Source organism: Periplaneta americana, chromosome 4, assembly GCF_040183065.1.
Source record: "Periplaneta americana isolate PAMFEO1 chromosome 4, P.americana_PAMFEO1_priV1, whole genome shotgun sequence".
NCBI classification, from domain to species: domain Eukaryota; kingdom Metazoa; phylum Arthropoda; class Insecta; order Blattodea; family Blattidae; genus Periplaneta; species Periplaneta americana.
In genome coordinates, this window is record NC_091120.1 from 25,504,981 (window position 1) to 25,577,069 (window position 72,089).

Here is a 72,089-nt window from a genome sequence, read left to right on the forward strand (position 1 = left end):
TATAAATAATCTTTAGCCACATTCAGTTAATGAAGTAGGTAGCAGATTCGTTCGTGCTTTAATACCTACTTCTGTTGGGCTCTAAATCTTCAGTTTTTTTTTTTAAAGAAAAATCTTCATTATATTGATTTTATTACGTTTTTAATAAGGAATTTCAAACGAAGAATCTGCTGCTTACTTTACATTTGCCTTTACACATTGTTACAACAGTAGCGTTATCTTGCTAGACCAGGAGTTTCCAACAGTTCGCGCAGAATCACTTTTATGCTTGACCATGCCGAAATGTAGTAATTATACACCTGGTAGTAGCCCTTTAATGGACCTCATTAAAGTACACCTATTCATTAAAGTTCAGGTTTTCCACCAATCAGAAAGCACCATTGTACCAATAAGAAAGCGCAAGTATCGATTATTCTCGGATATGCAATCGAAAGACAACTAGCGAAACGTCACGGAACCTGGAAATCCGATACTGTCGCAGAAGGTTATGTTCTGTTACTATAATAATTAGCGTTAATTGTAAATAATATTCAAATAAATCCAATTTGTCATCTCGTTTTTCAATGTCTAAATCAATTTCAAGGTTATATCAAGATTGATGTTCATTTTACTCTCTAGATTATATCAAGGTCAATGACATTTGTTCCTCGGGAAAAATCAATACTTTCGCGTCTGCGCACATCTCACAATTTACGAGATATTGCACAAGGTCACTTCCGCTCCCCAGTCAGATAAGAATAATATGAATACTTATGAATAGTTTCAAGTTAGAAATATGGTCGAGCATAAAAAGTCGTATGAAACTTGCCTATAATGGTAATTAAGACGCTCGTATGAAAATTATGAAACTCGCTTGCGCTCGTTTCATAAACATACTCGCGTCTTAATTACTACCATTATAGGCTCGTTGCATAATGTACTATTATTTCATTCACAAGATGAATATTTTCTATTTAAAACATCCCGAGGATTTCGCAAAACTGTTGAATACTTCTGGTCTAATCTGAAGTATTATCTAGGAGTTTTTGACAACTATATTAATACAAAACTAACATAAATTAAAATACTTGATGGCACGGGCGTAGAACTCACGGAAGCTGCCTATAGAAGGATCATCTCTTAACTACAATTATTATGATGTACATTGCCAGTTTAAGTAAGGCACTAAAGCGTGGCGAGAATCAAGATAAAGTTTGATAATACGAAAATATTAAGATACGTCAGCACAATTTATATAAAAATATTATTAATTCTCTCTTTTGCTTCACTCTCGTCACAAGTAACACGAACTGACAAAACATAAACTTTTCTGGTCCCAATACCAGGAAATATTCTTTTATTGTCATTACTTGCGTTTAAAACACAGTGACTGTTATATTCTGCATTGTCCACTCTGTTCGAGAATGTTTATTTTAAATTAAATACGTTAATAAAGAATAATTCACTATGACTTTCATACATGAAGATATTTACAGTATTTTGAAATATATTAAGCTACGTAGTATTAAAAATAATGTTGATTGCAAGTTTGTTATTTATAAACTATTGTAAAAATTAAGTTTAATGTTATGCATTTCTCATGAAATATGCTTAGTATATAAAGCAAGGAACTTTATTGGCTAAAGCCTATTAAGTACTTTTTAAAGTAGGCTAAAAATATAACATCGTAAGGCGTACATTACTGAAAATCTAAGGCACATTGTGGTTTTTACTTGTTAAGTTTATAATACATAGGCTTGTGTTCCGAGAGTACTGTTTCTGGGTTTTTATATTGTGTTGTGCAGAGAAATGTCTGTACTGTTTGTAAATATTTACCGATTTCATTATTACGGAAGCTTAGATCATTTAAAAATGTTACAATATCTTTCTGCAGATAGAACTCCCATAAAACCCTTCCAAAATCAGGTCGAAATCAACATTGAAAAGACGTACAAGGTTACAATAAATGCTGTAAAGAAAATGCTACATACAGAAAAGTACATTTTCTCAATATGGTCGTTACGTACAAAAACTATAAAAAAAAAGCTTAAAATATGAATTTGTGGAGCCTTTTTGTCAGACTATTGGCATAAACCGACTCTCCTGATTCCCAGACGGTGGCTATGTAAAGGGACATTGGGAATTCAATTCAAGTAGGCTTTTTGTGTACCCGTGTGTAAGCAAATTGATTGCTCTGCCATGCTAATTCGGCTTACCATCCTCACACTCCGGATTCCTCTCCTCTCCTCTCTCTGTCGTATCTCACAGATGTACAGAACATGCGTCCTTCACGCAAGCATGAGACTGAGGGGATCCAGTGTCTCTTTTGCAGATCTGTGAATCGCCTGAAATCCACACCACTGCCATCTAACAATCTTTGGACAAATCACGAGAAATATCCACCATGGAGAATGCTTCGATTCGGCTTCACGCCAACACAAGTGGTGTCCTATTTTTTAGACGGAGATGATAATGAAAGCGTGAAGAGTTTTGGTGCAATGACAAGAGAAAGAACTGGAGGACTCAGATATAGCTTCACAACACAAACCGTAACTCTGCCACCTTCGAGATTTGAACTCGGTACGCGGTCGTCGTAACCAGCGGTGTCAGAGGAATTCTGTCAGATGATAAGTTCACATGAATTTGACCCTGTATAATTTGTTTCTTATATTTTGTCCACTTTTCATGCCTATATTATTTTTGTCCACCTTTCATTTATTCAACCATTTGTCCACATACATATTTTGTTCTCTGAAAACCATATGCATATTATTTCATCTTAGAATTTTGTTCCTCATCCATTTTGTTTAACGCATTAATGTGACCTCAACTTAGGTCAACATATTCTGTGTGAATATGTTCCTCATTTATGGAAATTAAATACATCTATTACAAATTGGACATTCACTTAAGAAATAAGATTATACGATGAACAAATCTTCCACATCATCGAGCTCTTCTGTCTAATCTGTAACTTAGGTTTAAGAACGGATTCACGTTATTACTTTCTCTATATGTTTTTTTGTCTCTAAATAGGTATTTTTTTATGTAAATATACGTTTTTTTGGAAACTAATTTTTTGTGCCTTACATTTCATATTGACAGTTATATTTTTATTAGTCAATTTTTCTTTATAATATTTATCCGCGTGAAAACTTTCAATGGAGGTTTCGACCTGTTCTTTTGTAAGGTTCTTTTGCCTCTAAGGAGTTACAAAACATTAGAATCAGATTCCTTCACAACATGACTTGCACTACATACCCAATAGCTACACAGCTCCTCTAGTGCGAACACTACATTATTCATATTTTGTATTTGTGCACAACCACACCTACTGAAGGAATATAAACCACTTTTACCTTTCTACTTGTATTTGATTGTTGCTTTCTGGTACAGAACAACCAAACAGGTCAGGAGCGTATGGTTTGGCGCGCCACTATAGTTTTGTTTACCATCCCCATGGCAACAATATGCGTACACTCTGCATTATACAGAACCTGGGAGCACAACACTGGGACATGTTTCGTAAATAAAATAGGAAGCAGCAAGAAAGCTCTTTCAAACTAAATTGATTCGTGGAAAATATTTCCACCTCTAAAATAGGGCTGTACGTGGCAATAACAGACTGTACAGATAGCCTATACGTAGTAGACAATCCATATTTGTAATACTATTAGTGAGTAGAGTGCATTAAAAACAAGTAACTATGTAAAATGAACTTATAGGCCATCCTGAAAATATTGCACGTAAATAATGATGAAAGCAGTCTATAAGATTAGTTGTTTTAGATACGATAATAAGATTTTTTTAAAGTTAGTAAACCGGAGGAATGCTCATTATCTTTGTGCACGAAATGTGAGTCAATCTTAATTTTTATTCCAAACAATACTACCGATTCTGCTCACACTGACCTACAGAGTGATTCACGAGGAAATGCAAACAATTTAGGATATGATATCTTAGGCCATTTTGAGTGAAAAAGTTCATATGAACATAGATCCGTTTTCGAAAGATGGCGGAGCTAGATGCATTTTTTTTGGTAAAACGTCTCGCCCCAATGTGAATCAGACGTTACCAAATGCTGCTGACGTGAGACAAGATCACCGATGAATGACGTAACATTGGAATCTGCATTGTGAGCGATGTAGATAAGAGAAGAGAAACAAACCGGGTGGAGGGGCATTACAAATGTCACAACAAATACGCTATCACTTATCGGTTCACAGCAGTTCAGTCAGCTACCTACAGTACAGTAGTTATACAGGTACAGTTATCGGAAGTGTTAAGTTGTGTTTTTCAAGACGCCTTATAAATTTTCGACTACAGAATACGCCGATATTGTGTATGTTTATGGTTTGTGCGATGAAAGTACCTTGCATGACGTCGCTGAATATGAACGATGCTTTCCGAACAGAAGGGTACCATATCGAAGAGTATTTACTGTCTATGGGGTTGGGTAAAAGACTTGGTATAGCAAAGGAACGGGGAAACGAGAGGAGCGCTAATCGACCGTATATTTTGGATGCGGCATAAAGACAGCCACGTGCAACTCTCCCGAGCGACCAGCGCGATTCACGCCCGAGCGCGACAGTGCATTGAAGCAGAAGGAGGCACCTTTGAAGATGTGCGAAAACATCGACCCCGACTTCTAGAATATTAGGTATGTATGCATACGTGAATATAAACTTTAAATTTGTCCTTTATCTGTCTCTAAATGCGAGTTAGTACAATGGAATCTCAGAAGTTTTTGTGAAATCAAAGAGCCATATCTCCGTAACCGTTCGAAAACGGACCTCTATCCATATGAACTTTTTCACTCAGAATGACTTCAGAATTCACGTCTTAAATTTTTTACCTTTCCTTGTGAATCACACTGTATATGAAGGGGAGTTACTTATGATTTTTAAGCCTTCCGCTGGAGGATAAAAAGGAAAAATTAAATGTCGCGTGGTAAGAAGTAAAGGGTACGGCAAAACATTCTCCCTAATTTAAAGTTTAAATAAAAAACAGATTGATCAAAATAAGTAAACTTTATTAATATGAATGGTATCTTAACAGTGGGATTTTTTCATTTTTTAAATAACGTGTCTCTCAAGTGGTGTCCTTCACTATCAATGCATTGTTGAATGCGACTTTGGAAATTCTGAATCACTCTAACTAGCATTTCTTGAGGAATAAGACCAATTGCATTTCTTAGGTCTGGCAAAGTTCTCGGCCAATGTTTGAACACCTCAGCCTTAAGTTGCCCACATGGGAAAAAAAATCGCAGGGTGGAAGGTCTGGTGATCGTTCTGGACAGGGGACGTTGCCACGTGAAGAAATTAAGCGTCCGGAAAACATCTGAGCAGCGACAACGGAATTATCACTTGCCAGAAACGATACCACAGCGTAAGCACGTTCTTCACCCGTCCACGGCATGGCTGGAATTCGTTACAGATTACAATTTGCACTAATTGAATGTCAACTCCGTGTATTCATTGTCTTATTCAATTCTTGTTGTTTTGCGCATGTCATTTGATATCGCTATGGCAACGCATGTAAACCTAAATTTCCCACTGTTTAGATACAATTCATATTAATACAGTTTCCTTATTTTGATCCATCTGTTCTTTATTTAAACTTTAAATTAGGAAGGATGTTTTGCCGCATCCTTTATTTACTGCAGTGATTCCTGAATTATTTTCTTATTCGTCGTTTTAATGTACAGACATCAAAGCGGTATTTCTTTCTTCCCCCATCGGAAACAGTAAATCAAAAAAGTTTTACTTAAAAGGACGTCGTTGTACGGAACCCTCAATTTTGTTGTTATAGGTATATGTAAGCCATAGTAATATGTTTAAGATGAGTCGGTCAGATTTCTGTTAACACCTGCAGAATATTTATTGTCTTGAAAGACCACCTTGTATCGAGAGTTTCCGTATCGAAAACCTCAAGTTTAGAATCTTTGATAACGTACATCGCGCACTCACACGACGTCCTCACACGGTGATGGCGATGCCGAGGATTCTGCCCGGCAGCGGCACGGTCAGGGGCGGCGAGGACGGAGGCTTGCCGTGCAGCCTCATGCAGGAGGACTCCTCGTGCTTGTACAGGTAGGACTTGAGCGCGAAGGCCTTCCCGCAGCGCCCACAAACGTGCGGCTTGGTGTGAGAGTGCGTCTGCACGTGGGCACGTAGGTTGGATTTGTCTGCGAAGGCCTTCGTGCAGATGGAACACTTGAACGGCTTCTCTCCTGCGAAATAAAATCACGATGTAGTTATCGTCAAGCTTATCACATTCCATTGATATTAGAGGAGAAAAATTCGCTCCGGCGCCAGGGATCGAACCCGGATCCTTGGTTCTACGTTGCTCTAACCATTGAGCTACGCCGAAGTTCAATCCACAGCACCGGATCGAATCCCTCTCCAGCGTTTTTTTTTCCTTAGTGTCATGACTCGAAGTTCGACATGTATGTTGAAATTTTATATTAAGTCAACTGTCATTATACAAGGAGCGCACTCAATAGAGTGGCTTGGTGGCCGGGATTCCACAGTAATATGCACTGTAGGACCAAACAATTAATCTTTAAATTTAAATGTCATATTGAGAGTTCAGATAAGTTCGAGAATTATATTATCAAATAGCCTGTTTTATTTTCAGTCTATCACTTATCAAGTTATGGCAGCAGAAGTAGATTCTGTTACATCATTACAATATATATGAACAAGCCTCAGCCTTCAGTTTAATATATTTTAAACCATTTTAATTCTTCAACTTCGGCACATTGTTTGCCATTTAAAATATACTCTAATTACAACCATATTTTACTGGAATGTTTTTATCTGAATGCTTTACTTTAATTTAATACTATGTTTGACGCCATTTAACCTCTTTAAAATGAGCGAGCAAGGTTAAATTTTTACTTGTGAATTTTTACTTGTGTTTTTATATAGGCTATGTTTTTATCTTTATATCTTTTCACCTACGTTCAATTGTACTTGTCTGTCAGTAAATTACATTCACCTGAAGATGACTTACACAAAAAAGTCGAAAATATTCGTGATGCATATTAATATATTGTAGTGATGTAACAGAATCTACTTCTGCTGCCATAACTTGATAAGTGATAGACTGAAAATAAAACAGACTATTTGATATTATAATTAATCTTTACGTAGATTATCACATTCCCTCCTTAATGGATAAAGCGTCAGCACATAGAGCCGAAAACTCGGGTTCGAGTCCCGGTGCAGGAGAGAATTTTTCTCCGCCCCATCCATCCTTCATCATAATATGGTAATGCAGAATTCCTGCACGGAAATATCATACGTACTTCGGTACATCACAATAATATGATGAAATAGTATACATTTAAAATGACAAATTTACAACGTTTTAAACTCTCAGTTCACAACAAATGCTCAAGATGTCCTCCGCCCGCTTTCCAACGCATGATCACGTCGGATCATGGACTGTTCCATTCTTTCGAAAATGCCAGGACGGTGTCGAATAGTTTCGCAGGCTCCTGCAATACGTTGATGAAGTGTCTCTTAATTTGGAATGTTGTTGCATGAACTAGGACTGTTAGGTATCCCTACATATAAAAATATAAAGGATTAAAGTCGGGCGAACGTGCAGGCCATGGAACTAGTCCTCCCTTACCTATCCGTCATGGTAGATGTTTGTGTGTGCATCTCAAACAGTGCGGCTGAAATGTGCTGGTTTTATGATGTGGTTGCCTGTTACTATTACTACTACTACTACTACTACTACTACTACTACTACTACTACTACTACTACTACTACTACTACTACTATCTCTTACTGTAATAGAAGAGTATTGGTGCTGTCATTTTATAGCATTTGTGAACACATTTTTAGAGGAAACTTACAAATGAAGAGTCCACTGCAAGAATGATGGATGTCACTTTCTTGTCGAAAATGAACCAAGACTGCCAATGCATAGCTAAAGACATATAGAATGTACATAGAGAGTTATATGGCATTAACACTGATAGTCATTGTCCAGTAATGATTGGAAAATCACAGTTAAGCTTTGAGCGCTAAGCATTTCAAACTTTCAATTGCTTCTCCTGCAAAATGTATTCCAAATGACATCCATCATTCTTGCAGTGGTCGACCTGGTTGGCGAGTTGGTATAGCGCTGGCCTTCTATGCCCAAGGTTGCGGGTTCGATCCCGGGCCAGGTCGATGGCATTTAAGTGTGCTTAAATCCGACAAGCTCATGCCAGTAGATTTACTGGCATGTAAAAGAACTCCTGCGGGATAAAATTCCGGCACATCCGGCGACGCTGATATAACCTCTGCAGTTGCGAGCGTCGTTAAATAAAACATAAAATTTAACATTTCTTGCAGTGGACTCTTCAAATACTATAGTAGAGTTCGCCGTAGTTTCCGGCACCCAATCAGTAAGCGGTACGAGTTAGCTGGCTTGATGCTTGCGTGAGATTCGATACTGGTGACGTTATACTGTTGGAGGGAGTTGCAACATTGTCACATTTACTGTTATAATATCAAACAAAAGACGCGATGGCAACTATGCGAGCACGTGGCGCCAACCTGTAACGACAGTGCGGTAGGCGAAGCCACGCCGGAAACTAAAGAGGCTCTACTGTAGTGGAATTATTCACTTTCTGTCATCTGATACTGTACCCGTGTGAGTTCGGATGTGTCCCTGGAGGAGCCAGGGACGGGAGAAGCACTTGCCGCAGTAGGGACACTTGCAGCCCTGGTTGTGGGTCCTCACGTGCATGGAGAAGGCCGGCATGGACACGTACACCTTGTCGCAGTGAGGGCATCTCCTGGCCTTCTTGTCGCCCAGCGAGCGGTGCGTCTGACGGTGCCGGGCCAGGTTGCTGGAGGTGCTGTAGCGCTTGCCGCAGTCCGGACAGCCGTGCACTTCGCTCTGCACAAACATCTATACTTCATTAATACAGCTGCTGCTGTCAGTGGCGGCTCGTGAATTAAAAACTCTGTGCTACAGTTTTTCTCATTGAAATGAAACATAACATCATTAAAATCGCTTTGCATTTTTTCTTTAGAGTTACATTCAGCGTCTTTCTTAACCCTTAAATTGGTAAAACTTCATTTCTCACACTAGTTTATTAAAACTTGTCGGACTGTAAAGAAAACAACTATCGCAATGTACAATGGAAATGAAACTGCTGACTTTCTTGCCAAAAAAGGATCCAATTTCATTCAGAATACAAATACAAGCCTACCTTTTACATCCATCAAAAGACTAATTAAAAATAAATATAAAATCAAGCAAAACCAAGCACTATGTACCAAAGCCAAAGATCAAAAATGGAGCATTTTAATAAAAAAAACTAGAAATTATTCCAGAAATCCCACGTAAATCTGCAGTAGCAAAATTCAGACTGCTTACAGAACACGATTATTTGGCCAAACACTTGAATAAAATAGGAATTTACACAAATCCAAATTGCCCTCTATGCAACAAAGAAGAAGAAATGACTGAAGATCATCTACAAACCTGTGAAATTCTACCTGATGAATCCACCACAGAGAAATATTGGAGAGCAAGAACGCTAATGGCTTCGTTGCCAAAGCCCGGCATTGGATAACAACAACAACAACAACAACAACAACATGTACATATTTTATATGTTGTACAGTATTATGGTATTGTGAAATTTTAATTTTTCTACCAATTTTTTTTCTATTGTTCTATTAAAATTATAGCATATAGCCTATTAACCTGTTGTATCCTATAGGATACTTTGTCAATTTAAGGGTTAATGCCGCCGATACAACAATTACTGTATAGTCAACCGTTACTCCTTTCATGTCGCCACGATCGTAATAAGAAACTGAGGAACGCAGAATAATCATCAAAGCATTTATTTATAACACATTAATAGTTGCAAGCAGTCAGAAAGAAATTGGCATTGGAACTTCGGTTCCGAAGAGTTTGTCGTAGGTTCTAAATACATGATTCTAACACATAGTGACCTTTCGATATAGACGTTTTTACTTCATAAAATCCCCAAATACAGTTTCTAATGTTTAACTATGAAAATTTGAACCATAATAGTCCAAATATGGCCGTCCCGGTGGTCCAGTGGCTAGAATGCTAGACTTATAATCCTGTGGACCCGGATTCGATTACCGGCGTACCCTCGACTTATAACTTGAACAGGAACGGCGCAGATACAGCCTACCAAGTCAAAGCTACAAACAGCATACCAGAAGCAAGCATCCTGATCACCGCAAACGAAATCCAGGAAGCTATCATGACTGCAAAGAAGGGAAAGGCAGCAGGACCGGACAGCATATACGCAGAGCACCTAAAGGAAACACAAGAACTGCTACTGCCCATATGGAAAAAGCTATTTAATCAATGCTTGAAAACCGGGTCAATCCCCGACAGCTGGAGAACGGCCCAATTGACAATATTGTATAAAGGGAAAGGGCACACTGAAGACCCTAACTCTTACAGGGGCATAGCTCTACAGAACACTATATATAAGATCTTCTCTAAAATCTTAACTAAAAGACTGATCATGGAAGTGGACAAATTCATCCCAGACTGTCAATTCGGCTTTCGAGAAAAAAGGAGCACTTTACAAGCGGTGAAAGTTCTACAAGAAGAAGCAGAGCAGACCCTTAGATACAAGAAAGGCAAATATCACGCTGTCTTCATTGACTATAGGAAAGCGTTCGACTTAGTCAATCGGAACATCCTCATAAACAAGCTAAAACAGATGTTGGGAGACACACACCCCCTAGCCATTATGATTGAGGCTCTTCTGACATATAACCACATTATTATTAACGACGGCGCAGTCCTATCCGAAAAGGTCAGACAGACAAACGGCGTACCGCAGGGTGACCCTATGAGCCCCCTGCTGTTCAACATCTTAACAGCAGACATCATAGACATAGTTAAGGACCTACCCACAGTGAAGTTAATAATGTATGCAGACGACATGGCTCTAGGGTCGCACTGCAAGAGCGATCTGCAAACAGCACTCGAGAGGCTCGAACAGTGGGCCTGCAAAAACAGCTTCGAGATCAACAAAGAAAAAACAGTGCATATGGTTTTCAGAAAGGGAGGAAAACCAGCAAAAGACGAGAAATTTACCTTGCAAGGAGATATGCTGGAGACCGTGAACACCTTTCGTTACCTAGGTGTATACTTGCAACCGACAATGACTTCCTACAGGATACATATCCAGGAAAGAGCAACGGCAGCCACGAAAGCCATAAACAGAATTCAGAACATCGGCAAACTCTCCCTGACCACAGCTATGTCATTATTTCATGCAGTTATAACACCGATTGCCTCCTATGGAATAGAATTAATATGGGAGAAACTGACGAACAACGACCTTGCAAAGTTAGAAAATGTGAAGGCAAGGTTCCTGAAGAGAGTCCTAGGAGTAGGAAAGCAGTCCCCTACCAGGATCGTCTACGTGCTGGCCAAAGAAAGTTTCTTCATAGAGGACCTCAGGCTGGAACTAATGCTACCATCAACAGGCCCATATCAAGCACACCTGGAGACACGGCGTAGGAAGCAAGAAGACATCGACCCGGACTTCTATTGTACAACCGCAATGACGGACCGGAAGTGGACAGAGACGTGCCAGGACCAAAGACACGTGGTAACCAGACTCGCTATCCACGGCTTCCACCACAAGATATGTAGGACGCAAAGATTCCACCATCCAGACGACGACTGCATTTGCTCACTGTGCGACCGAAAGTGCGAACGCTATCACATTATAATGTGTGGAAAAAGAACAAAATCCATAACAGACTACAGTGACTAATGTGACAGTGACAAGATCAACTTATATAAAAGTCATACTTAATACTCTTTCGAGTGCTCCTTATATGTATTAATTAATAACTTGTGTTGGGCAAGCCCGTGATCTAAGGGGTTTTCTCCGAGTGTTCTGGTTCCCCTGTGTCATCCCAACAAATCTCCAACATCGTCATCATCATCATCATAATTATCATCATCATCATCATCATCATCATCATCATCATCACGGGTGTAGCGTACACCAGCCTCTTTGTCATTGCTCTTTCGAATTCTGCACACCTCAACACCAAATTACCTTTCGTCTCGTTTCTCTTATCTATACTCTAACCACGACGTAAATACCAGATCATTTATCTGTGGCACGCTAAATATACCTCTTCATAGAACATCTTGTTATTCCTCATCTTTTACAATATCCACCTCGCGTCAATGGAATTCCTTATCACAAAGTATCAGGGGCTGCAAGACAACAAACACCTTTAAGAACAGCTTAAAAGATAACCTTATTAGCATTTCACTCCAATCATACTGCTTTAAACTATCACTGACTACACTGTTGCTTTTTTTCTTTAGATATCATCCTGATTGTGCTGTATTTTCAAAATTGTCTCATAATAATCTCTTTCTATTATCTAATATTATTTGAAATATATTAACATTCTATGTATTTTAGTTTAATTCTGCTACACAGTTTATTTCAGTGTTTAATTAATAGTTCATAGTATTTTGTTGTTTAATTCGTAAATAATTCTTGTATACATGTAACTCTCATCTCAATCAAATTGTTGAATTCTTTGTAAGTTCATGCATATGTATATACACTTTTTGCTGGTTGAGTGGAAGAGAAGGCCTTACGGCCTTAACTCTGTCAGCTAAAATAAATCATTATTATTATTATTATTATTATTATTATTATTATTATTATTATTATTATTATAGCGCATTCTGGGCAACGACTCTGTCGGTAAATTGGTCTGCAGAACTGGCTTTATATGGATGAATAATGAAAGCCAGGTGCCCCCATTAGCAAACAAAAAGACCAAATACAATCTATCCAATAATTACCTAGAGCAGGGATCCTCAACGTTTTAAAAATTTGAGCACCGCCACATGCAATATTAAGTGAGCGAACATCATGAAATGGAATAAGTTTAATAGACCTATATGAATACATAAATAAAATAAAGACAGGAATTTTTTAGGTCCTACTCTAGTGTGAAGGCGTACCTATTTTAAAATATGTGGTGTTTCATAAGCTGAAGACTAATTAACAAAAAAAAAAAAGTATTTTTTTTTTAGTCTTTAGATTTTGACGCAATTATGTTCTAATAAAATAAACAACTGAAATAATTCATATGAAAGCTTATAAGGAATGATTTAGAAAAGTATATGATACCAACTGAGTGCATGATAGTCCGCAAAATTGTAAAAATAATAATTGCTTTTTACTTTAAACACGGGCACAGACTTGGAGTTCTGGTTTTAAATCAAGTTACATTCGCAGTGGAGACCAAACGTGACCACAGTAAGCTTCCGTGAAGTGAAATATTGAGAATGAGAAACTGGTATGTAAGAAATAACCAATTCTATTTTTCTTGAATAGTAGGCCTATTGTCGATTGATATAATCAACTGAAGAGATAGATTCTAAAGTGTCCTAAGTAGTTTTTTCTTAAGATTTTAACTTGCTTTATTCAAGTTTCAATTTATCCTTTTCAAGCCCATAGATAACTGTGTAAGTTTATTTAACAGACTCTCTTAAGTCTCGACTTAGATCCGTTTGAAAAATCATATGCACACACTACGAGCATCAAATTTGTTTGATTAGTTTTGTCATTTTTCTTATAACTAAAGACGAGAATTTCATGCACTATAAAATCCCAAAATATGCATGCGTACATGCACTACCAAACTATGAAACATGCACGATCAAGCGAAAAACACATTAAAATATGCACTTTCATTTTTGTTCTAAATTTCTTATTTCTTTTCACTTTTTTTGCACAATTAACAACTAACAACATTTCTAAATTGGTTCCTGTGAGGTTCCTGCACTTGTCAGTCAATATGGTTTTGTAGGCAGAGAATGACCTCCCTACATTGCAAGAAGTTATGGATGAAAACTTGAATGAACCTTTTTCTGTTGTTTAGTTTTCTTTTCTTTTCCTTCTTCAACCCTGATTCCTGAAACTAAAATGATGGTTATAAAAATCGAGAAACTGAGGTGTCCACTCAAAACTATTAAAACATGCATTTAAACTGAATATAATGTATATTATATGAATTATTATGCTAAAAATTGCTTAAATATGCGTTATGCGTGTTTTTTATCCCTAAAAAAGGCCAAAACATGCAAATATACACGGAAAAAGTACACATATTTGGAACCCAAAACTAATCAAATGGATAAGTACTAAGTTTGACCTATGTTCTATGTTCCTATAAAAACATGCATTTACATGGAATTCTCGTCTCTACTCATAACTTGTCATTTTGACTTAGACCAATTTGTAATCCCTTATTCATCTGTCGTAAAAAATCTTGGCTTCTTTTTTGATAATAATCTAAGTTGCAATTTTCAAGTTAAAGAAACGATAAAGAAAATCTGTTCCTCCTTTCACTCTTTGAGTCGCCTGAGAAACTTCTTGCCCCAGCAACTAAAACTTACCCTAGTACAAACCCTAGTAATGCCGCACTTCGATTATTGTGACGTTTTGTTAAGTGATCTAAGTTCTGAACTGTCAGTCAAGTTACAGCGAGCTCAGAATATGTGCATCAGATACGTGTGCAACATCCGACGATATGATCACATATCACCGTCCTTCGCAAGTCTCTCGTGGCTCCGACTTAAAGAACGCAGAACTTTACACTCTTTGTCTTTACTCTTTCGAATTCTGCACACCTCAACACCAAATTACCTTTCGTCTCGTTTCTCTTATCTATACTCTAACCACGACGTAAATACCAGATCACTTATCTGTGGCACGCTAAATATACCTCTTCATAGAACATCTTGTTATTCCTCATCTTTTACAATATCCACCTCGCGTCAATGGAATTCCTTGTCACAAAGTATTAGGGGCTGCAAGACAACAAACACCTTTAAGAACAGCTTAAAAGATAACCTTATTAGCATTTCACTCCAATCATACTGATTTAAAATATTACTGACTACACTGTTGCTTTTTTTCTTTAGACATCATCCTGATTGTGCTGCATTTTCAAAATTGTCTCATAATAATCTCTTTCTATTATCTAATATAATTTGAAATATATTAACATTTTATGTATTTTAGTTTAATTCTGCTACCCAGTTTATTTCAGTGTTTAATTAATAGTTCATAGTATTTTGTTGTTTAATTCGTAAATAACTCTTGTATACATGTAACTCTCATCTAAATCAAATTGTTGAATTCTTTGTAAGTTCATGCATATGTATATACACTTTTTGCTGGTTGTGTGGAAGAGAAGGCCTTACGGCCTTAACTCTGCCAGCTAAAATAAATCATTATTATTATTATTATTATTATTATAATCAACTTCTTCAATTGCGAAGAACAATGGACTTGTGTAATTGCCGAAACAATAAGTTTTGTTTAAATTGTATCATGAAATTTGGGCACTCTGATATTACAAGCTCTGTGTGAGGAACTGGTGGCTTGCCACTCAAATAGTGGCCTGGCTGTGACCCCTTCTGAAACCTACCATTTAATTCTACGTATCGTGACGGGACGCACCACTTTTAGTGACTGCCACCAGCGGCAAGCCAACCACTCAGAGCGTCTGCAGCGTTACTATTCTGTGGCTGTGGCTGTGTCTGAAGGCCTCCATTTAAATCCATTGGTCACAAGCGGCAGCGCTTCTAGAAGTGGCCTTGTCTGAAGAGGCTCTAATTCTGGTATTACAAGCTCGATTTGCTGCGCTCCTCGGATTCTGTGATTCGATTCGTCTTTCAGCCATTTTCCATTACTCTGTCACTCCTGTCTTGTGACTGAATTATTTGCTTTGATATACTTTACGTACAAGCTACCAAGCTTCAAATTTTTCATAATCAAATCTGCGTCTAGGTAAATGTATTCTAAATTGTCGCGTTTAATGGGATGGTTGACGTCACCAGGCCTTACTGTCACCTACTTGCCCCACGTCCGTCCCTTCGTCGGGCGCCGCCCCGGGGTCGCAGTGCAGCATGTCGTGGTGGCTGAAGAGGTGGCCCGCCGCCGCTGCCAGGCTCACTTCAGCCAGCTGCGTCAGGTTGTATAACTCCGGGGGGCAGTCCCCCGTGCTGCTGATGGTCGGCCCCACCGTGTCCTCCACTGGGATCGGCTCCGCCAAGCTCACGCTCCTCTCTGGGCTGCTCTCTGTTGGGATGGATCATGAGAAGCAGGCTCAACTTATGGCTTAAGGCTGGTTCACAATAAACCGGGAACGAGAACCAGAATGAAAACGAGAAGCAGAGGATGTTAATATAAAAATTTTTGATTCACAATAAACCGAGAACGTAAAGACTATGCATATCGATATGCATGTCAATAACGATATGTAAAGTCGCATTACGCATTCTGATGTTATTTGTGTATAATTGACCAATGGCGTTCTCTCATGAGTACAAGGCAGCCTACATAAACACAGGTTAACCAACTTCGAAATTTCAAGTGAAACATTTCATTAGATACGGTACTATAAATATGCCCATGCATCTTTGTTATCACAACCTATTTTAAGTCTACCATAACGTAAAATAATTAGAGAAGAAACATTTGTAATAGAACAAAAATGAACACAACAGTAGTTATTGAATTGGAGCATGAATATGTAGTGTTTAATACAACTAATACAGTAATAAAATATGATTCACTTACGATCGGTGTTCAAAGATGCAGCTATTGAAAGCCACGTATTCTCCTTCATTTTCTCATCTTTATACGAGGCGCGTCGCTTATCGTAAACGTGAGGATTTTCCTCAACACTCAATATTAGAATCTCATCAAATAAAACTTGCTCCATGATGCACAGCACAGAACAAAATAATGCATAGGTTATGTCACGGTCTTCTTGCTACAAAATATACGACGACGAAATAGCTTTTAGATGACAATAAAATGAATCTAGTGGGCTGTGATCGGAAACGTGAACGCCAAAGTTGAAACTTGGCCAACTCTCCGTTCCCGATCCCGGGCTCCGGCAAGCTTTTCGTTAATTGTGAATGCTCACATTTAAATGTACACATTTTAACAATTTTAACGTTTTCGTTTTCGTTCCGATTCTCGTTTCCGGTTTATTGTGAACCAGCCTTTAGTTAGAGACAATTTACTTTACGAGCAGAGGTTGATAAATAAATTGTAGAACTTGATTGTTACTTATTAAAATAACACAGTATTCCTTTAACTCAGTACAGTTCTTGGCACGATTCGAAAGCTTTTCCTATCCTTCTGAAATAAAATTAGGTAATTGAGTACCTCTGTTGGATGTAACACTTGGGCAACATGTTACATCCAATCTTTCTCCACGGAGGTACTCAATTATTGACTGAAATCAGCCATTCATTGCTTACATCACATCATTATCACTCTCTATCTTCCTTTCTTTCAAGTATTATTTGAGGTCAGAAAATAATACAGTATGAGAGTCAATTTGCCACAAATAATCTAATTTAATGAGTCGTTGTCATTTGAATAAATCTCTCTCTCTCTTCGTAAAAAGTCGCCTAAGTCAATAGAAATGCAGAAAGAGTTTTTCAAAAGTAACAGATAATTTCAATTAAAGTTGAATGAGGGGATTTTGAACAAAAAGCTCAGACGCGTCAAACTTTGTATTTAGAAAGGAAGTAATGGAAGTCACATTGAGCATCTTCTGTGATGTTGGTGATCAAGTACTCATATCTCAGAAGATATTAATTTTAGCACACATGTTTATTAGACTTTTTTCATTAATACTACCATCTTTCAGAATATTGGAAGCTCTTTTTTAAATGGAAATCACATTGAGCATCTTCTGTGATGTTGATGAACAAGTACTCACATCTCAGAAGATATTAATTTCAGCACACATGTTTATTAGGCTTTTTTTTATTAATACTGCCACCTTCCAGAATATTGAAAGATCTCTATTTTTAATGGAAATCACATTGAGCATCTTCTGTGATGTTGATGAACAAGTACTCATATCTCTAAAGATATTAATTTTATCACGCATGTTTGTTAGACTTTTTTTATTAATACTACCACCTTTCAGAATACTGAAAGCTCTTATTTTTTAAATGGAAATCACATTGGCAAATTCTGTGATGTTGATGAACAATTACTCACATCTCAGAAGATATTAATTTTAGCACACATGTTTATTAGACTTTTTTCATTAATACTACCATCTTTCAGAATATTGAAAGCTCTTTTTTAAATGGAAATCACATTGAGCATCTTCAGTGATGTTGATGAACAAGTACTCACATCTCAGAAGATATTAATTTCAGCACACATGTTTATTAGGCTTTTTTTTTATTAATACTGCCACCTTCCAGAATATTGAAAGATCTCTATTTTTAATGGAAATCACATTGAGCATCTTCTGTGATGTTGGTGAACAAGTAGGTCTACTCACATCTCAGAAGATATTAAATTTAGCGCACATGTTTATTAGACTTTTTAATTGATACTACCACCTTTCAGAATACTGAAAGCTCTTATTTTTTAAATGGAAATCACATTGAGCAAATTCTGTGATGTTGATGAACAAGTACTCACATCTCAGAAGATATTAATTTTAGCACACATGTTTATTAGACTTTTTTTTTATTAATACTACCACCTTCCAGAATATTGAAAGCTCTTTTTTAAATGGAAATCACATTGAGCATCTTCTGTGATGTTGAAGAACAAGTACTCACATCTCAGAAGATATTAATTTTAGCACACATGTTTGTTAGACTTTTTTATTAATACTACCACCTTCCAGAATACTGAAAGCTCTTTTTTCAAATGGAAATCACATTGAGCATCTTCTGTGATGTTGATGAACAAGTACTCATATCTCAGAAGATATTAATTTTAGCACACATGTTTATTAGAATTTTTTTATTAATACTACCACCTTCCAGAATATTGAAAGGTCTTTTATAAATGGAAATCACATTGAGCATCTTCTGTGATGTTGATGAACAAATACTCATATCTCAGAAGAAGATATTAATTTTAGCACACATGTTTATTAGACTTTTTTATTAATACTACCACCTTCCAGAATATTGAAAGATCTCTATTTTTAATGGAAATCACATTGAGCATCTTCTGTGATATTGATGAACACGTACTCACAACTCAGAAGATATTAATTTCATAACACATGTTTATTAGGCTTTTTTATTAATACTACCACCTTCCAGAATATTGAAAGATCTCTATTTTTAATGGAAATCACATTGAGCATCTTCTGTGATGTTGGTGAACAAGTAGGCCTACTCATATCTCAGAAGATATTAATTTTAGCACACATGTTTGTTAGACTTTTTATTAATACTACCACCTTCCAGAATACTGAAAGCTCTTATTTTTTAAATGGAAATCACATTGAGCATCTTCTGTGATGTTGATGAACAAGTACTCACATCTCAGAAGATATTAAATCTAGCACACATGTTTATTAGACTTTTTTTATTAATACTACCACCTTCCAGAATATTGAAAGATCTCTATTTTTAATGGAAATCACATTGAGCATCTTCTGTGATATTGGTGAACAAGTAGGCCTACTCATATCTCAGAAGATATGAATTTTAGCACACATGTTTATTAGACTTTTTTATTAATACTACCACCTTCCAGAATACTGAAACCTCTTTTTTAAATTGAATTCACATTGAGCATTTTCTATGATGTTGATGAACAAGTACTCACATCTCAGAAGATATTAATTTTAGCACACATGTTTATTAGACTTTTTTTATTAATACTACCGCCTTCCAGAATACTGAAAGCTCTTTTTTTAAATGGATATCACATTGAGCATCTTCTGTGATGTTGATGAACAAATACTCGCATCTCAGAAGATATTAATTTTAGCACACATGTTTATTAGACTTTTTTTATTAATAATACCGCCTTCCAGAATACTGAAAGCTCTTTTTTTTAAATGGATATCACATTGAGCATCTTCTGTGATGCTGATGAACAAATACTCATATCTCCGGAAGATGCCCGGAGCCCCAATCTCTTCTTTTAGCTTCGAAAACCCGTATTATCCCCAAGACTTCACTTCAGCGTAACGTTAGCTTTTGCAGATGATAAATGAAATGAGGGGAAGGTGAAGAGTGTTGGTGGAATGATAGCAGAATTCCGGACCGCCTGAATAGAAGATTGACGCACTAGCCAAGATCGATGCATCGTTAAAATGTCTAATCGCGTGTTGGATGACAAATTTAACCGGTGGTTACATTAACCGAAGCTGATTCACATGGTCATAAATAGGTTACAGCGTAAGCCTGTTGAATTTGGCGACTTCAGAGCAAGTATTTATGTAGCTTCTCATGTCTGCTATTAACCACATTTTAAATGTTGCTTATAAATCTCAGAAATGATTGCGAGAGAGGGGAGGAAAATTAGTCACTCTTCATCACAAAACACTCTGGTTCTGCCCTAAATTAGGACAAAGCGCTACTTTCACAGCGTTCGTTAGCTTTGTCTGTATTTCCACGAGACGCCATCTCCGCTACATTTCGTTATCTGTACGCCAGCAGGGCTACAAAGGCCGTTGTCGAGCTGGAGCGTCTATAAATGGCGCCCAGAATGTGGAGTCAGCGTGGCAGGTGTCCACAGGTAGCCTGCCCGCCGTAAGGTGGGTGTCGGCAGCGTGCCACCGCAGCAAGTTGTTGCAAGTAGTTGAGGAGCGGCGACGCCAGAAAGGGACGGATTTTGGGCCGGTGCCATCACCCCTACTCGTCTGTGACGCATCAGCGTCTCTCCCGATCATCGTCGTCATTTGCGTCCAAAAGTTAAAGAAAGCGATAAAAATAAAACAAGTGGCCTCGATCCTCTTGTACCAACTGACGCACGCGAAACGTTACTGCGCGCAACGCGGCATTTATGTAATTCATTACACAGCCGTTTTGTACTTAATATTCATTGGCAGATGTAAGCGTGAATTAAGAACAGCGCTTCAGTTTGTGAGACTTTATGTTTTCGCGGAGGTTGTGTTCTGAGAAATGATTAATTTGGGTTTCCGGCCGTGTGTTGAGGTTTAATATTTCCAACGTTTTGTAACCACTTGCAGGTTGCTGCGGCAAGGTTATATTGCTCAAGATTCGAAAGATCGTCTTTTTGTTGACTCCCTTATTATGGCTAGCCCAAGCAACTGGAGCAGACATAACCAAGCTGATACAGCACGCGACGCTTCAGGTCTCAGGAAATTTTGGTCCTATCCTCGTCGATACATAAAGTTTGAATACACGGTTGGAGACGCAAAATAATATAATAATTATTCGATTGTACTGTTCTCTGAAGCCTGCAAATAGTTCCGAGACATTGGGAATATTAAGTCTCACTCACGGTTGAAAACACAAAATAATATTTATTTGGAGCTTTTTACTTTAGACAGGGAAATCATTTTATTTTTACTTCAATTTTTATTGTACCTGAGTTTTGGAATGTACTTCACTCCCACCACTTCTACTAGTAAACTTCCAACCGTTCACGACACAGAGCTGGGGGCGCGTAAGCAGTACTGAGTTAGTGAGTATAGTACGTTCCAGAAATACGTTCGCGTTTTCCAGTGACGAAAGAGTTTTCAATATTGAATCATATTTTCGCACAGGTACTGTCGTCCATTTGCCTACGTCGCATTCCGGTTTCCCCCACCTGCTTCTGTTCGCCCCTCTCTTAAGTCTAGTAGCTGGGCTATCTTAGCTGTTTTCTGAAAACATTAATTTCTGTTAGGAATTGGACGTCTACGTAATATTATACAAGTATTTAAAATAACTTAAATAAAAGGGCCTCGTTAAGTAATTAACTGTCACGTGATTTCCCCCCCTTTCTACGACCCTGCGACAAAACCACTTGAACGGACAGTAGATAGCATGTCTGAGTAATTTTATCTTTTCGGATCGGGCAGAAGTGAAGATTGAATTTACAGTACGTAAGGTACTCTTTTATAGAGTAGGAACAGAATTATTTCAACATGAGTTATTCGTACGAAGGACGAAACTGGTAATTGGAATTAGGTACAATAATCTATAGTGCGATAATATGCACAAAAGAACTGAGGCCTGTATCGAAATGAACGGCCACCATTTTCAAAAATGTGTTTAAATATCCATATTATGATTATTTTTCAATTTAACTTCATTCTCTATATTGTACGCTAATGTGCTGTAGACAGTATAATATACACTGCATAGCTCAGTTCGTGTGTAAAAACACTAAGTGTTAATACAGTACTGTATTTTGATTAAACAAAAACCTAATGAAAATTATCAAACTCAAAATTGCGATATTTCCTAGTTTACATAAATGGATGAACTACTTTTCTCCCCTCCTATACCTAGTAAAGTGATTTGTATTTTACGCCAGTATCATCGAACTCCAGTCGTGGAAGGGGTAGGAAACGGTGTTTCCTGTTTCAATCGTTAATAGAAAGGTATAGCCAGGTTAATATTAAAAATGTTAGTAAAAATAAAATGATGTCCCTGTATATAGATCTACTTTTCCCTAAATAAAATGCGTGCAGTTCTGTGTTGTGTAACTTTCTCCATTCTCCTGTAACTTCATCCCTCTTAGCCCCAAATATATTTTCCTTAGCACCTTATTCTCGAAAACTCTTTCTCTCTCAAAGTCAGAGTTCAAGTTCCACAACCATACAGAACAACCGTAATAGGCCTGTAACTGTTTAATACCTTCTCTGGATAACAAAAGCTTCTCAACCGAATAATAACAGGCATTTTTCATATTTATTCTGCATTTAATTTCCTCCCGATTGTCATTTATATTTGTAACTGTTGCTCCAAGATATTTGAACTTTTCCACCTTTTCAAAGGATAAATTTCCAATTTTTATATTTCCATTTCGTGCTGAGTTCTGGTCACGAGACATAATCATGTACTTTGTCTTTTCGGGATTTACTTCCAAACCTATCTCTTCATTTGCTTCAAGTAAAATTCCCGTGTTTCCCCTAATAGTTTGTGGATTTTCTCCTAACATATTCACGTCATCCGCATAGACAAGCAGCTGATGTAATCCGTTCAATTCCAAACCCTCTCTGTTATCTTGGACTTTCCTAATGGCATACTCTAGAGAAGGGCTGGGCAGCAAGAGCGGATTCTACTCTCTCACGGGGAGCCATATGATTTCTCTTCATCCCCTTTCTTCCCCGCCAAACACCGCGCAGCGTTGATTCAGTGACGGATGAATATTAAGCGTCCCCGTTTAGAGACTAGTTCCGCTCCCGATGCCCAGCTCTGCTCTAGAGCAGGGGTCATCAGCACAGAGCACTCTGGGGCTAGAATCTCTTACCCGCGGAAAACGCAGTGCACTATGGTGCACTCCGTAACTGCTAGCGGGTATGCTCTCTATCTCTCCATGCTGCACGACGGTACCGCGTACCCTTTGCACATTTCAGCGAGTGCTGACGACCACTGCTCTAGAGCGAAGTTAAAACGTAAAGGTGATAGTGCATCTCCTTGCTTTAGCCCGCAGTGAATTGGATAAGCATCAGAGAGAAACTGGCCTCTACGGACTCTGCTGTACTCTGCCGATTCCTTAGCAGTATTAAGTAGTGTTCTTCAAAAATACTTTATAATCTCGCCTGCGAGTGATTTTTCACACTACAGATTATTGATCAGCAGCAAGTGGGGAAGGAAATTGAGCTCAGAAGTAGAGCGCCACGTATATCTTCCTCGGTTTTCTCACTTGTTTACACATGTAACATACTCTTAGCTATTTCGGTGCCTGTAACTGAGCAGAACGGATTACTGAGCAGATGTGAAACGCCGGCCGTCTCGACGCTGCCATTAAATCGCTGACTGCATGTTTCATAGCATACGTCACTAGCTGTTAAGGTGAAGGTTGTTAGCTATTCACTCTAAAACCAAGTTGTCGCTCTCTATTTTATTTTAATTGGTTATTTTACGACGCTTTATCAACTGGGATGGTTATCTAGCGTCTGAGTGAAATGAAGGTGATAATGCCAGCGAAATTAATCCAGAGTCCAGCGCTTAAAGTTACCAGCATTTGTTCATAATGGGTTGAGGGAAAAACTAGGGAAAAACGTTAACCAGGTAACTTGTCCCAACCAGGATTTGAACCCGGGCCCGCTCGTTACACGGTCAGGCATGCTAATCGTTACTCCACAGCGATGGACTCGCTCCTTATTGAATGCCAGTCTCTCTCCCCTTCATCAGCATTTGAGAATGAGGAAGAGGAAGGCGAGAAAGTAGGAAACAGAAGTAAAGAAGAAAGAAAGTAGAAACACAAGGAATGAAGCCCAAACTATAGCTAAAAGGAACAAATAAGATGTGCCTGTAATACACACAGGGTGGAAGTGAAATGACCTTGCATATTGAAAGGGATGTAATCCCCATTTCAGTTTGGTTGATAGGAATTCCCCTCTACCCACACTCTCTACCATCCGTGAAGGGGAAGATGCTACTGTCCATCTTACTAACGTTCGACTAATTGACTTGCAACATAGTGGAAAATTGTATTATTGAAAATGTTTACCGGTAATCGAGACTCTATACTAACCATTTATATTTCATCTTATTGCTGTTTATATCAACTGGCAGATGAAAAAGCTACTGATAGCAGAAGGTAAATGTTTTCTCCACCGCTAGTTACTACTCTGCAGCATACACAAAGGGACAGTCTGCACTGTGTCACCCCCTCCCCGACTTCATAACACAAACTAACATTTCTTAATTTAATTTTTAGTTGAAAATATTGTAAGAACGACACTAAAATATACTCAAACATGTAATTGTTAAATATCAGTGCCACTCTATTTTATATTAACTTATGTACTTTATTTAATATTTTATTTTCTTGTGAGTACAACTTGGGGGGTGCAGGTATAAGAGGTAACAGTTACTGCTCTGTTACTGACGGACTCAGGGCAAGTAGAAGGGGAAAGAAATGCCTTCGCATCCTCTCAACTAGTATGAAATGTCGTTTAGAGTACACGTAAATGAATAGAAAACCTATATTGCGTTTTGTGATTAAATGCACGGTTAATTAGGAAATTAAGTTGAAAGTTTTAGCAGTCCGACATCACCGCTAACACACTCTACTTGTGATACAGTGTGATACAGATGTAAGAGGTCAACGAACTCGATGTGTCTCGGTAGGTGAGTTGCTCTCTGTCAAAACGTTGCCACTTGCTCGTATGTGCAGTGACTTGAATATAGAGGTTTTAAAAATTAAATTTATACGAAAACCGCCCACGCTATTGAAATACGCCAGAGGGATAAATTATTCTTTATTAGATTCCTATCGATATGGACAAAAATCACGATCCTATTCGCAATAGTTACCGAATAAGAGATTGTTAAACATTTGGGGGGGGGGGAAACATTTTTTTCTGAAAAACTATGAACTTTCCATCAATATGATATGATAGTTTTTTGTTACATACAACATAAGCTATTCACTCTGGAAATCTGCAAGGCTATTTAACTTCCACCCTGTATATTCCACAACATGTCATAGCACTCGCAAATCAAAGTACTTTCAGAAATGTTTGCTTACGTTATAATTTTGTAAGTCTACTGCAGTAATATCAGGCATCACTCTGCACCAGATTGTTATTGGTACGTCTATATCGGGGCCGCTGTGCCAATTGGCTGCTTTTGTGTGGACGTCTGGTTGGCTTTCGTCGCGTTGCAAATAATGCCAGATGGCATGCTAATCATGAAACAGACAGTTTTCAGGAGGAAAAAGAGATTAATTAAACATTAATGAACTTACATAAAAATATTAATTCGGTAGAAAATGTTGGTAAATATGATGAACATAACTGACATCATCGAGGATCAGGGAAGGCCTATAGATCCTTAATTAATTTTTTATTCATCCTAAAAAATTATTTTCTGAAGTCACATAGCATAGGAGATTTCATAAAATCAACGATTATATACTCTAATATTGTGTGGTGTGTCCCCCGCCGTGGCGTCGCGGTCTAAGGTATCCCGCCTAGGACTCGCGTTACGGAATGCGCGCTGGTTCGAGTCCTCATGGGGGAAGAAATTTTCTCATAAAATTTCGGCCAGTGTATGGGATCGGTGCCCACCCAGCATCGTGATGCACTTGGGGAGCTACGATAGGTAGCGAAATCCGGTTGCGAATACCAACTATAACGGCTGGGAGGATCATCGTGCTAACCACACTATACCTCCATTCTGGTTGGATGATCGTCCACCTCTGCTTCGGCATGTGGCCGTGAGGCCAGCAGCCGGTTGGTCGGTCTAGGCCCTTCACGGGCTGTAGCGCCACGAATTATTATTATTGTGTGATGTATTGCGATCTAATATTGTTTAATGTAAATTATTATATTGTAATGTGATTTAGTATAATGTGTTTCAGTATAATGTACTGCACTACGTTTTAATATTATTTAATGTAGTGCATTAAATTGTAATGCAGTTTAGCGTAATGTAGTGCAATAAATAAATAAATAAATAAATAAATAAATAAATAAATAAATAAATAAATAAATAAATAAATAAATAAATAAATAAATAAATAAATAAATAAATAAATAAATAAATAAATAAATAAATAAATAAATAAATAAATAAATAAATAAATAAATAAATAAATAAATAAATAAATAAATAAATAAATAAATAAATAAATAAATAAATAAATAAATAAATAAATAAATAAATAAATAAATAAATAAATAAATAAATAAATAAATAAATAAATAAATAAATAAATAAATAAATAAATAAATAAATAAATAAATAAATAAATAAATAAATAAATAAATAAATAAATAAATAAATAAATAAATAAATAAATAAATAAATAAATAAATAAATAAATAAATAAATAAATAAATAAATAAATAAATAAATAAATAAATAAATAAATAAATAAATAAATAAATAAATAAATAAATAAATAAATAAATAAATAAATAAATAAATAAATAAATAAATAAATAAATAAATAAATAAATAAATAAATAAATAAATAAATAAATAAATAAATAAATAAATAAATAAATAAATAAATAAATAAATAAATAAATAAATAAATAAATAAATAAATAAATAAATAAATAAATAAATAAATAAATAAATAAATAAATAAATAAATAAATAAATAAATAAATAAATAAATAAATAAATAAATAAATAAATAAATAAATAAATAAATAAATAAATAAATAAATAAATAAATAAATAAATAAATAAATAAATAAATAAATAAATAAATAAATAAATAAATAAATAAATAAATAAATAGGCCTACATACATACATACATATTCTTCCCATAGGCAGGTCTTTCACTGCAAACCCAGCATTCTCCAATCTTTCCTATTTTCTGCCTTCCTCTTAGTCTCCGCATTTGATCCATATATCTTAATGTCGTCCATCATCTGATGTCTTCTTCTCCCCCGAACTCTTCTCCTGTTCACCATTCCTTCCAGTGCATCCTTCAGTAGGCAATTTCTTATCATCCAGTGACCCAACCAATTCCTTTTTCTCTTTCTGATCAGTTTCAGCATCATTCTTTCTTCACCCACTCTTTCCAACACAATTCCATTTCTTATTCTGTGTGTCCATTTCACATGCTCCATTCTTCTCCATATCCACATTTCCAATGCTTCTATTTGTTTCTCTTCACTTCGTCGTAATGTCCATGTTTCTGCCCCAAACAATGTCACATACAATGTAATATAATATAGTGTGTAGTGTACTGCATTGTAATGCAGTTTAGTTTAATGTAATGCAATATAATGTAGAATTGTGTAGTGTACTGAGATGTAATATTATTTAATGTAGTGTATTGCTTTGTAATGCAATTTAGTTTAATGTAGTGCAATATAATATGTTTTAATGCAATTTAGTGATAGCCTATATAATGTAGTATTGCATGTGTAACGATATATTATATGGTATATGTACACTATCTACCAAAAAGTAATTGGGCACTGTTTTTGTCCCTTTAGAACCTCATGGCACCACCTCTTGTTGCTATAACAGCAGCCACCCTGTTACGCATGCTCTTCTCTAGTATTTGTGTAGGATATCCACTGAATGCGTCGCCATTCCTCTTGCAACGTGGCACTCAGTTGGACAATTGAAGTTTGCCTCATGTTTCGGCGGCTACTATGTAGTAGTATGCAGACAATAATGTTCACCGGTTGGACTGGCCTGCACAGAGTCCTGATCTCAATCCCATTGAGCACCTTTGGGACGAATTGGACCGGCGATTGAGGTCTCGGGAGATGCGGCCAACTTCCATTGTCCAACTGAGTGCCATGTTGCAAGAGGAATGGCGACGCATTCCAGTGGATATCCTACACAAACTAGTGGAGAGCATGCCTGACAGGGTGGCTGCTGTTATAACAAGATGTGGTACCACGAGGTTCTAAAGGAACAAAAACAGTGCCCAATTACTTTTTGGTAGATAGTGTATAATGTAGTGTGTTGCAATATAGTGTAGTTTAATGTAGTTCTATATAATTTTGTTTAATGTAGTGGAATATAATAAATGTTAACACAATTTAGTTCAATATAATGTTGTGTTGTGTAGTGTACTGTGATGTAATAAGATTTAGTGAAGACATGTGTTTCAGCATAAAGTAATTTAGTATTGTTTGTTGATATGTATTCATATATTTAAACTTCATTTGGAATGTAACATGGAGATACCGATATCTTATCACTCAGATGTGCCAGAAGCTCTTGAGCTGATCTAACCAGTGAGTTACAGTTTCTCAATACGTTTAAAGAAGAAATAACCAAATTATAATTTCCTTTTCCAAAACAGAAGTAGACCTAATACAAATAAATTACAGTATTATTGTAAAGTGTCAGGATATACCTCAAACACTTGTCTGCCTTCTCAGTTTAATCACTTAATCTTGAGGATTTATGATCTGCCGACTATTTTTATTTTGACTGAAACCATACGCACGGATCTATTTCGGGTCGTTGGACAAGTTCACGCCGCAGCTTTTCGCTTCTCTGGTTTGCTCTGCCTTCTGCAGGTGAAGGTTGAGGGCAAACGAACCAGCGCAGCGGCTTAAATCTGTCATTTCGAAAATACTGAAGCCAGTTTAGATTTCACTTGCATCAGGTAATTCAAGTGATTACTCATCATGGAGTTGCGTAAATGTCCACCACCATATTCGTTACAGATCTATTATCGTTCAGGAAAAAAAAATGTTTCACATATTTTATATTCTTTTTCAGATACTTGAATCCTTTACATTGTACAATTCTGTTAATATTAGTCGAGACTAATTAAATATTAAATGTTAATATATTTTGGTGGGTTATTTAACAACGCTGTATCAACTGCGTAAATAAATAAATAAAATAAATAAATAAATAAGTAAATAAATAAATAAACAAAGATCTGGAGGCCGTCTCCTTTATCCGCAACCTGAGGACGCGCCATGCCGTGGTGATAGGGACCCACAACACAGAATATTGTACGAAATGGAAATATAAAAATTGTAAATTTATCCTTTGAAGAGTTGGAAAAATTCAAATATCTTGGAGCATTAGTAACAAACATAAATGACACTCGGGAGGAAATTAAACGCAGAATAAATATGAGAAATGACTGTTATTGTTCGGTTGAGAAGCTTTTGTCATCCAGTCTGCTCTCACAAAAACTGAAAATTAGAATTTATAAAACAGTTATATTACCGGTTGTTCTGTATGGTTGTGAAATTTGGACTCTCACTTTGAGAGAGGAACAGAGGTTAAGGGTGTTCGAGAAGAAGGTGCTAAGGAAAATATTTGGGGCTAAGATGAAGTTACAGGAGAATGGAGAAACACAACGCAGAACTGCACGCATTGTATTCTTCACTTGACATAATAATAATAATAATAATAATAATAATAATAATAATAATAATAATAATCCGTGGCGCTACAGCTCACGAAGGGCCAAGACCGACCAGCCGGCTGCTGACCTCACGGCCACATGCCGAAGCAGAGGTGGAGAATCATCCAACCAGAATGGAGGTATCGTGTGGTTAGAACGATGGCCCCCCCCCCAGCCGTTATAGCTAGTTTGCGTAACCAGATTTCGCTACCTATCGTAGCTCCCCAAGTGCATCACGATGCTGGGTGGGCACCGGTCCCATACACTGGCGAAATTTCATGAGAAAATTTCTTCTCCCATGAGGATTCGAACCAGCGTGCATTCCGTAACGCGAGTTCCAGGCAGGATGCCTTAGATCACAACGCCACGGCACGGGATCTTGACATAATTAGGAACATCAAATCCAGACGTTTGAGATGGGCAGGGCATGTAGTATGTATGGGTGGATCCAGAATTGCATATAGAGTGTTAGTTGGGAGGCCGGAGGGAAAAAGACCTTTTGGGAGGCCGAGATATAGATGGGAGGATAATATTAAAATGGATTTGAGGGAGGTGGGATATGGCGGTAGAGATTGGATTAATTTTGTTGAGGATAGAGACTGATGGCGGGCTTATGTGAGGGCGGCAATGAATCTCCGGGTTCCTTAAAAGCCATAAGTAAGTAAGGCCTAATTTAATTTCGCTTTTAAACTCGTGTTTCTTGTCATAAGATAATTCTGACAGAAACATTCGTTAAGTTTAATTATATTACTGGGAAACTATCAGCACTTGTGATATTGCTGTATGTGACTTAGTAAAATGATGGACAGGGTTCGGTCTTTCTGCCCAACGTCAAGTCGAAATTGACGGCTGGACACTAACTCATTTAAAATGACTGCTAATTTTATTTAGTGGTCAGGACACTAGAAAGAGAAGCACGAACTGAGCCAGACTGAACTCGGCTTTAAAGTTTAAATACCCGAGCAACCTTGAGCGCGCCGCTCCGTACTTTAAAGATGTTAAATGTACACGGAGCACGTGCCCATGATGCACCAGCGCCGACGCCGCGGACGTCTTGCTGAAACTCTACCCCATCCCCCGCCACGCCGCGCCGCGCCGGTGCGTTTCAACGCCCATTGTTCCTCCTTTTATTTCATGCCGAGTCGCCATCTGCTGACGGCAACACGACGTAAAAGAAAACAAGCAAACCGAGAGACTAGCCATTTTAGGTAATAAACTGCAACACCATTTTCTATAATTATAATGAATACTGCGTACCTATAAACTGATTTATTTTAAGACTTCTTACGCCAAATGTACTGTATGCATGTGTGTATGTAAGTGTATGTATGTATGTATGTATGTATGTATGTATGTATGTATGTATGTATGTATGTATGTATGTATGTATGTATCAGTAGCGGCCGGTGATCAAAATCCTCGGTGAGGCCAGATGCAACTAGTTTAAGTGCCTCCGATAGGAAATGTTTGTTTATGATATTAATTATTATTGTTATTATATTATTAATATCATTATTACTGTATTATTATTATTATTATTATTACTATTACTATTATTAGTCTATTCTTATTACTATCAATGAAAAATAATAATTTCACTCACCAAATAAGCTGTCATGCTCTGAGTTTCAGTGATTGTTTCAGTGTGATGAAGCAACCCATATGTGTTGAAATTCCCCTTTCTTTCTTTTCTTTTTATTTTTTCCTTTGACAGCAACAAACAAGGCCAAGAGAAGTTTATTTTGCATCACATTACCACATAACCATTTATGTTGTCCATACCAGGATGCAATAGAAACTCGCGTTTTAAGATTATGTGTCAGAAAAATTATCAGCGATGTCGTAGGTATCTCGGTAGTCTCTCTCTTTATTTAAAACTTCCTTTCTTTCATTATTATTTCTTCTCGAAAAAGGACGCTCTAACAATGAATTAACTGCACCAGCATTATTTCTCTCATTTGTTTCTGTTTATATTTTCCCGAAATACATAACAACATTGGCCCAGATTCATTACTGTACTACGAAGTACAATAGTAGAACACCCTCGCTTATGTCATAAACTGAGACATAGGGGGAGAGAATCTCGAGTGGGTTTCTGCCTGCCAAAGAGCTGGAATTTTGTTATTTATGGCCTAGTTAGGAAGACAAGTCACCACTGCTATTCCCACCCCACTCTACCCTTGAGGCCGGCCCATGGATGGGACGAGTGAAACCTGACCAGGCCAGCCGAATTGTGCCTCAGCTACAACGTTTTAAGCGTAAACTCAAAGCCCGCGAAAGGACATGAAATGCATTCAGCCAAACCCGGCACGAACGATTCTGGCCTCAGGAACAAATTTTACTGCAAAACAGGTCTATATACATCACAAGCCAGACCCGGCACTAGCGATCCCGGCCTCAGGAACAAATTTTACTGCAAAACAGGTCTATATACGTCAAAGTTTTCAAATGCTTCTACAGCGATATATGCTTCATTCAAATAACTAATACATTATATAAAAACACAAAATTTGATTTCAGTTAAGCCAAGTGACTGAGTCCCGGCCTCACTTGCCTCAGTCAATCAGCCGCCACTGGTGTGTGTGTATGTATGTATGTATGTATGTATGTATGTATGTATGTATGTATGTATGTATGTAAGTATGTATGTATCAGTGGCGGTTCCTCGGGGGAGGGAAGGGAGGAACGTCCTCCTCACATTTTTCTTCCTTTGAAAGTAAATACCAAATAAAATATGTGCCTTGAAATTCAAGGAAGATTCGATAATTTTTAAGTTCACAGCTATAAGAAAAACTCGGTTGATCGAGTTTTAAACGATGCACGCTCATGTGCTGTGCGAAAACTGTGAGAAAGATGCGAATTGTTTGTGTGGAGGAAAGTCAATCCATTCCTCATTTACTGCAGTTAACACACATAGACAACAGCGCACTAGCGGCCAGAGAAAGAAGCAGAGTTTTAAAGCGAGTAAATGAACGGAGAGGGAGGAGATCCTCCTCTGAATCAGCGCATGGGCGGGAAATAGAAACCGACTGGTCGTGCAGCAAGCTCGCTACCGCTGCCATCTAACGATCTTGCATTCAACCAGACTAGAACACATCTAGGAGGAGGCACAATAAAAACAGTTTTAACGCAACGCTATGAAAGACACCATATAAACTTCTTTTTAAAATGATAAATCAAAAATATTATTCATTGCACTTTATATAAGATACTATCCATGGTTTGAAACTTTCAAGGATATTTGAAAGTTAAAGTCGGGTTTATATAAAACAAAGAGGAAGTCGTTCTTTTTAAGATTTTTTTGTCCCCTGAAATTCACTTCCATTCATTGTGTACTAGACAGGGCAACAGCCAAATTATCAGTTTTGTACAAATATATTTGAAATTGAAAGTAAGTAGGTACTCCAAACGGCATTATTTTTAACATAAAAAATTAATTGGCCACCGGCAACTTTGAACAGTAATGGTAGTATGAGGGTGACGCCATCTGGTAAAGCACTTCGAAACATTTAGTTACAATGGAGTTGTGGCCAGGATCGCAACGTGCTTATGCTGTGAAAGCATTTTACAAAAACGGCGACAGTTACCTGATCGCTCAGCGTGAATTTTGGAGAGAGTTCGGGATTCATCGCGATCATGCTGTTTCATCATCTCATGCCATCAAGACCTGGGTTCGTAACTTTGAGCAGTGAAGAATTTGTTTCCTAAGCATGTTATCTCGAGACACGGGGATATCGGATGGCCGGCTAGGTCTCCCGATCTTTCAGCCTGTGACTTCTTTCTATCGGGGTACTTGAAATCTCATGTTTTTAGTGCTCCAGCACTACACATGATTCAGGAGTTGAAAACCCCAATTCGGGAAGAAACTGAACGAATTCCTGTGGAGATGCTGCAAAGAGTAATGGGCGATGTTAGGAAACGACTTACCGAGTGTGTACAGAGGGATGGTGGTCATTTGCAGGACGTTACTTTCGCAAAATAAGAACTGTTCATTCAGTTAAATTGCTTGTAAAGTAAATGCTTGTATGTATACGTTGTCTTCGTCTGTGATAAACAGGCTTCGAGACTTGGGACCCGATACAATAAGTTTACTGTGCATGTACTATAGGTTGTTGACTCGTTGCAGGTAGCGAAAGGTAGAGATGTGTTCAGGTAACAACGTTGCTATTTAGAGTAGAGTACGGTAGTATGGGGAAACACACACATATGTACAATGACAATGTCAAAAGAATGTGAAAAGCATTTATTCTCCTATCTTTTATAAGCATTTGTGTTTAATTATACACAGTGTTAATGGAGGAAATGAACATATAAACATATAACATATAAATATATATATAAATAAATAAATAAATAAATAAATAAATAAATAAATAAGTAAATAAATAAAAATATAAATAAATAAATACAATAGACTAGGTACCTACTGATAGCATGTTGAAGTAGTCTTTTTCGCAGACCAGTTGTAGATAAAAAGAATGTATGAAAACGTCGAGCTTGCAGAAGGAGCTCTTAAACTTTATATAACATTTGCAACCTCATATTTATGCAAACTAAGCTTGTCGTCTATTTATTATTTATTTATTGATTTATTTATTCTGGTGTAGTTAAGGCCATCAGGCCTTCTCTTCCACAACACCAGGAATACAAATACAATAACAGAAATAAAAAGAAAAAAAAAACACTATAAACGAAGTAAAGTCACACAAAAATATACACAGGTTGCAGTCACACAAACTTTAAATGAGTGATTAAGTATAATTAATTGTATCCTAATTAACTAACATAAACAAGAAACTTGCGATTTTAATTTGGAGTAAAAAAAAACACAAATCAACACTTCTAGCAATATCTAAAAAACATTAAACAAGACAAAATTTTCCAATTTAATTTTGAATTGTGATAAAGTCCGGCAGTCCCTGACATCATTAGGTAGCGAATTCCAGAGACGAGGTATTTCTACAGTGTAGGAGGATGAGTATAGAGACGTTCTATGATGAGGGATAGAAAGAAGTGCTTGATGTCGGTTTCGAAGAGTTGTAAGAAACACGTAGCCATTTTAATTTTTTCATTTATCCTATTGGTCGTCTTTAGGAAGTGCAGTTACAGTACCGAATTGCAATGTACTACAAGATACATTCTCAGTGTCTCAAACGTAAATCTTTTTCGGTTATCTGCCAAACACAGTTTGTACTGTGGAAAGCTGCGCTCTTCGTCGCATGACATGATAGGAGCAAAACGAAGAAACCTAACATCATTGCAGTCTCTAAGAGACAGTCCTTTATTCTCGGGTGACTCTATGCCCACTAATTTGCTGTTTATATTACACAATGTTCCATATCCGTTATTTTTACATAAAATTGATTTCCACTTCTGTTTTACACGTTCAGTAACCGGTGTACTTGGTGTCTCATTAATTCTCTGTGTCATTTCCTCAATTAATTTGAGGGCTTCCGGCATCTCTTGCTCTGACTTCCCTAATCGTGTAATAGTTTCAGACACAGTTTGTATGAAAACCAAATTATTCGTCAGAACCTTCAAATCCAGAGCGTTTTTCTTTGCGTAGGCTATTTGTTGGCATTCATTCTACAGTACCCCCCCCACCCACTGTACGCTTTACCACTGTACTCAGTACGCCGTTATGCTGATTTCCCACTGAACTGCTCTATTGGGTCCGAAGTCTCGAAGTCTGGTGATAAAGGTGAATAAATCTACTCATTCACCAATTATAACGTTTTTAAAATCGCCCGATTCGTTGCCGCACCCTGTATCAAACTCGTATATAAATAACATTAATCAAAAAGTCTAAAATAATATTTACAAAAATAACAAATCCGAGACGCACATGTAACTGGATAACTGGTCTGCTTGAACAAGAAAATAAAAAAAAATATCTGCAAGACTTGAGACTGCCGTAAGGAATGAGGGCTGGTTTCAGGCTACCGCTCGTTACAGCTCGTCGCTTAAATTAGATGGAACATGGGCTGCCACCCTGCCTTCATATCCATGACGAGCCTCTGGCACGCGCGAGCGACAATGAGTGCTGAAATATAGCGACTATCCAACCTGGTTCCGTTAGGAATGCTGCTGACGAATTGAAATGTGTTTCGTATACTGGAATATTATTTGCAATCGTTATTACTCGTTAATATAACGTGGTCATCATTATCATCATCATCATCATCATCATCATCATCATCATCATCATCATCGTCAACGTTAGTGCATTTGCCCGCTGATCCTGAGGTTGGGCCAATTCGATTCCCGTTTGGGCTGATTACCTGGTTGGATTGTTTTTCAAGTTATCTCCAACTGTAAGGCAAATGTCAGATAATCTATGGTGAATCAACGACCTCCTCATCTTACCAAATGCCATCTCGCTATCACCAATTTCATCGACGCTAAATAACTTATTATCTGTGCATTTCGAACTGGCGGATCAAGGTCACGTACAAACGTGCAGAAGTATAAACACGCACGAGTCACTGAATTGAAAACTGTGGACTGAAGCACTGGTAATTCCGGCTGTCCCAGCTGACTTTAGTTGAGGTGAATGGTCCAGGAAGGTCAAGGTCAAGCAATGGACTGCATTTGCCACGCGTGTTTACCCCATTTCTGAACCATTCTCCTCAACTAAAGTCAGCTGGGACAGCCGGAATTACCAGTGGTGCTTCAGTTTACAGTTTTCAGTTCAGTGACTCGTGTATGGTTTGTACCTTTGTACGTGACCTTGATCTGCCAGTTTGAAATGCCCCGTGTATAATACTGTACTTGTTATCATTGGCCCTTGCATGAATGTTTGCCTGCTAAAACAACTCTAGCGCCGTACCGGTGGGGAATAGGACACCATTGCTTCTTTGTTTGAGTGCCAACTATCTACCATAATCTTTTGTAACATAAGTTCTGAACCAACCTGTATACACGTGCAATGAAAATGATGTTTAACAAGGTTAAATACCTCGTCGGACCTGAGTATTCAGTCGTTGAAGGACTGGAAGTGTACGGAATCGATTTCAGGCCAAGTGAATAGGCTAATCATAAAGTATCATGTAATGTTACTCATGTATTTTTAGTCTCGGTGCATGTTGCGCATTTTATAGATTGTTAGCGAGGTTTTTACAACTGTTCTCGTCATGTGTCACATCTCGAAATAATGCACGATATAGAACGGTCGTCATGGTTAGTCGAGTGGCTGTCATTATTTCCGTTGGGTTCAAAATCGGCTGATGGACATTTAAGGGCGATAAAAATCTTTAGCGATATATCGTATCATATCGTATCGTATCGTATCATTATCATATCATTATCATTATCATATATCATATCATATCATATCATATATCATATATCGTATCGTATCATATCATATCGTATCGTATCATATCACATCACATCATATATCATATCATATATTATCATGTATTGTACCGTATCGTATCATACCGTATCGTATCACATCACATCATATATCTTATCATATCATATATTATATATCATATATCGTATCGTATCGTATCACATCACATCACATCACATCACATCTTATCATGTATCGTATCGTATTTATTTTAGTACGTTATTTTACGACGCTTTATCAACATCTTAGGTTATTTAGCGTCTGAATGAGATGAAAGTGATAATACCGTTGACATGAGTCCGGGGTCCAGCACCGAAAGTTAGCCAGCATTTGCTCATATTGGGTTGAGGGAAAACCCCGGAAAAAACCTCAACCAGGTAACTTGCCCCGACCGGGAATCGAACCCGGGCCACCTGGTTTCGCGGCCAGACGCGCTAACCGTTACTCCACAGGTGTGGACTCGTATCGTATCATACCGTATCGTATCACATCACATCATATATAATATCATATCATATCATATCATATCATATCATATCATATCATATCATTACATATCACATATCATATCATCATACAATATCACATCACATCACATCATATCGTCGTTGTTCCTGCAATAAATCCTATGTGACATATTTAACGATTTTCAGATTTTTGCTCTATTAAATAACTTAAATAGTGATACAGCAAATAATAAAATCTCCTATATGTAATTATATTTTCTTTGTTTCGAAAATGTAAGAATTCACAGTCCCTTATGTAAGGCTGCCATAGGATGAATAAATGTGTTTTTTCTTCCTACTGAAAAATTTTATATTTCATACATAGCAGTTATTGCAGGAACAACGACGATATGATACATCATATATCATATCATATCATATCATATCATATCATATCATATCATATCATATATCATATATCATATCATATCATATCATATCATATCATATCATATCATATCATATCATATCATATCATATATCATATATCATATATCATATATCATATCATATCATATCATATCATATCATATCATATCATATCATATCATATCATATATCATATCATATCATATCATATCATATCATATCATATCATATCATATCATATCATATCATATATCATATCATATCATATCATATCATATCATATCATATCATATCATATCATATCATATATCATATCATATCATATCATATCATATCATATATCATATCATATCATATCATATCATATCATATCATATCATATATCATGTCATGTCATGTCATGTCATGTCATATCATATCATATCATATCATATCACATCATATCATATCATATCATATCATATCATATCATATCATATCATATCATATATCATATCGTATCGTATCGTATCGTATCATATCATATATCATATCATATCATATCATATCATATCATATCATATCATATCATATCATATCATATCATATCATATCATATCATATCATATCATATCATATCATATCATATCATATCATATCATATCATATCATATCATATCATATCATATCATATCATATATCGTATCGTATCGTATCGTATCGTATCGTATCGTATCGTATCGTATCGTATCGTATCGTATCGTATCGTATCGTATCATGCAACGCCTTTAAATACAAGGTTTTACTGTGTACTATATTTAAACAGTTCTATTCTTAATGTTATCCATGTATGAGAAGAAAAATTCTTAAAGTATAATTAAAATAAATAAATAATTAGAACAGTTGTATGAACAAAATTTTGTCATCAAGGCTTCTTTCGGGGTTACTGATTCCCCATCATGATGAAAAAATTGGGCTTGAGGCTGAAAACCAGGTTGGGTTCTTTCCTAAGTTTTACCCAACCGTAAGGCGAATGTCAGGTAATCTATGGCGAATCCTTGACCTCATCTCGGCAAATTCCATCTCGCACAAATTTCATCGACGCTAAATAACCTAGTATAGTTGATATAACGCCGTTAAATAAGCAAGTAAAGAAAATAAAATAAACGCCAAATAACCTAGTAGTTAGTACAGCGTCATTAAATAGCCAACTAAAATAATTATTTAATTCCTAAGTATGGGCTACTTGATGTGAAAATCAAAATAATTAGGCCTATTCGTTATTCTTTATATTGAAATTGATTTGTAACTCCATTTCTTTTCAATTTAATGTCGCTGGATTCTTTCTGCACAATTGTATCCATTTATAACCATTATAATAGAACACAGATTTATCAGGTGTGTAAAAAGCATTATCTTCTGGGTTTCTGGGAAAATTACATTATAATGATTTAAAACAACAGAACACAGAGCGCAATGAAATCTGACTGCTATGCAATTCTCCGAGACATCTTGGATTGAGCGATTGTTGACAAAGAATCTAGTATAAGAGCGAGTAAAACCACAGTCTAGTATATACAGTCACGAAGCTTGAGTTGTGAGGGTGCTAGGAACAATAGACTGTGCTGGTACTATTTCGCATTGTCTGTAATGAGGCGATATTAGCGACCCTAGTGGTTAGCAACTATCTATAGATGCATATTTACTATTTATTGAGCTTCGTGACTGTATATACTAGACTGTAGTAGGAAATATGCATCCATAGATAGTTGTTAAACACTAGGATCACTACTATCGCCTCATAATAGACAATGCGAAATAGTATCGGCACAGTCTATTGTTCCTAGTACCCTCAACAACTCAAGCTTCGTGACTGTATATACTAGACTGTGGTAAAACTGACTCCTTGCCGAATGTTTCAGTGGAGGGCGATGACCAATTGAAAAAAATGATTAAATCGCATTACCTTGGTTCTTTTATGATTTGTACTCGTATATTCAGTCTATATAGGCCTATTTATATACCCTTGAACTTAATTCTTTGATATGATTTCGTGTATACAAGTATTGCATAATTTAACTTGATTTATAAAGGATATTTGAATGGAAAACTGATAAAGAAGAGTAATTCATTTAACAAATGACTAAAGAGATGCTTTTTTATACGAGTATGCTCGCGATATAAAACAATGACTAAAGGAAAGCACTGTTCAATGACGACTACACAAAATTTCTGGGACTTTTTATAGACTCCAGTTTAACATGGGATAAGCACATCGAGTACATATGCACAAAGCGATCAAGAGTTTTATATTTGCTAAAGAAATTGTCTACTTGCATTTCTCAAAATTATTTAAGATGTGCCTACTTTTCTTTCTTTCAGTCGAAAATTCGATATGCCCTAATTTTCTGGGGAAATGGAACCAAAATTGGAAGCGTCTTGATTTTACAAAAGAAGGCCATTAGAATTTTATGTAAATCATATTATCTGGAACATTGTCGGCCACTTTTCAGACAATCACGGATTTTAACAATCAATAAATCTGTATATATATGATCTAGTACTTTACACTAGACAAAATATCGACAATTACTCATTAGTGGCCAATATACATGATCATGAAATTAGAAATAGTGAACAAATTAATATTCCATATTGTAGATTACACAAGAGCAATACAAACTTTTTAATTATGGGGATGAAATTATATAATAAGCTCCCAAGTCAATATTATAAATTACCAATCAATAGTGTCAAAACTAGATTTTACAATTGGTTATTAAATAATCCCTTTTATTCTGTTGCTGAGTTTTTCAACACAAATTTGTATGACATTGTATTTTAATAAATAAGTTTTAATTGCAATTTAGTTAGTTTTCTACAATTTAAAAGTTTAAAATTATTTCATGTTTTCATTGTATTACTTAAATTTTACTGTTTCTGTTATTAGTGTAAATGTATTTATATGTCTTTTTTTTCAATGTATTCTGACGAAACCTAAAACTCTATGTCTAATGGCCAAATAAATTGAACTGAATATACATTTCTTTTCACCACCATTCGAATATTTACAGAAAAAAAGGTAGCATTATTAAAATATACAAATTTCAGTTGGTTATGGAAAATTAAACTAAAACAATCCAGTTGTAAGCATCATATTTAGATATGTTTCCAGAAGGCGGTGGTTGTAAATTTTTAATGGTTTCCATAGCAACTATTTATCAACAAAATGAAATAAGAATAGACATTTGTAATTTTGTTGTTAATGTTCTTTGAATTTTTAATATGAGTAGTGATAGTGAAGATAATAAAATTATTGATAGTACTCCTCTGCGGTTGCCGAAGGATACGTGGAAAACAAAAGAGAAATTGCAATAAAGATCTTTGCAAGCAAAAATACAGGAAACACACTGCCCGTCGATCTAGTCTTCCGTGAACATGACAGCAATGAAGAAACCTACCAGCATATTAACATATGCAATGCATGTCAAATTCTTATTCCAGGAATATATCTGTGGCCGGGAGGAAAAAGGTCTTAAGTTAATTTTTTGTTGAAAATGAGATTTCAATATATTCTGAAAGCGGAAACAATTCTCTACAATCTGGTAAAACGGCTAAAGTTAAATAAGACTCCTGACTGGATTTGTAGAGCATTACCAAATGTCCTAAGTACTTTTTGAATCGAGCACACACAAATAAAGGACTTAAGAATATTTAATACTTTATTCCTTACAAACCATCACATGTTTACTTTCCATGCTTCCCTATTAAAAAGGTCTAAATTTATTGTATTTTAGCCATTTTATCACATACTGATGCCCTTTCTTTTAAAAACTTTAAGCACCAGGGTAAACAGTCCTATAATGTTTAAGAACCATTTTGCATTCCTAATAATTTACATTTCTCATTTATTTTGACATGAAAAAGGTATTATGTTTAATAGTCCCTTCTACACAGTTTGGCTTCTGGTCTTAAAAGGGCTTAAGTGTGGCTATTTTTGGAAATAATCAAGAAAATGGTTAAATGAGCAACATTACCTATTTTAGAAGAAATATAAACAAATAATATCCAGGAAAAAACTTTTAATTAAAAAAACTCTATAATTGACACCAATTTCAATCTTTCTACTGCTCTCCTGAAAAGTATAACATTTTTACTTAAGACCTTTTTCCTCCCGGCCACAGATATGTATGTGAATAATTTAATATTAATTTTCGTTAACAGTTAACAACATTTCATTCAAACAGTCTGGTTGAAAGTTTTACTAGTTTCTAAGGTAAGAATTTGTTGTCGAAGTTTTTTTTGTTACTATGAAAAAGAGTTGTGATTAATGGCATTCTGTTGATGCTTAGGTAATGATGAGGAGAAAATATTATTTTTAAATTGAGGCTGAATTTCAATTTCATTTTCTCAGTTTTAATATTGTTGAAACCTTTCGGGGCACAGATGCATTATAGGAGCCAATCTCCTTATTGGTTGAATGGTATGAATGCTACTATCGATATGTATTGTTGTTGTAATCGACATAAAATATGTTGCCAACTTCTAAATTAACAGTCAGTTTTATATTGTTGACTTGTAGCCTACTTAAAAATGGAAATAACGGCAGGAATAGTAAAATATATTTTCCCTGGACCAAAAATATAATACAAACTGACTAAAATCACATCAGTAGTAACAAACTGTTAAATTTTTTTATATATATTTTTAATTTGATAGCATTTAATGCTTATCGAATATCGAATGCTAAAAACGCTAATCGAACCATTAATTACTTCCGCTGACTTTTATTTTTGCGTATAATGTGTGATGGGTGGCCCCTGTAATGTATCTGTTCCAAAAATATTATTTTTAAATTGAGGCTGAATTGAAATTTCATTTTCTCAGTTTTAATATTGTTGAAACCTTTCGAGGCACAGATTCATTATAGGGGCCAATCTCCTTATTGGTTGAATGGTATGGATGCTACTATCGATATGTATTGTTGTTGTGATCGACATAAAATATGTTGCCAACTTCTAAATTAACAGTCAGTTTTATATTGTTGACTTGTAGCCTACTTAAAAATGGAAATAACGGCAGGAATAGTAAAATATATTTTCCCTGGACCAAAAATATAATACAAACTGACTAAAATCACATCAGTAGTAACAAACTGTTAAATTTTTTTATATATTTTTTTAATTTGATAGCATTTAATGCTTATCGAATTTCGAATGCTAAAAACGCTAATCGAACCATTACTTTCGCTGACCTTTTTTTGAGCATAATGTGTGATGGGTGGCCCCTGTAATGCATCTGTTCCAAAAATATTATTTTTAAATTGAGGCTGAATTGCAATTTCATTTTTTCAATTTTAATGTTGTTGAAGCCTTTCGAGCCACAGATGCATTATAGGGGCCAATCTCCTTATTGGTTGAATGGTATGGATGCTACTATCGATATGTATTGTTGTTGTGATCGACATAAAATATGTTGCCAACTTCTAAATTAACAGTCAGTTTTATATTGTTGACTTGTAGCCTACTTAAAAATGGAAATAACGGCAGGAATAGTAAAATATATTTTCCCTGGACCAAAAATATAATACAAACTGACTAAAATCACATCAGTAGTAACAAACTGTTAAATTTTTTTTATATATTTTTTTAATTTGATAGCATTTAATGCTTATCGAATTTCGAATGCTAAAAACGCTAATCGAACCATTACTTTCGCTGACCTTTTTTTGCGCATAATGTGTGATGGGTGGCTCCTGTAATGTATCTGTTCCAAAAATATTATTTTTAAATTGAGGCTGAATTGAAATTTCATTTTCTCAGTTTTAATATTGTTGAAACCTTTCGAGGCACAGATTCATTATAGGGGCCAATCTCCTTATTGGTTGAATGGTATGGATGCTACTATCGATATGTATTGTTGTTGTGATCGACATAAAATATGTTGCCAACTTCTAAATTAACAGTCAGTTTCATATTGTTGACTTGTAGCCTACTTAAAAATGGAAATAACGGCAGGAATAGTAAAATATATTTTCCCTGGACCAAAATTATAATACAAACTGACTAAAATCACATCAGTAGTAACAAACTGTTAAATTTTTTTATATATTTTTTTAATTTGATAGCATTTAATGCTTATCGAATATCGAATGCTAAAAACGCTAATCGAACCATTAATTACGTCCGCTGACTTTTATTTTTGCGTATAATGTGTGATGGGTGGCCCCTGTAATGTATCTGTTCCAAAAATATTATTTTTAAATTGAGGCTGAATTTCAATTTCATTTTCTCAGTTTTAATATTGTTGAAACCTTTCGGGGCACAGATTCATTATAGGGGCCAATCTCCTTATTGGTTGAATGGTATGGATGCTACTATCGATATGTATTGTTGTTGTGATCGACATAAAATATGTTGCCAACTTCTAAATTAACAGTCAGTTTCATATTGTTGACTTGTAGCCTACTTAAAAATGGAAATAACGGCAGGAATAGTAAAATATATTTTCCCTGGACCAAAAATATAATACAAACTGACTAAAATCACATCAGTAGTAACAAACTGTTAATTTTTTTTTATATATCTTTTTAATTTGATAGCATTTAATGCTTATCGAATATCGAATGCTAAAAACGCTAATCGAACCATTAATTACTTCCGCTGACCTTTTTTTTTTGCGTATAATATGTGAGGGTGTCCTCTATAATGCATCTGTTCCGTAACTTCCCCTTTCGGTATAATGTTATCTAAATTATGATAAAGAAAGGAAAGAAATTGGTAATTTTTCTCGAGAAGCTGCTTTACAGTGATTTAAAATAACAGCACACCGAGCGGAAGGAAGTACGGCGGTAGACCAGATCTCCGAGGCATGTGCGATGGAGTATTTATAGAATAAGAACGCAGTGTTCGGAAAAAGTGTAAAATGGATGCCTTTGCCGAAATTCGCAAATGTGGTAGGCCTACTCACCTCGCTGGTCGTACTCCACCACCGTGTTGTACCGGCGGTGGGTGATGAGGAAGGCTCTGGGCATGTTGGAGGCTGCAGGCTGGACCACCCTGTCCGACTCCCGTCGCGCGTGCACACGACTGACTGAATCACCGTCTTGAGCCGGGACGCGTGCCACAGATGCTGGGACAACAAATTTCTCTCTCTCTCTCCTTCCACCCTAAAAGTCATTTAAACAGCCTCCCCACACGCACGCACACCTCCCGTGTCGCACTCGTGTCACGTGTCCGCCTCCCCCGCGCCCCGAATGCGCTCAAGTGCACTCCACACAGCCGCCAGACGAGAGCTGCCTGCACTTAACCCCAAAGTGATGCCAGATTTTGTTTTTATAGCAAATAATCGATTATCCGATGGTCGATTATGGACGTTTCTGTATTATCCGATGGTATGCATGCCTTGCACAGACACTGTGAGCGCCAGTCAACCGTGAGAAGTTGCAGTCTCTTGTTTTGATGCTTTTTGAATCGTGTAGCATGTTTAGATCACCTGCAAGAAAAGATATGGCATAGTTTTATTTTCCCACACTTCGTATATGAAATACATAAAAATCTATGTCCCTCTAGTTATTTCCCTTAAAACTACATTACTGATCAAATTTATGTTGCGAATTTACAAGGGAATCAATAATCAAATTATAGATCTTGATTACACAACTTTTAACACTGTATCACTTCGGAATATGCATGATAAGAACTTTCTTGTGTTAAATTTTAACGTACCTTGTTAACATGTTTCGACCTATTTTCGGTCATCTTCGGAACTGGTCGTTGTTGGTCTTGGCGCCTCTTGTTTCCTGTGTGGGTGCGTTCGTAGTGTAGAGTCAAAGAGAGTATGTGTTTTGAAATTGAGTTGTGTGTTGAGAATATCGTTGGGGTGTGTTTTCGTGTGTCTGTATATTTCATATTGTTCTAGTGTGTTGAGTTTCTGGCTTTTTGGTTGGATGTGCAGTATTTCCATGTCTGTGTTGATGCCTCTGTAGGTGTGGTTAGCATTTGTGATGTCATTTCAAACACGATACAAAGAACACATCACAGCCATAACAAAATTACAAAACACCTCCACATATGCAGAACACATCACAAATGCCAACCACACCTACAGAGACATCAACACAGACATGGAAATACTGCACATCCAACCAAAAAGCCAGAAACTCAACAGACTAGAACAATATGAAATATACAGACACACGAAAACACACCCCAACGATATTCTCAACAGACAATCAATTTCAAAACACATACACTCTTTGACTCTAAACTACAAACGCACCCACACAGGAAACAAGAGGCGCCAAGACCAACAACGATCAGTTCCGAAGATGACCGAAAATAGGTCGAAACATGTTAACAAGGTACGTTAAAATTTAACACAAGAAAGTTCTTATCATACATATTCCGAAATAATCAAAACTTCAAATTCAAACACACCACATGTCTTCATACAACAGAAACAGCATCTAGACCTATCAGAAAATTAGATTGCCTTATTAAACACAATCTGGCAGACAAACGGACGATTTTAAATGGTTTGTTACTCACGCAAGAATTTATTTTTCTCAAAATGACATACATGAGATCATAAAGTACATACGCCGCCATTTATTTCTTGAAAAAGACGTCCTTTGAGTGACTAGCATAGTGACTAGCACTGAGATCGAAATGTGCTTCGTCAGACATCCACAACGTGTCAATAAAGTCTTGACCTTCATTCATTTCATTATGCGATTTAAAATCTCCTCACAAAACGCCCTTCGGTCGAGAATATCGCGATGTTTTAATTGATGTACCACCTGAATTTTGAACAGATGGGATCATAGCGCAATAAATTAAAATGATGAAATTCACACCTAGTAGCATCAAATCAATGTTCTTGTAAAAGGTTGTGCACCTCTTCACCTTTCCATGATGACTAAATGGTATTGTATTGGCAACAGAATGTGTGCACAGTTTATCGCTGAACTGTACTGTGAGATATATACGGTCCTTAAAATCGCCCGTTCTTCTGCCGGAACATGTAGACCTATAAGTATTTCTCTAATCTCAACAAGACTTGCGAAAGCACAAATATTAAACATTTTGTGGACTTGAATGATGATTATTCCGTTACATGCATTTGGGGAAGCAACAAGAAGATGAACTTCATTGAAAGTAATTTGAAGTGTATTTTATATTGAATATATTCTGGCCTAATCTGTGTATTTTAGAGTTGTATGTTTCTGCTACAAGTCCTACTGTAACACAATGCCGTGAAATTTGTGAAAAAAAAAAGTGATTATTAAGCAGAAATTAATTTTATTGATCATGTGATAGGCTTATAAACGAGTTAACTAATATGATTGCTTTTGAGACTGAGAAGAGTTTTGACTTGGTTCAAGATGTTTATTTTTGTGTTCAGGTTACTTATCTAACAAAATAGCATAGGAGATTTTTAAAAATCAGAATTTTTTCCGACATTTCGAGCGACATACATCAGTAGACAAATCCTGCAGCTCCATGAAGAACAAAGGCTATTCGCATTTGCAGGATAATTGAGGCAGGGTGTAGATTGAGGTGTTCCGAATCCATTTCTTGGTTTGAGTTGCACAATGGGCAGTTAGAGGACTGATATAGCTATTCCAATTCTATGCAGGTGTTTGGCCAAACAGTCATGGCCTGTTGCCAATCTAAATGCAGCTACAGACGATTTTCGTGGTAAATCGGGAATTAACTGTGGATTATGATGCAGAGAGTTCCATTCTTTCCCTTGAGATTGTATTATCAAGTGTTATTTGTTGAAGTCTAAGTATGTAGATTTAAAGAAAATGTACTCTTCTATTTTACATGACAAACTATAGGGTGTCATTTAAAATGTTCTCGATGACGTCATAACACGCAGAAAAATAGTCTCAAAAATACTGTACTTTGTTTCCATAAAAATATTTATTTATGTCTAACTACATGGTTTCACGTGTCTGAATTTTATCCCAAATCTCCTCATTCAATTTTAATGGAAATTATGCGTTATTTTTTAAACACCTTGTATAGATGCTATGTATTTGCCAGTCTGAAATGTTGGAGTGCAGTACAAGAACTAGCCAGAACTTAATTAATAAACCATGCGTAATTTTGTAGATTGATTATTCAGCAGCACGTTGTGAGTGTCTTCTCTCAGATGTTTCGTGCCAATGTTTACTGTATCTTAAAATACCGCAAAATGGCTTTCATATTATTTGGTTTCATAATACTTGATTACCAGGGTTGGTGGATTTTAGCAACTTAAAATTAAAAATTTAGCAGTCAGATATAGCATTTTATGCTTGACCATGCCGAAATGTAGTAATTATACACCTAATAGCAGCCCTTTAATGCATGTCATTAAAGTACACCTATTAATTAAAGTTCAGGTTTTCGATTATTCTCGGATATGCAATCGAAAGACAACTATGGAAACGTCACGGAGGCTGGAAATCCAATACTGTCGCAGAAGGTTATGTACTGTTACTATAATAATAAGCGTTAATTGTAAATAATAGTCAAATAAATTCAATTTGTCATGTCGTTTTTCAATTCTAAATCAATTTCCAAGTTATATCAAAATTAATGTTCATGTTATTCTCTAGATTATATCAAGGTCAATGACATTCGTTCTTCGGAAAAAAATCAATACTTTCGCGTTTGCACACATCTCACAATTTAAGTCAGTTCCGCTCCTCATTTACATAACCATAAGATAAATACTTATGAATAATTTCAAGTTCGAAATATGGTCGAGCATAAAAAGTCGTGTGAAACTTGCCTATAATGGAAATTAAGACGCTCGTATGAAAATTAAGAAACTTGCTTGCGCTCGTTTCATAAACAAACATACTCGCGTCTTAATTACTACCATTATAGGCTCGTTGTATAATGTACTATTATAGCACTTTTAATGTCGGAATTTAGCATTTTGTAGCGTTTTTAATTAGGACAAGTTTATGGAAAGTTTGATGATTCAATGTCATCAATGTGTTAAAATGTGCATTTTCCAGTTAAAATTCTTGAAAATAATAAATATGTAAAGGAATGTATAAAAGTACACTGAAATTGTGGACATTAAAGGAACATGCGAAAAAATAGATGTGATTTTATCCAGACCCATCTTGTTATACTCAATCACTATCACTCGCTACCACATAGCTACAACTTGTTTGTGGATGAACACTGAGCCTAAAGAGATCGCACAGGTAGCCATTATTCTACCACCAGCACCAGACAGATTACTTGAAAATTCGAGGTAACGGTACAGATAACAAGGAGGGTATCAGGTCGGTCACATTCGTGTGCTATTCATGCAGTAAAAGCTAAAATGGAGATGTGACCAAACTATTTGAAAAAAATGTAAGAACCTTTTGTGACGGGGCTTTCAGATAGATTGATTTTTTTACAGAAACACAAAAATATTTCACAAAATGTAATTTCGCTTTTATTTCGCCGAAACACATTTCGCATTTTATCGCGGATTAAAAAACTACACTCATATACTTAATATGCTTCTAAACATAGAATTACTTATTTTGACAGCATCTGGGTACATTTCTCATTTATTTTGATTGCGAAAATCTACTATCTTTACAGATTATAAATAGAACGTGTAAACGTACAGTAGTGACAAAAAAAACCGGACCGACCCTTGTACCTGATTTCAGAGCCTTGTTCACTCCAGAGCACGATATTCAAATTTATTCCCAATACTTTTCGATTGCAGCGATATTTTACTACTTAATTAACTTATTATTCCCAGAACATGAATTTTACCAGCAATTGAAAAATATTGGAAATAAATTTGAATAAGGAACAAAAAACGTTTCCTTGCCAGGCAGGATTAATAATAATAATAATAATAATAATAATAATAATAATAATAATAATAATAATAATAATGTTTTATTTTCGCTGGCAGAGTTAAGGAGAGAGGATGATATTTTTTTGGTGAAAAATGAATAAATTTTCAAAAAAAAAAAATCTTTAAAATACCCTGTGATAAGTGTGGAATGGGTATTTGTGCCCTTATCGGATGTTGAGTCGCCATTTTTAAACTTCCTGCGTTATGGATTTTTAAATCACTCGCCCACTTTTATTGTTGTTTCCGGTAAATTAAATTTTCAAAAATTTTTTTTCTTTAAAATACCCTTTGATATGTGTGGAATGCATTGCATAACATTTTATGGGTATTTGTGCCCTTATCGGATGTTGAGACGTCATTTTTAAACTTCCTGCGCTATGGATTTTTTAATCACACGCCCGCTTTTATCGGTTTCCAGTAACTTCATTTTTTTTTTGCTACATTGCCAGACAAAAATGGATATAATTTCTGAACTATCAAAGATACATGCATGAAATTTAGAACACACATTCTTTAGACTATTAGGAAACGTTTCTCTGTAACAGAATTTTGTTAATTGATTTCATTTTAAACATACGTCCGTTTGTTTGCAAGAAAGGAAATCAGAAAATTGTTATTAAATTTTAATTGTTTATTTTACAAACGTAGGGACTAATATCAAAATTCTGTTACAGACAGTTTGTAGAACATGCTTTTGCAAATACATTGCAAAAACTGTCTGAATCTATCTTTAAAAACGGTTTACATATATCGGTTTTAGTACAATCCTGCAATGGGTATATTTTTTTCAAATTTGGGCCCCCAAATAATTTTTTTCCAAAATATTTATATTTGGTTGAGTTGCCACAGCTATGAGCTCTCTACATACAAAAAATTAATATTTTACACCAAATAGGAAAAAAGTATTAAAAAATACCATCCTCTCCCCTTAAGGCCATAAGGCCTTCTCTTCCACTCAACCAGCCTTAATCAATACAACACATATTTAAATTACGAATATTTACACTACACTTAAAAGGTTCTCCAGCAATATTCTTCAGTTAAGTTTCAACGACTAATAGACTACATATTTATTTAAATTTAGATAAACCTATAAGGTAAAGTAGTAACTTAATTTATGAGCTAATTTAATTCAATCAATTATAATTAATTTGAGATTTGAGATAGCTAGTAAAACACGAAAAAATTCAAAACACGAAAGTCTTAGTACCAGTCTATCGTGCTCTGGAGTGAACAAGGCTCTGAAATCAGCTACAAGGGTCGGTCCGGTTTTCTTTTTTGTCACTACTGTACGTTTCCAGAGACAAAATTTTATAATACAAAGTTGATCTTTGTTTCTACAAAAATGTAACGCGTTGAATTGTGGTGAAGATACTGACTTTGCAAGGAGCAGCTGTTCTGAATGTTTCATGCATTAGACATGGAAGGCCTCGGTCACAGTCTTGCTGGCGAATCGCACAGATAACTATGGGCGCACACTGTCCTCAGTCTGCACGGCACAGCACTGAGCACGTTTGGTCCGGCTCTAGAGGAATCTGCTTGTAGTTGGTGGAGCCCTGCCAGAATTCAAGCAGAGTAATAACCGCCTTTACACACACAAACACCTTGCGCCTCCTGGTGGCGTTGGGGAACAGACTTCCTGCCAGAATTAGACTGCTGACTAATAAGTCAGGGAACTCATTCAGATTTCACTCGTTATGTCGCTGCAGCAACCACTGCTAAATTAAAACCCTTGCCCGTCTCGTTTCATTTCACATGACAACTTCGTCACCAGTCAATTCCGCGATTGTGTCCTAGATTGCTTTAGTCTTGCGTAACATTTCTTATTGTTTATTAGTTTTAAACTACCTGAGCTGTTTCCAAGATTTGTAGGCTCTAGCCTTGACAGATTTGAGTGGATTCTACACAGGAGAGCGTGAGAGTTCAGCTGCTGAAAAATTAAAACCCTTGCTCTCTTGTTTCATTTCAAATGATAACTTCGTCATCAGTCATTTCGCGATTGTGTCCTACATTGCTTTAGTCTTGCGTAACATTTCTTATTGTTTATTAGTTTTAAACCACCTGAGCTGTTTCCAAGATTTGTAGGCTCTAGCCTTGACAGATTTGAGTGGATTTTACACAGAAGAGCGTACGAATTCAGCTGCTGGAAAATTAAAACCCTTGCCCTCTTGTTTCATTTCAAATGATAACTTCGTCATCAGTCATTTCGCGATTGTGTCCTAGATTGCTTTAGTCTTGCGTAACATTTTTTATTGTTTATTAGTTTTAAACTACCTGAGCTGTTTCCAAGATATGTAGGCTCTAGCCTTGACAGATTTGAGTGGATTCTACACAGGAGAGTGTGCGAATTCAGCTGCCGTTGGTGGTAGACAAAGATTGTGGTCTGCAGTTTCAATTTTCTCTGTAATTCCACACTTCTTCACTTATCCATAATCTCATACTAGGGTTGCCATCATTCAAGGACTGCTGAATTAAACAAACCCCTTATCCACAATGGCCGAGGGACAAACCGATTTTTTTTAATTCCATCTACTTTATATTATCTCACAAGTGAAAACAGTAATATGAAAGTCAATGTTTCACATTTAAACATGAAACTAATTTTAATATAAAGTTTAATCACGTGCTTTGTTCAACATCCACTTGGAGGATTTAGTGGAGAAATGATTTCAGAACATGGGAGAGGTGATAGTAGTAGGAAGAAAAATATAGTGCACAAGATTTTCTGATGTTATGGCGTTTTCAGCAGAAGAGGACATTATAGTAAGAGAGATGCTAGATGGAACTAAATAACAGTTGTGACCAGTATGGGATGAAGATTAATACAAACAGACGAAGACCATGGTTATCGGTATAAAAATAAAGTAAACGTGCGAATTCGGAATGAGGCAGTGGAACAAGTGGAGAACATCAAATACTCGTACTTAGGGTGTACTACTTCTATAGATTGACAAATCGAACTGAAACCCTGACCGAGTTACTACGTGAGCGCTGGCTGTCTTGGGGAGGAGCAAGTGAGAAAGCACGGGGGGAAGGGAGAGAGCACTATGCACTATGTACTTGCAGGTCCACTCACAGTTTGTCAAACCTGCTAACAAAAGCATTAAAAGGTTGACTAGTTGCCTGCAATGCTAGCATAATGGAACCTTCCTAGCCGATAGTCGAGGCAAAAATGAAGAATCCGTTATTGTGGTAATACTGGAGAGTGGTTCTTCTATTGGTCGCGATGACGACACACACCCTCTCAGATATTTACGTGGTGATTGGTGACTGAATGACGAGGAGCGAGGGAGAGAGATTCCAGAAGTTGGCGTGTTTTACGGGGTTTCACTTGAAGATGTCAAACTATAGTAACGTGAGCTGCTGCTAGGAACAGTAGCGGCTGGTGGTCAAAATAATGAATGTGTTACAATCTCTATATCGGCCTACTGTATATACTTAGGCCTATATATATTTATCTTAATTTGAGACTCGCCTAGTGACGAAATATGAAGTCCATACGACGTTCCTTCCTAATGCAGAACTTGCGATTTACCCTGGTGTTAAACCCCCTCCATCTTGGACATCACACTCTTTTCTATTAACAGTATTGTAAGAGCAGTGAGACGATCCTGGGACATAGTGTTCTTTAAAAACGTTTTTATGCGTTTCAAGCAAGAAAAACATCTTTCTGGCTCAGCAGTGATCATTGGTGTTGTAACCAAATATTTAACAACTTCCTTAATTCACAGAATGGATCCTGTAAATTGTTGAACATTATGTATTGTAACAATTGAACAGCCATCTATATTTCGGAAGTCAGATCTTCCGTATAGAACTCCAAGTTGTGTCTTTAACACTCTTTTGTTCAGTACAGTATAGCTGTTGACAGCAATTTCAAGTTCGCGTTCAGGAAAATTATGCCAAAAATTGTCAAAAAATTTTGCTGTTTAACAATTTTGTTGAGTCTAGGTAGCTTAGAGACTGGAAACGGTGAGTAGCTTCCTGAATTATACGGTCACATACTTTCTTAGCTTCAATATCCTGGGATTCCATTTTCCGTCTCTTGCTGGCTGATTCAGGAGGAACCTCATACAGGTAGATGGCAGCAGCAGTAGGATACGTGAATTACCTAATATATTGTAAATAGTTCCGAGTTCTTCCACGAACAAGCATTCTTTCGTTACGCTTTACTTTTGCAATCTCCAAGCTGTGTCGTGCTGAAGCTGACTACAGCACTTCCCCGCGTAAAAATAGCCAATCAGAGCAGTGATTTCAGCTTTGCACATGTGCATAATTGTCTGCATTCTCATGTGGAGTTCTGAGTAGCACAACGAACCCCCTAAGGCACTAAAGAGCGAAGAGCGAAGACTAAACACTCTATAACGCGTCATGAACATAACCACGGGAAATTGTCAAATGACAGATCAAATATTATGGTATTGCAAATACATTATTTGAGCAAAAATTATCACTGTGCTGTAGCACTGTAGCACATAGGGACGGGCCGCCCCTGGCCAGGATGTCAAAAGGAGCTTTTAATAAGACAAGGAGCATTTTCTGTGGAAGTTTGGAAAATAACTAGGAAGAGAGAGAGAGTGCTTTGTGTGGAGTGTAGCATTGTGTGAGGCCGTGAACGAAGTGAAGAAAAACGACTGGAAGCATTTGAAATGTGGTTACGGAGAAGAATGGAGCGTCGAAATGGACGGACAGAATAAGAAATAAAGCTATGTGGGAAAGAATGGATGAAGAACGAATGATACTGAAAGTGATCGTGAAGGAACCCACCACTATGTTAACACAGACGAACCAAATATTTGCGGTGCAAGTCAAACTCCTATTCCAAGAATTAATATATATTATTTTCCGTTAACAGCCGAAATAATTGATCCTACCATCAGATTTGAAATCTCAGCCACTCAACCATCTGAAGTGAACGAAGAGAAAAAGAAAATCTACGAGCCCACGATTCAGTACCTATCGGCGAAATACAACATAGAAAAAAATCACAGTTACCGGTCTCTTCTTCGGAGCGAGAGGCACCATCCCGAAAGCCTTTGTAAAGTGGAGGGAAAAATACAAGCTGACGAGAGATCTTCAAGATGCCATCGTCACCACCATAATAAAATTTTCTGTAGCGATATTTCGTCAGCATCTTTATGGTGTACATTCAATTTAAATTACACTTGGTTCTATTTTTTTCTTATAATGATAATAATAATAATACTACTACTAATAATAATAATAATAATAATAATAATAATAATAATAATAATAATAATAATAATAATAATGATGTTGATTTATTTAACCTGGCAGAGTTAAGGCCATACGGCCTTCTCTAACACTCAACCAGGAGTAAAACTGCGTTACAAATAACACTACAAATTTACAAAGTACACTACAATTTTACACACAAAACTGAATAAGATAATAATAATAATAATAATAATAATAATAATAATAATAATAATAATAATAATAATAAAATGTAAGCAACAAGTAAGTAGAAATCAGACATAAAATATAACATACAGAAAGAAAGAAAAATGCATAATAAAATGTGAACAGCAGGTCAAAATAAATGAGACATACAAAGTATAAAGTATAAAAAAATAAGACAATTATGTCTTATTCACTTTTGTCTGAAACCTGTTTATATAATTTTTCATTTTAAATTTTATTGTGAGCTATTCTGTGTCACAGGACAAACCCAAAATATTGGGTCAGACTACTAAATTAAAAATTTAAATATGTATTTCATGGAATATGTGTAGGCCCTACGAATTCTGTAAATTTTCTCAAGACAACCTCAAGAATACGGATCTAACTGCCACACGAAAGCAAGAAAACTACCAAAAACGGAATGAGGAGGCATAGGAGAGTTCACAGAGGTCGAAAATATTTAAAACAAATCACTAGTATTCAACTTGTCGGCATGACGATTTACATAAAATTTGCGGTTCAGTCATACGTACCTTGAACCTCAGCGAATTTGTTTTCTATCCTCACATTCAATTTGCCTTTTTGATTATACTTCAGCACTTATTTACGAATCCGCTTTGCTGTATTGTTCAAATGAACTTTTATTATTTTATTTTTTTGCGGTAATGATGTCAATGTTCTCCAGTCTTAGTTCTTGTCTCGCTTCACAGTTCCTGGTCAAAGTGTAGGTGAGACAGTAGCGAGCTGTACTCATACTCTGAGGCTACTCTAGGACGTGGGTTCGAGTCCGGATTGGGCTGATTATCTTATTGACTTTTTCTCCAGATTTTCTCTAGCTTTAAAGCGAATGTCACATAATCCCATGTAGAAATCTCGGACTCATTCACCAAGTACCATGTTTCTGTTACCAATTCAATCGACGCTAGTTAAATCTAGAGTTGATACAGCGTTGTTAAATTGCCGATTCTCAGTTACTATATTTGTGGTATATATTTACATGTATTGTGTGTCCCTATCACCACGGCAAGGCGCGTCCTCAGGTTGCGGATCGAGGAGACGGCCTCCAGATATGGAGGGTAGCTGCGAAAATATTGAATAAGCAGTCGCGGACAGCCGATGAGGGGTGGTCCTCCAGCTTGGGGGTTGGGCGAAGGGCTAACAACCCATCACCGTAAAAAAAACAGCTTGTTACGAAACCTCAAAATAAGCCTCGGAATGGGACTGATTCTCCAGCACGACCACAGCAAAGGAATAAGGTTATGAGATTTAGTACTTGGAATGTTACAAATCTATATAGAACAGGAGGGGTAACTTTAGTAGCAAAAGAACTAGCTAGATATAGAATAGACTTTGTGGGAGTACAGGAGGTTAGGTTAGATGGATGGGAACGACATAACACAAATAGGAGATTACTTGTTGTATTATGGGGAAGGAAACGATAATCACCAATTAGGAACAGGATTCTTTATCCTTAAAAGGATAAAATCAGCAGTAAAAAAGGTCGAATTTATCAGTGATAGGTTATCGTACTTAGTATTTAAGGGTAGATGGTGCGATATCGTAGTTATAAATGCTCACGCCCCTACAGAAGGGAAAGACGACCATATAAAGGATAGCTTCTATGAGGAATTGGAGCAGACTTTTGATCAGTTCCCTAGATATGTTATATTACCGGTTGTTCTTTATGATTGTGGAACTTGGACTCTCACTTTGAGAGAGGAACATAGGTTAAGGGTGTTTGAGAATAAGGTGCTTAGGAAAATATTTGGGGCTAAGAGGGATGAAGTTACAGGAGAATGTAGAAAGTTACACAACACAGAACTGCACGCATTATAGTGTTCACCTACATAATTAGGAACATTAAATCCAGACGTTTGAGATAGGCAGGGCATGTAGCATGTATGGGCGAATCCAGAAATGCATATACCTAGAGTGTTAGTTGGGAGGCCGGAGAGAAAAATACCTTTAAGGAGGCCGAGACGTAGATGGGAAGATAATATTAAAATGGATTTGAGGGAGGTGGGATATGATGATAGAGACTGGATTAATCTTGCTCAGAATAGGGACCAATGGCGGGCTTATATGAGGGTGGCAATGAACCTCCGGGTTCCTTAAAAGCCAGTAAGTAGTAAGTAAGTAGTTGCCATATTTACTCGCTTACTGGACCACATTTTATCCTCTTTTTTAATACAAAAAATTATGAGGAGATCTTAAATGTGTTTGTAAAAACAGTAAGGAAATACTTTTTTTTGAAGTTACAATAGGTAACAGTAGATATACTTACTTACTGGCTTTTAAGAAACCCAGAGGTTCATGCCGCCCTCACATAAGCCCGCCATAGGTCCCTATCCTGAGCAAGATTAATCCATTCTCTATCATCATATCCCACTTCCCTCAAATCCATTTTAATATTATCTTCCCATCTACGTCACGGCCTCCCCAAAGGTCTTTTTCCTTCCGGCCTCCGAACTAACACTAAATTCATTTCTAGATTCGCCCATACGTGCTACATGCCCTGCCCATCTCAAACGTCTGGATTTATTTAATGTTCCTAATTATGTCAGGTGATGAATACAATGCGTGCAGTTCTGTGTTGTGTAACTTTCTCCATTCTCCTGTAACTTCATCCCTCTTAGCCCCAAATATTTTCCTAAGCACCTTATTCTCAAACACCCTTAACCTATGTTCCTCTCTCAGAGCGAGAGTCCAAGTTTCACAACCATAAAGAACAGCCGGTAATATAACTGTTTTATAAATTCTAACTTTCAGACTTTTTGACAGCAGACTGGATGATAAAAGCTTCTCAACCGAATAATAACAGGCATTTCCCATATTTATTCTGTGTTTAATTTGCTCCCGAGTATCATTTATATTTGTTACTGTTGCTCCAAGATATTTGAACTTCTCCACCTCTTCAAAAGATGAATTTCCAATTTTTATATTTCCATTTCGTACAGTATTCTCGTCACGAGACATAATCATATACTTTGTCTTTTCGGGATTTACTTCCAAACCTATCTCTTTACTTGCTTCCGCTAAAATTCCGGTGTTTTCCCTAATCGTTTGTGGATTTTCTCCTAACATATTCACGTCATCAGCACAGACAAGCAGCTGACGTAACCCGTTCAATTCCAAACCCTCTCTGTTATCCTGGACTTTCCTAATGGCATACTCTAGAGCAAAGTTAAAAAGTAAAGGTGATAGTAGACATAAATATAGAAATTAGTTTTAAGATGTCAAGTAGAGCTATTGTATTTATTGAGATATTACGGTATTTACTATACAAAAAACATGCTGAACTTTTTCCCAGTGACAGCCTTAAAAAAGGGTTGCACTGAAAATTCACGATTGATAGGAAAATAAACCGACTGTTGTGAGTCTTGTTCTGAATGAATAGTTTTTGTTGAAGTATGAGGTGTATGTTAGCAAATCTCAGGTTATATTTTTAAGATAGGTTATTTCGTGGGTACGTTTTCGACATTTTCAAATCATCAGAGCACATTTTTCTACAATGTGTTAGTTGCCAAGAAAGCTGGAACACCTGTGCCTGGAAGGAGCAAGATCTGCACACACGTGCGCGTGTGCTCGGGGTCTGGGTGAACGATCGGCACTGCAGTGTCTAATTTTGATATCTTGGGGGTGACTGCAGCTGTCGGGCGTCTCATTTTATAGATGCAATAAAATTAATCACAACTTTTAACGATACTTTCCTTCCTCCAAGGCACTACAGTATTGGGGCGGAAAAGACGCAGATATTCATTTCCATATATGCCTATCAAATTACTCAGGGCCGCCCATGTGAACCACAAACATTTGTCAGATACATTCCCTTTCGCCAATATTTTAATGGATGTTGAATTTCTATAATTTAAGTATTTAGGTAATATTCTGTGTAGGAATGATTCGGCAGTTGTGAAAACATGTATCTTTTGTATGAAAGCCGCTAATTGGAAATCGAATTGGCTGAAGGAGCTGGAACGAGAAATAAACAGATTAGGTCTAAATTGGCTATGGAGAGAACTAGGGTCTATAAACACGAAAACTATTGGAAGAATAGTAAAAGAGAGGGCAAACGAAATTTCGAGACAAGATATATTTTTAGTAATATTAAAGACCTAGGATCACTGAAATACTATAGGGAGGTTAAGCAGTTTTGGGAACAGGAAGAATATGTTAGACTAAATTCAAGGGAAGAGAGAACAGGAATGGCATGGTGGAGATTAGGTATCTGGAGACTCAAGAATAAGAGAGGGAAGGTAGAGAAGGATAAATGTCCTTTGTGTGGACTAGTTGAAGACGCAATGCATATTGCGTTAAAGTGTCAGGCAACGAATGATTTGAGACACAGTTGGGTGGATAAAAAATTTATATAAATAAACGCTATAGTAGCTTATAAAAAAAATGAATGGTCACCTAAACGCCAGCAATCTGCATAAATTAGGAAAATTTCTTTTTAGAGTTAAACTTAGATGGGAAGAGAAAGTCAAAGCTCTAACGGAGATGAAATTATAAATGTTGAGTAGTCACACGATAAAAAAACTACGAAGAGTAGTCAGTAAAGTTAACAGAATAATTCTCAAGAGATTGAGCATAAAAAATGAAAAAGCTAAGGTAGGAGTTTTAAATACAAGGGCTATACTTATTATTAGTTGTGTATTATTATTATTATTATTATTATTATTATTATTATTATTATTATTATTATTGTAAACAGAAGATACTTACAGGTTCATTATGTATTAGTTTTTGTTATATTTGTATAGAGAGTGATAGCGGATTAAGAACTGGAATACATCTAATCCGCCATGACGTGAACAAAGATTGATGAAATAAATAAATAAATAATTTAAGTATAGTACTAAGACAGCAAGCTGAGGAAATCTTATTACAATATCAGGCGACGTTATTTCTTACTGAAATAGAAATACAGTATTGGTCAAGAGAAATAAAAACACTAGTTCAATGATCAGTAAAGAAGAAATGTAATTTTAAAAATAAATGGAGAATGATAATATTAAAAATTATTCCTGTTGATCGATCAAAATATTTAATCGATTAACTATTTGAATTTAATCGATTAATCATCGATTAATCGAGTTTTGGTCGAGTTTAAAAAATGTTTTAATATACTGTAATACACACTTATTGTTAAATTTAACTTGTGTTCGGTGATAAGCATAAGTGTTAAATGTTGTATATCTGTATATATTGTATCGTTATATTACAAAACAACTATTTTAATTACTTAGACTACTAACATATTTATTATGAGGCTTATAATTTACTGTGTCAATTTCTCCGGGAATTTTTGAGACAAACATAAATAACAAAAAGTATGAAGACTCACTTAGTTAATACTGCTTCATCCATGAGTTTAAACATGTGAGTGCATTCACATGCTCCGAATTAAGTGCCGCTCTACGTTTAGTAACAATGTTTCCTGCATCACTAAACACGAAAAAGACTTTCTTTTCTGTCAAGCATTTCTCCACGATCGTTCAATTTAAATCCAAACGTTTCACCGAGTTTACCTCGCAAATTCTCATATGACATAATGGAGTTTACACTTTTCACAGACCACAGAAAACTGATTTTTTTTTCTTTATCGAACTAAACACACAACCGTCATATACAAACTCAGTACAGAAACTGCAAGCACCTGCAAAAGTACAGCGGTCGAAACAGAAAACTGGCCCCTATTATAATCCGAATTACCAGATTTTAGAAAAAGAATAAGATAGTTACGCTCTCACTTGCACACAGTGTAGACATGTCTATTTTTATAAGGAATGAGGGAGACGAATTCCAGAAAAGTGTGTATTTCATATGCTAAGAAGATGAGGTGACAATAAGGTGGAACCTTTCTTGAAAAACCATAAAACTTAATAAGAGTTTCACATTATATTTCAACCTTCAAAGAGGTAGACTAGGCCACTGTCCTCATATCTCCATCTCTTTCTGAATTGTCTGTGCAAAGATTTTCCCTACGCTATCTCGTTTAGTTAGAAAATAACAGCACTATTATGCTTTTAAGTAAGCAGTAGAGAGAGAAATATTGTGGGAATTTTTAATATAAGTTTGTATTAACAAAATAATAATAATAATAATAATAATAATAATAATAATAATAATAATAATAATAATAATAATTACAATTTTTACTAACATTTTTAATATTAACCTATCTATACCTTTAGAGAACCGGAAACACCGCTTGCTCCCCCCTCCAAGACTGGAGTTCGATGATACTGGCGTAAAACACAAATCACTCTACTAGGTATAGGAAGGAAGAAAAGTAGTTCATCCATTTACGTAAACTAGAAAATATCGCGATTTTGAGTTTGATAATTTTCATTAGGCTTTTCTTTAATCAAAGTACAGTACTGTATTAAGAATAAGTGCTTTTACTCACGAAGTGAGTTATCCATGCGAACATATTCATTATGCAGTGTATATTATACTCTCTACAGCACATTAGCGTACAATATAGAGAAAGAAGTTAAATTGAAAAATAATCATAATATGAATATTTAAACACAATTTTGAAAATGGTGGCCGTTCATTTCGATACAGGCTTCAGTTCTTTTGTGCATATTATCGCACTATAGACTATTGCATCTAATTCCAATTGCCAGTTTCGTCCTTCGTACTAGTAACTCATGTTGAAATAATTCTGTACCTACTCTACGTACTGTAAATTCAATCTTCACTTCTGCCCGACGCGAAAATATAAAATTACTCAGACATGCTATCTACTGTCCGTCCAAGTGGTTATGCCGCAGGATTGTAGAAAGGAAGGAAATCACGTGACAGTTAATTACTTAACGAGGCCCTTTTATTTAAGTTAAATTAAATAGCTGTATAATATCACGTAAACTTCCAATTCCTAAGAGAAATTAATGTTTTCAGAAAAGAGCTAAGATAGCCCAGCTATTACAGAGGGGCGAGCAGAAGCAGGTGGGGGAAATCGGGATGCGACGTAGGCAAACGGACAATACCTGTGCGAAAATATGATTCAATATTGAAAGCTCTTTCGTCAGTGGAAAACGCGAACATATTTCTGGAACGTACTATGCTCAGTAACTCAGTACTGCTTACTATCTGCGGTCTTGGTTCTGTGTGGAGTTGGAACTTCCTTAGTAGAAGGGGTGGGAGTGAAGTACATTAAAAAACTCAGGTACAATAAAAATTGAAGTAAAAATAAAATGATGTCCCTGTATAAGCCATAACCTCAGTGGCTACTCTTGTAATATTTGTACTTGTTTATCGTAAAGTTTCACGCTAGATTAATGACAACTGAGATTAAAGGAATAACATTAATGTAGTAGGTAGCTGTTTGTATGTAACATTGCTTACCTTCATGTAACCTTTGTGAGCTTGAAATGTTAGCTTCTAATTATTGTAAAGTTAAACATCGGACAGTAGGCTAAATTACTCCGCACATTGTCGCACTTGCATCGCATAACACGTTATTACACTGTGGCCTAATACTCCGTTTTATGAACAGTCCTTCCATTCGCTCTCAACCAATCGTAACTTGTGTGGTTATGCTCATTGTCGAGAGATTGTTCTTATGATAGTCTTGAAAATTGCAATTGTTGAATTAGCTCCTCATGAAGAGTACTTGTGTACGCGATACAACTGACAAACTTCTTCCTTAATAATAATAATAATAATAATAATAATAATAATAATAATAATAATAATAATGATAATAATAATACTCTCATTTTTATGGTTTTCCTACAATACAATAGTTATCTCTTCTGTTTCGAGTTCTCCACACTTCTACTCCAAATTACCTTCGTTCCCGGTTTAACTACTTATCCTCCAGTCACAATCTAAACACCAGGTCACAGGAGAGCCAAATCCTAGCAATTCCTGCCCATAGAACATCCCACTATTCATCCTCTTTTACTGTCTCAGTTCCCCGTGAATGGAATTCTCTACCTCAGAAGATTAGGGGCTGCCAGACAATAACCACTTTCAAGAAAAGGCTAAACGATTTCTTACGGGCGCAGTCAAATTGAAATTATACTTCTGATCGAGCTTAATAATTTAATTTAATTTAGGTATGACTTATTATTATTATTAGTATTATTATTATTATTATTATTATTACTACTACTATTATTATTACATAATTATTTTATTGGTGTTGTGAAGACGAAAAGAATTGTCATTGTATTATATTAATTATGTATTATATTGTCTTGTATTTGTAGTATTGTATTGCTTTGAATTGTATTGTATTAATTATGTTATATTCATAGCATTGTAGTAATTTTTTATCATACCGGTTGAGTGGAAGAGAAGGCCGAATGGCCTTAACTCTGCAAGTTAAATTAAACCATTATTATTATTATCGTTCATCCAAAGAAAATTTTCTTCTCCACAAATAATAATAATAATAATAATAATAATAATAATAATAATAATAATAATAATAATAATAATAATAATAATAATAATAATAATAATAATAGCGTAATTTAACAGAAGGCATGCTCCTTATTGGCTTTTCTCCGAAGCTACAGTACGTACTAACTGTAACCAACGTTTGTTTTTAAATTCTCGAATTTGATTTTCAGATTATAATGTTGGTAGTATATTTTAAGCTATACCTAGAGCGTTGCTTACGAGATTATACAATCTCCTAAGCAACGACCTAGAGGCTCCCGTTTTGCGTCTTAATTTGAATTACGAAATAACCGAGGAGAAATTATTTCAGGAAACGTTCAAATGGGCTGTATTATCAACAAAGACACTTGGAAGACCAAAAATACAAATGGAGTGATAACATAATAAAATTAATGGCCTGAAAAAGCGTGAAAGTTAAACATTGGACAGCGATTGTAGAATAAATGGAGGGAGATTGTTTAGATAGTCAAAATTCTTACTTAAAAAGTTTGTAGCGCCTTAAGAAGAAGAAAATTAATTTATTTAATCTGAATAATATGACCTACCAACGCGAAACTAGTCATTCAATCAGGTAAATTACCAACACGCTTTAAAATTAACACAGGAAATTTGTTTTTATGACAAATTTACCAAATTTAGAAGTGTGTAATAATTAATAAAGATGTTGTTTAGTCAACTTTCCGAAGACTGGTTTGAACCCATAAATGACACCAATAAGTCAATACTCATGAGGCAACTAAACCGGGAGATAATGTGGGTTCCAGTTCCTTTCCCCTTTATTGCATACATCGCTGAATCAGACTTAAAATGTATACAAATAATTGAGAAGTTCAGAGCAGAAGTGGTGTAAGTCATAATTGGGTAATGAGGTTTAAAGTAAAAATTCTGTAAAATACAGCGCAAAGTAGTAATTAATATGTCCTTCGTGCTATCCACTGACTACTAATAGTTTAAATAAATTGAATATTATTTGCTACTTTGCGCTGTATTTTACAGAATGTTTACTTTAACCCTCATTACCCATTTTTGACTTACACCACTTCTGCTCTGAACGACTGAAATATTGTTCTTCCTCTGACATATCAAGTGGGCTGTACTTACTTACTTATTGGCTTTTAAGGAACCCGGAGGTTCATTGCCGCCCTCACATAAGCCCGCCATTGATCCCTATCCTGAGCAAGTTTAATCTAGTCTCTACCATCATATCCCACCTCCCTCAAATCCATTTTAATATTATCTTCCCATCTACGTCTCGGCCTCCCCAAAGGTCTTTTTCCCGCCGGCCTCCCAACTAACACTCTATATGCATTTCTGGATTCGCCCATACGTGCTACATGCCCTGCCCATCTCAAGCGTCTGGATTTAAAGTTCCTAATTATGTCAGGTGAAGAATACAATGCGTGCAGCTCTGCGTTGTGTAACTTTCTCCATTCTCCTGTAACTTCATCCCTCTTAGCCCCAAATATTTTCCTAAGAACCTTATTCTCAAACACCCTTAATCTCTGTTCCTCTCTCAAAGCGAGAGTTCAAGTTTCACAGCCATACAGAACAACCGGTAATATAACTGTTTTATAATTCTAACTTTCAGATTTTTTGACAGCAGACTAGATGACAAAAGCTTCTCAACCGAATAATAGCAGGCATTTCCCATATTTATTCTGCGTTTAATTTCCTCCCGAGTGTCATTTATATTTGTTACTGTTGCTCCAAGATATATGAATTTTTCCACCTCTTCGAACTTTTATAGTTCCATTTCGTACAATATTCCGATCACGAGACATAATCATATACTTAGTCTTTTCGGGATTTACTTCCAACCCTATCTCTTTACTTGCTTCAAGTAGAATTTCCGCGTTTTCCCTAATCGTTTGTGGATTTTCTCCTAACATATTCACGTCATCCGTATAGACAAGAAGCTGATGTAATCCGTTCAATTTCAAACCCTCTGTGTTATCCTGAACTTTCCTAATGGTATATTCTAGAGCGAAGTTATAAAGTGGGCTGTACTGCCTGATAATGGATGCACGTACTGTATCAGCCAGAACCTCAATCAGATGTATAAAGATGCATACTTAATTATCACTGCTTGTGTTTCAAAAGATGTAATTTTTTTCACAATAAAACCATAATTATACCAAGTGCATTCCAAGTTTGACTGCTCTCTGGAGATCGTCTTTAAATAAATATTAAAAAGGAAATCGACGTGAACAACAAAGCTTTGAGTTTATTGTAAGATAAATTAAGTTGGTTACTGTAAGAAGTACACGAAATCCAAACCAAAAATATAAGATGCTTTTTTATTATAAACTTGCAGTGCTTGTCTTGACTGGGAACATGTGTTGAAAACCGGAAAGGCCCCCTCCCTTCTTTCTAGAGAATGTACAGAAGCCCCTGGCATTTCAACTGCTCCCATTCACAGAAGTTCCTGCATCAGTGCTGCAAGCGCATGTGGGCACCGATGAAAAGGGACGACTTCTCAAAGCAAACAAACACCAGCGCCATCGAATACAAACAGCAGGGGATCCATCCGTTCTCTACCTTTCGAACCACTGCGTTAGCGACGGAGCTCGCTTTTATGATTGATTAATAAGGCAGAGTCAAGTGTATCTTCCTCTAGTTCTGTGCTATAGCACGGGCTTCCCATTTCTCAGAGCCGGGTTCGAACCTCTGCGTTGGCTGCAGTTAGAGATGGCCAATATTTCACAAACCGATATTTTTTCTCAGGTATTTTTTTTGTCACAGATAAACCTGTGACTGATGACGCGAAATATCTGTGACAAAATATCGCTATCGAAATCTGCCCCGTATTCAGTACTCTGTGACTGATATTTTCTCCTCTACGTCGTAGGTTTGCGCGTGCGCATGATACAATAACAGCAATCGGGCGGTAGTTTCTCTATCTTACTATAAATGATGTAGTTATTACACGATTTGAATAATAACACCAGTGGTTACCAGTACTTAATCGTGTGTAAAATCCTGTCTGAACAACTGTTTTGTTTTGTAGTTATTTTCCAATGTTTTTTTTCGAATACTTATGTTTCATTAATTTTTAGTCTATGGCTCAATATTATAATGTTAATGCACAACTTAATATAATTTTTCCATTATATTATATACAATAAAAAGAATCAATTTTTAAAACGATTAGAATAATCACATGACCTTAATTTTCCATACCCAATTTTAAAAATGATCAACTGGTTCAATATCTATAATATAAGCTCTTGATACATGAGGTTAACTTTTGACATGTTACTGTTCAGTTAGGTAAGTATTTATTTGTTAATGGTACATGTACATAATTTCTTTGTTGGATTTTCCCATATAAATCACTGATGAGTGGTGTGTATAGAGAAATCGTATTCATATTTCACTGCTCTTCAATAGTTCCTGCTAATTTTTATCGGTGTGACAAAATATCGGTGTAATTCATGCTACGTATCGATATAAAATATCGGTGTGACAAAATCACCGATAGAAGTCACAGATATTTAATTGTCACAGTCACAGTTGTCACAGATACTTGAAAATATCGTTTAAGCTCATCTCTAGCTGCAGTGGTACTCGTGTCGGGAAAGACCGTAGGATGTGTCCTACAGAGGAAGAAACTAGTGGTGGGTTATTCAAAGACGTCTAGTTTGGACCAGGGTTTAAGCTACAAAATAAATAATTGTCGCAAAATGCAAAATTATATTTGTACAAATTGCGAAAAGCTTGAAATTAGTTCTACAGAAAGATAAAATTAATGAAGTATGAACGTATGGAGAAAAAAAAGTTATGTAATTTGTTTCTTAGAGTTTTATTACTTTCAATCCATCTTACTACACTCTAGATACACTTATGTAAAGGTACGGTCACACGTCGCTACTTTTGCAGCGCTGCAGTACAAAAAAATGCGCAACTCTTGTACTGCGACGTGTGAACAACGGTGCAACCCGAAAAGTAGCGGCTGTCGAACCTGCTGCCCGCTACTTTTCCATGCTGCGCGCAGCTTAAAAGTAGCGACGTGTGAACAGGGTTCTCAGGGTTGCAGCCGCAGCATTTTTGATATCGGTTTTGCTGAAACTTTTGCTGCGGTTGCAACCAGTGTTACCATCCAAATGTGCCAATGATACTTTTATTGTTTGGATATATTTTAATGTTAAATGTGGTGAAAATAAATTATTTGTAACAGTTATTAAATACACAACACAGTCTGAGCATAATTGCTGACGACATAATTCATTTTTTAAATTTTCCTTAGCGTAGTTCCAAACAGGAGGGTTGCCAACATTGATTACGTGAATATACTGTTGGTTATCATTTAAGTAAATAAGCGTTTTTAAAAGCTTTATAGTAATAATAATGTCAATTTCTGAATACTAGATACGACAGAAAAGCAAATAATAGATAAGTAAGCTTTCGCATGAGTTTATTAATAATGCGAACATAACCACAAAATGTATATTGACAAGTCAAGACGGAGATGGAAACCTGCAGCATGACTGCGGCTGCAAAAGTAGCGCCTTGTGTGTGAACAGACTCGCAACCTCCAGTTGCAACTTTTGCAGCACTCGGGTTGCGCAGCACGAAAAGTAGCGTGCAGCGCTCTACTTTTGGCTTACGTGTGAACACGACACGCAACTTTTGCAGCTGCAGTACAAAAGTTGCGCAGCAAAAGTAGCGATGTGTGACCGTACCTTAAGTAAATCATTACACATAGTTATGTTTAAAATAAATTCATGTTGAATCTTTCGTACACTACTTTTAATACTTGAATATAAATAATTGATTAAATGGCGATCTTACTCGTGTTAATTATGTAAGCATGTACGGCTTACAGCTGTTTCGGTGCTATTCGACACCATCCTCAGAGCCTACTCGATCTCGGCGCTATCTCAACTTCGCTGCCTGTTGTGTGGGTGCGTTCGTGTGATGAAGAGTTGTGTCAAATAGTGTGTGTGTTCTGAAATTGATCTGTGTGTTGAGAATTTGGTTGGGGTGTGTTTTAGTGTGTCTAAACCACACAGGCGTATACAAACTCACATGCAGTAGTTGCGACAGTTTCTACATTGGACAGACAGGCAGATCATTTCAAACTCGAAACAAAGAACACATTAAAGCAATAACCAGAGGACACAATACATCTACATATGCCGAACACATAACTAATGGTAATCACACATACAATAACATAAATACAGACATGGAAATCCTACACATACAACCCAAATGCCAAAAACTCAACACACTAGAACAATATGAAATATACAGACACACTAAAACACACCCCAATCAAATTCTCAACACACAGATCAATTTCAGAACACACACACTATTTGACACAACACTTCATCACACGAACGCACCCACACAACAGGCAGCGAAGTTGAGATAGCGCCGAGATCTAGTAGGCTCTGAGGATGGTGTCGAATAGCACCGAAACAGCTGTAAGCCGCACATGCTTAGGCCTACATAATTAACACGAGTAAGATCGCCATTTAATTAGTTATTTAAAATAAATTACTGCTAAATTTACATCACATTAAAATGCGTTATTTTATGGGCATATTGAAATTCTTTAGAAGTAGGCCCTTCAAGATTTATTGTTAGAAGAGTGCTGACTCTTTGTACTGAAAGGCGGTTTCTAATTTCAGTTTTTACAAGATTCATGAAACTAAATCCTCACTCACAATTTACTGTAAGCGATGGAAATATATAAATCAATTAGAAAAATTGCTCACTTAACTGACATTAATTGTACCAACTCTTTGAAATCAATTCCTGAAGATCTATTACTCAATACCTTTTTGAACGTGACCCATGCCATTAGCATTTTATTTTATTTTATATTAGTTCGTACACATCTCTGATTTCATTTTCTTCATTATCATCTTCGTTTCTGAAGTGCAATGTGGTTGTCGCATTTTTGCACATTTCCATTGAAAGTATGTTGCATTTTTAGAAGTCGAGTAGCAAAATGTGGCTTAAACTCTGCCTAATATTGCGTGAAATCGAAACAGGAACTGGAATGTTGTAGTCCTTAACAAGAGCTATTTTCCAGGTCTGGTCCCTGCCTTCCCTGATCATGAAGTTTTGAAATATTGGACGTTTCTGCCCTTGTGACACGGTACAAAAACTCAAAACTTTGGTAATCAAGATGATCACTCAGCTGAAATAGTGGCTGGTAGTACCCGGGTTTGTACTGTGCAGTCAGCTGTCACATATCGCTCGAGGTGCTCTCTGACGTCACCACTGCCATCGCGCTGTACGCTGAATGCTTCAGTTGTAATGAGTCCGTACACCTGCTGTCCGTGCTGGTTAAGTACGGTAGCGACATGGCAAAAATAAAAATGGGGAATGTTGATACCACAGTCTACTATATACAGTCGCGAAGCTCAATATGTAGTAAAAATGCAAACATGGGTAGTTGCCCACCACTAGGTTCGCTACTATCGCTCATCATCGCAGATCTCTCTCCTAGTAGACGACAAAATATTTTACACTTTCGTTGTGTTCTTTTAGAAATATTAACATCTTCCTTCCATTATTGAAATATTAAATGCATAAAGTTAATTTATTATTTTAATGAAGTATATTAAATTCCACCATAAACTCGAAGATACCTGCAAGAAATAGGTTAATATTATTTTTGTTCGTGCAAAACGAACTGAAATTTACTATAATCCCTTCACTCATTCAAGATTATAGCGATAATTAACTATGAAACCAATAAATATTAATTTTTATTTCCCTTTACAACAATAATAATGGAAATATGAATTAATGGAGTAACTTACGTGTACCGGTACTTGTAGTGTAGGCTTACGTAGTTAACAAAGTGGGATGAGGTTAAGCAATAATAATCACACCAGAATTGGAAGTAAAACGTGATCAATAAATTTTATTGTAACAGACTTTTTCTACGTCTCTAGTAAAGTAACAAATAAAAAAACAAAAAAATTAACAGCTATAATTAAAAACATATCCTTTGAAAAAAACAAAAAGTAGGCATGAGCAATAATAATCCCACCAGAATTGAAAATAAAACGTGATCAATAAATTTCATTAACACAAACTTAATTTTTCTACGTCTCTAGTAAAATATTATTATTCCAATTATTGTATTTTAGCCATTAACATTTTCATTACAACCAATAACGAACATTTCACAAGCATCAATGTGAAATACGCAACGAGCTAGCACTCGATGGAAATACGACACAGTCCAAAGTCGACCGTGGACAGTCTATTGTTTCTAGTTGCTAACCGCTTGGAGCGCTTTATCACGAGATTTGCAAAAAATCACCTCAAGCTTCGCGACTGTATATAGTATACTGTGGTTGATACTGCGGAATGGTATGAGGTGAGGTAAATCTTTAAATCAAGGGAAGCTTTTAATAAGCAATAAAAATTAATGCTGCTATTTCTCTTTAGGTATGCGTTCACTACATCGTATCGCACTCCTCGAACTAATCACACGCAACGGATATTGAAGCGCGTTCACTGTAACGGCTTTACCTCATCGTCTCATCGGATTCCCTATCAGCTGTTTAAATGTATATGACGTACGATATTGACATTGCTGAAAACAGAGGAGTTTTGAGGTTAGACCTACTAATCATGAGTATTAGCGAAGAAGAATTTGTAACTGTTTCATGTTTATTAATTGAAGAGGAAGAAACGAAAGAGATATTGGTTACATAATATATTATGTAGACCTAAGAAACGACTTGATTACTGTAATGGGAATGCCTTAAATTATATAATTCTTCGCAATTTTCTACATGCGAAATAAGTTTTCCGTCTGTCATTTTGGCGCGACACTGAACATGGCACAACGTAATAGTAACAGTTGACCAATTAACATTGATTTATTAAAGAAGGCCATGATCGCACTCATCGGAGAAGTTGCTCCTCCGAAAACGTGGACGTATTTAAGGCTGGTTCACAATAAACCGGGAACGAGAACCAGACTGAAAACGAGAAGCAGAGAACGTGAATATGAAAATTTTTGATTCACAATAAACCGAGAACGTAGACGACTATGCATATCGATATGCATGTCAATAACGATATGTAAAGTCGATATTACGCATTCTGATGTTATTTGTGTATAATTGACCAATGGCGTTCTCTCATGAGTACAAAGCAGCTAACATAAACACAGGTTAACCAACTTCAAAATTTCAACGGTACTATAAATATGTCCATGCATCTTTATTATCACAGCCTATTTTAAGTCTACCATAACGTAAAATGATTAGAGAAGAAACATTTGTAATAGAACAAAAATGAACACAACAGTAGTTATTGAATTGAAGCACGAATATGTAGTATGTAATACAACCAATACAGTAAT

At 36.2% G+C, this 72,089-nt stretch overlaps 1 protein-coding gene across 2 annotated transcripts; it reads right to left on the reverse strand.

Moving 5' to 3' along the window:
• Positions 1-5,831: 5,831 nt before the first annotated feature.
• On the reverse strand, positions 5,832-51,417 carry LOC138697629 (transcriptional repressor scratch 2-like). Of its 2 annotated transcripts, XM_069823043.1 has the most exons (5): positions 51,280-51,417; positions 44,999-45,523; positions 15,904-16,127; positions 8,632-8,884; positions 5,832-6,211 (listed from the first exon to the last, which is right to left on the reverse strand). In XM_069823043.1, the coding sequence occupies exons 2-5, from the start codon at positions 45,060-45,062 to the stop codon at positions 5,958-5,960; spliced, it is 795 nt and encodes a 264-aa protein (XP_069679144.1). In that variant the 5' UTR covers positions 45,063-45,523; positions 51,280-51,417; the 3' UTR covers positions 5,832-5,957. The 2 variants fall into 2 exon arrangements, with proteins under 2 accessions (XP_069679144.1, XP_069679143.1); XM_069823042.1 differs by lacking the exon at positions 51,280-51,417 and having other exon boundaries at positions 8,632-8,896; positions 44,999-45,202.
• Positions 51,418-72,089: the final 20,672 nt, after the last annotated feature.

Bases quoted from the DNA above. Each gene is read 5' to 3' on its own strand.
- LOC138697629 (XM_069823042.1), bottom strand. From the start codon at position 45,062: ATGCCCAGAGCCTTCCTCATCACCCACCGCCGGTACAACACGGTGGTG. The intron at 16,128-44,998 runs GTGAGTAGGCCT...CCATCCCAACAG, and splicing joins GGTGGAGTACGACCAGCGAG to AGAGCAGCCCAGAGAGGAGC. The intron at 6,212-8,631 runs GTACAGTATCAG...TTTATTTCGCAG, and splicing joins ACACATCCGAACTCACACGG to GAGAGAAGCCGTTCAAGTGT.